The 72,089-nt window shown below is 42.5% G+C and overlaps 2 protein-coding genes and 1 long non-coding RNA gene across 14 annotated transcripts; 2 read left to right on the forward strand and 1 right to left on the reverse strand.

Moving 5' to 3' along the window:
• The first annotated feature begins 34,806 nt into the window (after nt 1–34,806).
• LOC136490805 (uncharacterized) lies at nt 34,807–36,747 on the forward strand. Of its 2 annotated transcripts, none has more exons than XR_010767870.1 (3): nt 34,807–35,125; nt 35,217–36,197; nt 36,536–36,747. It is a non-coding gene; the product is annotated as an uncharacterized lncRNA (long non-coding RNA). The 2 variants fall into 2 exon arrangements; XR_010767871.1 differs by having other exon boundaries at nt 35,217–35,963; nt 36,536–36,746.
• Nucleotides 36,748–49,485: 12,738 nt separating this feature from the next.
• On the reverse strand, nt 49,486–50,721 carry LOC136461158 (uncharacterized). Its single transcript, XM_066460579.1, has 3 exons — nt 50,709–50,721; nt 50,242–50,617; nt 49,486–49,870 (listed from the first exon to the last, which is right to left on the reverse strand). Exons 1-3 carry the CDS (start codon nt 50,719–50,721, stop codon nt 49,486–49,488), a joined length of 774 nt encoding a protein of 257 aa, XP_066316676.1.
• A 386-nt stretch (nt 50,722–51,107) lies between these two features.
• On the forward strand, nt 51,108–54,604 carry LOC136490815 (uncharacterized). 11 transcript variants are annotated; one of them, XM_066487023.1, is made up of 8 exons: nt 51,108–51,694; nt 52,101–52,201; nt 52,303–52,569; nt 52,960–53,009; nt 53,362–53,436; nt 53,556–53,578; nt 54,143–54,209; nt 54,373–54,604. In XM_066487023.1, exons 1-3 carry the CDS (start codon nt 51,410–51,412, stop codon nt 52,313–52,315), a joined length of 399 nt encoding a protein of 132 aa, XP_066343120.1. In that variant the 5' UTR covers nt 51,108–51,409; the 3' UTR covers nt 52,316–52,569; nt 52,960–53,009; nt 53,362–53,436; nt 53,556–53,578; nt 54,143–54,209; nt 54,373–54,604. The 11 variants fall into 11 exon arrangements, 10 of the variants coding, with proteins under 10 accessions (XP_066343120.1, XP_066343129.1, XP_066343126.1 ...); XM_066487032.1 differs by lacking the exon at nt 53,556–53,578 and having other exon boundaries at nt 52,303–52,395; nt 52,480–52,616; XM_066487029.1 differs by lacking the exon at nt 53,556–53,578 and having other exon boundaries at nt 52,303–52,395; nt 52,480–52,578.
• The last annotated feature ends 17,485 nt before the right edge of the window (nt 54,605–72,089 follow it).

A 72,089-nucleotide genomic window follows, 5' to 3' on the forward strand; every position in this document is an offset into this window, starting at 1 on the left:
CATGGTTGATGCTAGGCTACTCAAAGGAAAGAATAAGGTCCTAACATCAATCAAATCAAGAGAAGCTAGAACAGTCGATCCCAAGAGGCAAATATCGGCCGACGAATACAGGGAAATTAAAAGACATCGTGACAAGCAAAAAAGCCAATATGAGCAAGGAGAAACGTCAAAAGAAGGGGCGACAAAGCCATGAGTTACATCTAGAATTCTGTTGAATAAATGACAGTTGTAGAAGGAAAAGGATTATCAGCATTGGTTGGAAAAGCAAGAACACTAGCGTCAATAGGAAAAAGAGAGGTACGAAAGAAAGCAAATTGAATTGCATTGGAATTGTTCTTTCTTCAGACATTGCTGGAATGAAGGTTTGAAGTTGCCTACTAGGAGTAACTGTCCAGAGTGCAGCGATCAGTACTAGGAGTGTAGGCAATCTCAAGCCAACCGTCGGTCTATCCATGCTCAAGATGCATATCACCATAATAACATGGATCGGTGCTTAAAAAATGGAAGTGTTCATAATCGGCTAGGAAAAAGAGTTGTTGATCAAGACTAGGCTTATTATGAAGAAGAAGGCAACGAGAGAGAATATGTTTGGCAGGAAGGCCAATGGTGTCCAGGAGGTTTGACAAGAAGCTAGAAAAGAATGGTACAACGCCTAAGGAATAAAGAGTTGGAACAGGCTCAGGCATCCAGTAACCTCAAGTATGGCGTGCTAAGCAAACAGCCAATAGAAAGCAACCATCGGCGAATATTCAAATGACTTTTCTGTTGCCATCAGAGTTTAGAGCTTCGGCAGATCAAGAAGTTTATTCAGATTTTGATGAATTGGAGTATGAGGAGATAGTTACCAAGTTAACAATTATACAGCAAGCAATATTTGATAAACCAGTCAAGCATCGGTACTTAAAGGCTTTATATGTAAAAGGTTTGGTTGATGGGAAGCCGATGAACAAGATGTTGGTGGACAGAGGTGCTTCTATTAATCTCATGCCTTACACCACTTTTTGTAAACTTGGCAAGGGACCAGGAGATCTGATGGAGACTGACATGATGCTTAAGGATTTTGGAGGTAATGCGTCTAAGACCCGGGGGGCAATAAACATCGAACTAACAATCGGGAGTAAGACTCTGCTCACCACATTCTTCGTCATTGATGGAAAAGGGTCATACAGTTTGCGCCTTGGTCATGATTGGATTCATGCTAACTATTGTGTACCATCGACCATGCATCAATGTTTGATTCAATGACATGGAGATGATGTCGAACTAGTTCATATTGATGAGTCTATGAGCATCGCAACAGCTGATCTAGTCTTTTGGGAACTAGGAGACTTTGAATGTTTTTCTAGCTAGTTATGAGAAGGAGGCTTCATTAGAATCAACGATGAAAGCCAACAGCTGATCCAAGCAGCCGGCTTTGAAAATTTGTCTTAATGGATAATCCAATAGATGGTACAAATGGCAAACCAGGACATGGTTTCACATCGGCCGATGAATTAGGAGAAGTAGATATAGGTTCTGGAGATAGACCTAGGCCAACGTATGTAAGTGCCAAGTTAGATCCTGAGTATAAACGAGAGTTAGTTGATTTGTTAAAGGAATTTAAAGACTATTTTGCTTGGAAATACTATGAGATGCCTAGTCTAGACCGGTCAATTGTCGAACATCGGTTGCTAATCAAACCTAGATATCGGCCATTTAAATAGTCTCTAAGGAGGTTCAACCCGAACATGCTTGATGATATCAAAAAGGAGTGTGAAAGGTTACTGGAAGCAAAGTTTATCTAACCATGCCGATATGCAGAGTGGATATCGAATGTTGTCCCTGTGTATAAGAATAATGGAAAATTAAGAGTTTGCATTGATTTTAGGGATCTGAACAAAGCCACACCCATGGATGATTATCCAATGCCGATAGCTGATATGTTAGTAGATGCAGCAGCCGGGCACAAGGTTATTAGCTTCATGGATGACAATGCAGGGTATAACCAAATTTTCATGGCTGGGGAAGACATAGCAAAGATCGCTTTCAGGTGCCTCGGCGCAATCGGTTTATTCCAGTGGGTTGTGATGACCTTTGGTCTGAAGAATGCTGGTGCAACTTATCAAAGGGCGATGAATTACATTTTTCATAAGTTGATCGGCAGGATTGTTGAAATCTACATCGATGATGTGATGATAAAATCCAAAGGGTACAAAGAGCACCTAGCTAATTTGCGAGAGACTTGGAATCCACAAGAAAACATGGTCTAAAGATAAATCCTAATAAGTGTGTTTTTGGAGTGTCAGCTGGACAATTCTTAGGCTTTATGTTCTACGAGAGAGGAATCGAAGTTGGTCAAAAAAGCGTAAAAGCAATTGATGAGGCAATTCCCCCGACTACTAAGACAGAGTTGCAATCTCTGCTTGGTAAGATTAATTTTATCAAAAGATTCATTTCGAATTTGTTGAAAAGGATTCTGTCATTTTCTCCCTTGTTGAAGTTGAAAAATGATCAAGAATTCAAGTAGGGTGACATACAACAAAAGACATTTGAAGAAATAAAAGAATACATGAAGTGTCCACCTATGCTGGTCCCTCCTCAACATGGTAAGCCTTTTAAGTTCTACATATCGGTTGATGACAAGACAATTGGATCGGCCTTGATGCAAGAATTTGAAGGAAAAGAGAGAGTTGTTTTCTATCTGAGTAGAAGACTACTAGATCCAGAGACAAGATATTCTCCCACCGAAAAGTTATGCTTGTGCTTATATTTCTCTTGCACTAAGTTACGACACTACTTATTATCGACTGCGTGTACGGTTGTTTCCAAGGCTGATGTGATTAAGCACATGTTATCAATGCCAATACTGAATGGGAGAGTGGGAAAGTGGATTCTTGTGTTATCGGAATTTGACTTGAAGTACGAATTGGCTAAAGCAGTCAAGGGAAAAATAATGGCCAATTTTATCACCCAGCATCATAAGCCAATCATTGATTATGTAGAGCTGGTGCCTTAGACGTTATTCTTTGATGGATCATCATGCAAGCAAGGTGGTGGCATTGGCATTGTTATAATTTTGCCTCAGGGGGCAAGTTTTGAGTTTGCTCTTCCAACTAAACCAATGATTACCAACAACCAAGCGAAATATGAAGCTATTCTTAAGGGACTTCAACTTCTTCATGAAGTAAAGGCCAAAGTAATTGAAGTATTTGGAGATTCACAGTAATTATTAATCAGTTGATCGGCCTATATGGGTGCAAAGAAGATACTCTAAAGGGATATTATGATGAGTGCCAAAAGTTGCTCAAAGAATTTCTTCATGTCTCTTTCCAACATATTCTGAGAGCACAAAACCAAGGCTAATCATCTAGCTCAAAGTGCGTCAGGATATCGAGTGTTTCGAGAAGTCTTGAGTAGTGAAGCCTCGAATGATGATTGGAGAGTCAAAATAGCCGACTACCTTAGAAATCCATCACAGAAAGTTACCAAAAAGCTAAGGTATACATCGACTAAGTATGTTTTACTGAATGATCAGCTGTATTACAAAATAGTCGATGGAGTATTACTCAAATGCCTAAATTAAGAAGCTAAGGTGTTGATGGGCGAGGTGCCTAAAGGGATATGTGGAGATCGTCAATCATCTTATAATATGAAGTGGATTATTCGCAGAACTGGATATTCTAGCCAACAATATTGGAAGACTGTTTTGAATATTACAAGGGGTGCCAGGACTGTCAACGTTTTGGTAATATCCAGAAATCACCTACATTGGCCATGAATCCAATAATCAAGCCATGGCCGTTTTGAGGTAGGGGAATTGATTTAATTGGTAGATTTTTCCGCCCTCAAGCAAAGGACATAAGTTCATATTGGTAGCAACAGATTACTTCACTAAATGGGTTGAGGCAATTCCTTTGAAGATGGTAACATCAAAGAACATGGTTGATTTTGTCAAGGAGCACATTATGTATCGTTTTGGGATTCCTCGAACTATAACTACCGATCAGGGGACAATGTTCACATCAGAGGAGTTTGGAGATTTTGCTGCTAGTATGGGAATCAAGCAAATAAATTCTTCTCCTTACTATGCTTAGGCTAATGGCCAAGCAGAGGCGTCCAATCAGATTATGATTAAGCTGATCAAGAAAAAGATTGAAGAATAGCCAAGAAAGTGGCATTCAATGCTTAATGAGGCACTATGGGCATATAGGATGGCCTGCCATGGATCAATTAAAACGTCGCCTTATGAACTTGTGTATGGCCATAATTTAGTTCTTCCTTAGGAAGTTCAAATTGGATCGAGGCGTGTTACATTGCAAAATGATTTGTCAGCCGAAGTCTACAAGAATCTTATGATAGATAACTTAGAGGACTTGAGTTGCCTTCGGCTATGTGCTCTTGAAAATACAAAAGCCAATAAACTAAGGATTGCAAAATATTACAACAAAAAGGTCAAGATTATGCAATTTTCTGAAGGAGACTTGGTCTAGAAAGTGAAATTGACGATTGGGTCACAGGACAGTAAGTTCGGCAAATGGTCACCTAATTGGGAAGGACCTTATCAGATCAAATGTTGTGTGCCTGGTAATGCTTATATTTTGGAAACATTAAGAGGAGAGGAAGAATTTAGCAGACAATCAATGGGAAATATCTAAAGAAATATTACCCTAGCGTTTGGATTAATACTTGATAACCAATTTGTTTGGTCGTCAGCTCTAATAGCCGATATCAGAAAGGTATCACCTCTAGTGCAAAAATAAACCCGAAAGGTTAAAAGCCAGTACGATGTGTATCACCTATAGAAGCAAAGCAAACATGGACAAAGTGATGCATATAAGTATAAAGCAAAAGAAGATCATTCAAAACAAGGAAAATGTTTGCTAACTATCACCTATTAAAGGCTACGGGCCAGAAAACACTCTGCTTACTATATCATTGGCCTGGGTGTTGAAAGCTACAGAGTTGGTGGTGCTGAAGAAATCCTCAACCAGGTGCTCAAGATCCCCAGGGTGCGCCACATCTGGAAAACCATGGGGAAGAAGCCCAACGCCATGGCAGCACCATGATGAACGCCATGAAGAGCGACCTCCCTAACATGGTTCAAGATGTCATGCAAGCGAACCACTAGAATGGCACCCCTGGCATTGACAAATCTTGCCACATGCTCCGTAGGATCGAAGGCTTTCCAACTGAGGAGTTAGATCTAAAAGATTCAAGGATTCAAATGATCAGAATCTTGAAGATGAAATTGAAGAAAAGCAAAAGTTATGACAGATGTCTCACCCAAAATTCTAGCCTCGGCCTTGGCCAACCTATCCTCCACCAAATCAACCTCGAGAGGCGATTGGCATCGGACCATAGCCAGAGCCATTTCTGCAAGGGAAAGGCAGTCGATAAGATTCTGACCATGCCTGTCAATGGAGGCGAGCAGGTCATCATTATCGACCCACCTCCTCAGACAGTAGGGAAGCTAGTGGCAAGCTATTGATGAAGAGAACCTCAAAGGTTGAACAAAGCTGCCCCTATGCCCTGAAGTAGTGAGAGCATCACGAGTTGCACCCTCCTGGTGATGAAGGCGCCGCCGTGATGACGTGGATCCATTAAGGGCCTCCTCAACAGACCTCTTGCTATTCTCCATGATCTCAAACCTACAGGAAAGCAGGAACTACACTAAAGACGCAAAAGGTTTGAGACGAAGTAGGTTGTTTTTCGATCCACAACCGTGGCCCATATATATAGCCTGGGAAGGCGAGAAGATAGATTTTGTTAGGGGTGTGAAATTGAAGTCAGATACAGAAGCAGATCAACACTCCAGAAATTTAAGGGATGGATAATGAAGAGATAACAGATTCAAACTTATTTCTTCCCCAAATTACAAAATATTGTGGGATGGACATGAAAGATTTACATTGACCTGCAATCAGCCCACCAAGGCTTCTTTGGATTGAAGGGAATTTGAATCCCCATAGGGCCGAAGGTCACCATAAACCGAGTCACATTGGCCCATTGATAAAATTATGCCAGAGAAGGGGAAATGCCGCCTACCTAACAGATGCCCAGCTGATTTTTTGATGACTAGGAAACTACGGGAAAGAAGCCTGTGGCTTTCCCGATGGGCATTGGATGGTGCAAACAAGGGGAAGGTGTCCACACATTTGAGCTCTTGCAAACACTAGAACAGCTCTACGAGCATGGAGAGAAGACTCAGGTGATATCACAAGAATTCTTCTAACCGCAGTAGCTGATCCTCTTGCTCGATAAGGTGCTAAGATGAGCGACACAATCACCCTATGCACAAGAATTCTTCTAATCGCTCAAGATCTTCATGGTAGAAATATAGACCATGGAGGGTTAAGCGGGGTTAGAGACACTCAAGGGAGTAGATAGAAGAGAGACATGGCTGAAATGTTAAATTGCTCTCGCCAGAATTAGATAGACATCTTATAGTTGGTCTGGAAGGATGGATCCAAGCGCCCATGAAGCAATAATGCTCTCATAAAAGTTTTGAAGCATGGCCTCATAGATGGTGACAAATAGTAGACCCTAGATCAAGATTCTCTACCCATGACTGCGGACCTATCGGGGGTGCAAATGTGATAATTTTGGAATAAAATTACTTTTATCCCAAAATTGGGGGGCATGTGTTTACACCAAAATTTGGAAGAAGAATTGTAGGGACTCAAAAAGCTCCCAAGATCATATCATCAAGGAATCAATTGCATGCAGGTTGGTATCAGCTGATTCGAATGCAATACTAGAATCAGCTTTCTTCAGATAGCGCCAACCGATAACGACAAAGGCTACGATCGACGCCGGGACAAAGATTGTTGGACTCTACAAAAAGGGAAAGATTAGAGTCTAAGTTATCTTAAATTCAGAATGTTTTCTCTAGGGCCAAAAATTGTGATGAGTCATACTTAGGTAGGAATCATGCGTAGGTTCCTGGTATAAATATTGGACCTCGGCTATTGTAAAGGACACACAATCAATCAAATACAAGTAATATACTTTTTTCGGCTCCAACCACCCCTTAGGAGTAGGAGTAGAGTAGATCTTGGTGAGTTCTTCAACAAGTATGGCTGCATCGATCTGGTCGACCTCCACTGTTTGTCTGTAAGTACCATCATGGCTTATACTTCTGTTCGTATAGCTGCATCAATCCGATCGACCTCCACTACGACTCTGGTATAAGCTAGTTATCGACTCTTATCTAGTTCAAGTAAGGCTGCATCGATCCGGTCGATCTCCACTACTTGAACTAGATTAAGGTCAAGTTATCAGCTCTATCTAAGGGTGGCGTTCCTTCAGATAGATTCATTAAGTTACCGATATTGCTTATTGCTTCTATTATTTATTTAATTACAGCAATATCACTTAGCTCGATTGGGATTGATCTAGATTGGCCTTATATCCTATTTAACACATCGTTTGTTAATCTAAACTGATCTAATCTGTATCTTAAATGATGAGTTATGTTTTATCGGCTATTTTATGTCAATCTTGATCGTGCATAGTGTGCGGTTAAGGCATGTTTTGTCTTGAATAGATCTGTTGGCTAACGAAAACCATTTTAAGGCCTGTTATCATAGCCTATGTAATTCTGCCTCACACCCCACTGTTAGCACCGTAAAGTGGGGATCGTTACTTGGTAGATTTGTTCCTATTAGGGCATGACCTTAACTATGCGCTATGCTTGAATCGACTGTTTTAGCCAATATCGAGTGCTTTCACTTATGCAGTTTATGTTATGAGACTATTGAAGTAAAGATAGGTCGAAAGATGTGTTAGCCCCATGATCTTATTATTGTATTATGACCTGCATGATTCTGCCTCATGCCCCACTAATATTAGTAATGAGTTAGGGTCATCAAATCTATTATTGTTTCTACGGCCTGCATGATTCTACCTCATGCCCCACTAGTCATAGCGATACACGAGATCTAATATGTTCATTAGATTTATCTTTATTAAATGGTTGAATGATTTTGAACTGCTTATTCTATATAAAAAGTGATTCGGTTACTTGCAGTCATTGGCTTAGCATAAATTAATTATTGTTGACATCCTTTTGCCATTGACTAATGTTTGTCCAAATAACGAGATCTATCCTGAGCAATAACCAATTTACCTTCCATAATTCTATGAGCTTTAATTGATTTATTCTTATGACTATGCTAGAATTGACTATTTAGTCAATTTCCTTCCATATCGGCTCTCAGAGCCGCACATTCGGGACTATTTGGCAACACCAGCATGTTCTACCTTAAATTACTGATTAGCTTTCTCTCCTTATCAATTATAGGGTTAAATTGACTGGCACGTCTTGAGAGGAGTGCGTAGGATCAACCATCCCTATGCTGAAGCTAGGCGGATCTCCAGCTCCATTTAGCGGACCCTTCTAGCTTGCTTGTGTGCCCTCAGCACGGGATAAAATTTCATGCCGATAGAGCCTTAGGCAGGCATCTTTAATAATCCCTCTTATATGCTTTTGTGGATGGTGATCATGTGTTGGCGCTGTATTTGAACTAAGTTGGCAACTGCTAGTTTTGAACTTTAATTTGCTTCCGCTATTATCTATCGAACTTGGTTCATAATAACTCTATTTCATACTCTGATGAATGAACTGTATCTGTGAAGTTTATGTATCATGTGACATGTATGTTGAATCATGTATGATCTCAGTTGTATGTGGATCGTTTATCGAGACCCATCGTGGTACTCGACGGACTACCGGGTTTATATGGGCTCAAGTATGGCAGTGCGAGCACTTGCAGGCTACCATTGTACTTGTACTCTTATAAATTGGTCGGTTCTATGACAGCTGGCATCAGAGCAAGATTCAACATTAATTGCCACATGTGTATTTAAAACAAAGGTTTTTATTTTCCAAAACCAGCTTCTAGCAACTAATAGCTATATAAATAGGTATTTGAAACCTAGAGTCAAAATCTAAAGTGTGCCAGTGATTACTTTCTATGTGCCCAGTTAAGGACTCTTAGGTGGCTATTTAAGTACTAACTTGGGAGTTTTTACTTTCATCATCCATACGGAGTGCTATTGTATGGATGCCATTCACTTGAGTGGTAATGCATGGATCAAATGCCTCTATGCCAAGGTAAAGAGGTAAGTTGATTAGTGGCATGACCGCAAGATGTGAGCATGCAGTCGGGGAGAGCTAGCTTTGGTACGACTATGTATGCATGCTTGCATGTGTGTATGGTGCGTATTTAATTGTGGGTAATAAATTATCATCGGGTAGCTTTGACATGGAGGTATATGTATGGATATACATATATGGAAGTATTTAGATTACAACTTAGAGCCCAGATTTACATTCTGCATATATAATTATGGGGTTAGGCTGAAATGAAACTCTTGTGCAGGTACACTAACAACGAAACATGTAGCCCTGACTAGCTATGCTATATATGAGAGACATTATGTATGCCACCGTGTATGTCGTTAGAAATAATTTTTTCTAAGTTTGTAAGGACATATAGAATGTGCATGCATCATGATAAATAATTATTTAATACTTGCATTGTTCCTCCCCTTATAGATCTCTTACTCAGTTATGTAACTCATATCCATTATGACTTTGTCTCATGAGAGTTGCATATGTTGTTGGTACAGATGGTAGCACCGTCTAGAAGTGAGTTTCCTGTTGATGTTTGGAACTCCTACTCTGCTTTGGAGAGTCTTGCACTATGCGGGGTACTATGAACCGTCCCTTTATCACTAGAATGAAGTATACCTAGAGGGACAGCCATGGTATGAAGTGCAACTAACCATACCAGCTCATACTCAAGCACCCTTCTGGTAGGAATGGAAAGCAGAATTTGAAGGAAGAACTCCTAGGGAAGCTACCCAAGTAGTAGCCTTCGAGGTACTGAGTCAGATATGCTAGCAGCATGAGGATGAACTTACCGGTAGTGCCGCTGGTGTTTTTCCTTGGGTGGATCCATCCACAACAGTATGGGCACAGTGCAATTCAAATGCATTGATCCAAGATCGAGATGAGCGGGCAGATAGTTCTAGTCCCACTATGAGCGTCATGTTTGTAGTAATGAAGATGTTCTACACTTGTTAGGACACCAGGGACTTTTGGTAGGAGTTCTATACCACTTGCATGGATAAGCTCATGAGGGCCGAAGGCGCACAACATAAGCTCAAGAAGCATGTACGCAAGCACAAAAAGGCAGCAAGTGAGGCTCGATGGGAAACCGATCAAGCCTATGTTGCTTTGGGAAATCTCCACACCCAAATGGAGCAAGTTGATCAATAGAGAGTTGCTGCCCAAGAAGCAAGAGCAGATGATCAAGCTATGTTAATAGGATTACGAGAGCAGCTGGAGGCCACCCATACCGAGGCGTTCACAGCTACGCGCTAGCAAAACCTAGCCAACAACCGTGCCGCTTCAGCAGAAGTAGAATGAGATAGGACCCGCACCGTGAGCGCCATGCAGGACCATGCTGAGAGGGACTTGTGCCTGTAGCTTGCACAAGCCTAGCATGTAGTGATGGATCTTTAGCATGAGGTACATTATCTAAACAACCAATTGCACCCGATCCTTGATGAGGAAGACGAAGATCTAGAAATCTTAGTAGAAGATGATGGCTGGGACAAGGAAGAAGTGGAGCCAGAAAATGAGGATGATCTTATCTCCGACCTCGACAGCGATCATAATGAAGATTAGATTTGCCTAGGGACTAGTTAAAACTGCTAGATGTATCCCCGCTATTTATGTAATGTACTTGTAGTTGAAGTTTGGTAATTTTGGTTGAACTTTCATGTAATATTGGTACTTTGCATGTTATTTCAAGTTGTGTGAACATTAATGAAATTCCAGTTTTCGTCTTACTGGTGATTATGACTTGTATGTTAACGCTGCTGTGAGCCCGATAAGTGGTCAAATTGGTGATGTCATGTTGCGAGAATGAATTATTATGCCTCTATTTTATTGTATGAATTTAAGATTCTCTCTAGTAATTTTAGTTTGGCATGATTATACAATTGATCTGGAATCTCTTGACATCATCCAATAATCTCTTATTATTGCAACTTTGCAAATGACTCGCACTCGTGCTAGAGTAGGCAGTAGCCAAGGAGGCAATGACGGTGACTTACCACCACCGCCACCATCGTCTACTAATGAGTTCTTTGCACAATTTCTAGGAAGTCGGAGAACTATGGAGGAAACCTTGTGCCTCATTGCATAGAACATGGCTCGCGCTCGCCTATAGCAACAGGGGCCTAAGCCAAATCAGTACAGCACTTTCAAGGATTTCTTGGACACCAAGCCTCCTATTTTCAAGGTGGCCAAAGAACCACTCTAGGCGGATGAATGACTCAATACTATTGAGCAAAAAGTTCCATCTACTAAGGGTCACAGAACATCAGAAGGCAGAATATGCATCCCATCAGCTGCAGGGACCGACCAGAATATGGTGGACCCATTTCCTTTCCTCTTTACCTACTAATGCATAGGTCATGTGGGAGCAATTCAAGTTAGCCTTTAGGGGACATCACATTCCCCAGGGTTGATGCACATGAAGGTAGCGGAGTTCATGCGGCTCGCACAAGGGACTAAGACCCTTACTGAGTATATGCATGCTTTCAACAATCTATCTTGTTATGCCCCTAGGTTTTGTTGACACTGAAGAAAAGAAGATAAAAAGCTTCAATAGAGGCCTTGGCACTAAGTTGATGAAGACTATGGCCAACTCAAGGTGCACCACCTACAATGAGTTCATCAGTGATGCATTGACTCAGGAGAACCACAACAATCTGCTGCGATAGCAAAGGGCCGCAAGAGGGTAGCTGAGGCAGGCACCTCAGGGTCTTCCTAGTCCAGAGCTCCAGGGGCAGCTAGGCCATAGTTTCAACCACCAGTGCCCAAGTTTAGGTCTCCTCCACCAAAAGCTCAGACCAACCGACCACAAAAGGTGTTTCGTAAGGCGTTCACCATTGCCTTACCCAAGGGGAATGGAGGGCAAGGAAGCTCAGCAGGACCCAAGAGCAATCAACCCTACTTCAACTGCAATCAAGTGGGTCATTGCGCCAAGGAATGCCCCCATCCTAAGAAGAACAACAATCAGAACTAGAACAATCAGAGACAGGCAAATCCTAAAGCACGTCATGGATACGTGCACTACACCACTATTGAAGAGGTTGTCACCACTGTTATGTTTCTTGTTAACAAGCATCCTGCCATTGTTTTATTTGATTCGAGAGCTTCTCATTCATTTATGAGCCTAATCATTTGCATCTAGACATTATCAGAAAGTAATTGCGGTAAGCAAGGGTGGTTATAGTATAATTTTCAGCTAGGGGCTACTATCTCTACAAATAAGATTGTCAGAAATGTCCTCATCTCTATACAAGAGAGGGAGTATACGATGGATCTGATAGAATTGCCTAGATTATCCATAGATGTGATATTAGGCTATGAGTTGGATGAGCGATCATGGTGTTCTCATTGACTCTAGCACTGCACACTATTATGTTGAGAGAACCAAAGGGAGGTAATGCTTTTCTAGTACCACTTTCCCAAAATTTTGTACTCCAACACTTGGCTTGTGCTATCCAAGCCACTACCCTATGTGATATCCTAGTGGTTTGTGAGTTTCCTGATGTATTCCTAGATGAGTTACCTAGGTTTACCACCTGATAGGGATGTGGAATTTAAGATTGAGTTAGTGTCAGGTATGGCACCTATCTTAAGAAGACCCTATAGGATGCCACCAAATGAGTTAGCTGAACTTAAAATTTAGTTATAGGAACTATTGGACAAAGGTCTCATTCAACTTAGTTCGTCTCCATGGGGATGTCCAGCATTGTTTGTAAAGAAGATGGACAAGTCCTTGAGAATGTGTGTGGATTATGGACCACTTAATGTTGTGACCATTAAAAACAAGTATCTTTTGCCTCGTATCGATATCTTGTTTCGATCAGTTGGCAAAAGCGAAGGTGTTCTCCAAGATTGACTTGAGGTCAGGCTATCATCAGATAAAGATTAGGCTAGAGGATATATCTAAAACAACTTTCTCCACTAGGTACAGTTGTATGAGTATTTGGTCATGTCTTTCGGATTGATGAATGCTCCTGCCTACTTCATGTACTTGATGAATTCAGTATTCATGCCCTGGCTTGACAAGTTTGTGGTTGTGTTTATCAATGATATCTTGATTTATTCAGAGAATGAGGCAGATCATGCAGAGCATTTGAGAATTGTTCTGTCTAGATTAAGGGAACATAAGTTATATGCCAAGTTTACCAAATGTGAATTTTGGTTGAGTAAAGTACCGTTGTTGGGTAACATCTTATCGAGAGATGGAATTTCTGAAGACCTATCTAAAGTACAAGAGGTCATGGATTGGAAGGCCCTGACTTTGGTTCATGAAGTTTGGAGTTTTCTAGGGTTAGTAGGTTAGTATCATCATTTCATTCTGGATTTCTCCAAGGTAGCTAAGCCCATGACTAGGCTACTTTAGAAAGATGAAAAGTTTAGATGGACACTAGAGTGTGAAGTAGCTTTTCACACCCTAAGGACTCTCTTAACTATAGCGCCTGTTTTAGCACAACCCGACATTGAAAAGCCTTTCGATGTGTTCTGTAATGCATCGGGTATATGTTTGGGGTGTGTGCTCATGCAAGAAGGAAGAGTTATTGCCTATGCTTCTCGGTAGTTGAGGAAACATGAAGTCAACTACCCTATGCATGATTAGAGCTTGCAGCAGTTGTGTGGCAGAACCTCCTAAATTATAGGACCCACATGCACTTGTCACTATCCAACGACCTTTGACGACTATGCATATGTTCCTAGTAACTTAAGAAGTCTATCGGGGTCCTCGGGGAACCCCGAATCATCCACGATTTCCGAGCAGGACCACATTATAGAGTCATTGCAATATTACAACATTTATTCAAATATATACATCAGAGTAAAATAGCAGAAGTCTTACGATAACTTAGTTTACAAACCAGTTGTTTCAAACCTTACAAATTAAGTTCGATAATTATTACAAACCATAGTAGTAGTGGAGTGGCATAATTAACATAAACATAACACACAAAATAAACATCCTGCCCAAGGATCACACATTCATTTATCGTCATTGACCTAAACAATAGTCATGCAGCAAGGTCCACAACAGACCTGCTCATGAGGCTCACCTGCAACAAGGGTCAACAAACTCTGAGTACAAAAGTACTCAACAAGACTTAACCAAAATAAAAACTAAGAAGACTCAGGAATGCAGGCTCAGGGATTCAAGGTATGGCTTTAGCAATAATCAAAGTTCTTTTGCGTAAAAGCTCTTTACAAAATTTTAGTATTTCAATATTTAAACTTCATAAGAACAATATATGAATCTGCCATGACCCATAATGAGATCATGAACTTCATATCAAACTCTTCTCAAACCTTTCTCAATTTCTAGTTATTAAACTATGATGATGAACAGTGAGTTGAGTCTCCATAATCGAGGAGCAACGACGATTCGAACCGATTATTAACCCAGCTAGGGATTCCATACCACACGACATATGCAGGTCCCCGACCTACATATATCAACCTGCACTCAGATCCTCTAAAACAAGAACAGGTCCGCACCACCCGACAATACAGTACTCCACCAATCCAGCCCATGGCCACGTGGGTACACGCTACTCTCGCCATCTCTCCACTTCCAGTGCACAAGTAGCCATTCTCATAATAGAATAACCGAGTTAAGGCTTACCAGAGTATGTGGTTAGTACTACAAAGTCTCACCTCATGCAATTCAACAACGGATGGACCTTAATCGACACAGGCAGAACGAAGCTGCTCATAAGACCTCCATGTCTTATGGCTCTCACACACCAAGTTTGCCCGGTCTAGATTTATTACTTCACATTCTCATATCTCATTATAACATAAGTAACCAAAGATCCATTTGAAACTCACAGGTGACAGGTAATCACCCGGCTAAGCAGGACTAAGCATAGCTAGTCATTTACGAATCAAAACTGGTAACAAGGTAGATATGGAAAAGCAAGGTTGGTAATGCACCAATTTGGTTTCCACTTGACTTCTAATCACTTAATGCAGTATATAAGAGAAAAAATGATAAAATTTGTAAAACACAAGGTAGGGTTAAATGCATCCGGGGCTTGCCTTCATTGCCAGAAAAGTTAGGTTCCTGCGACGTTCCACAAATATCTGATCCGACCTCAACAGATGGATTAACCTCCTCCGCAACTTGATTAACTATCACGTGTTCACCTTTGTTCACTACACATAGTAACAATGCCATGTTTAACATGATGCGGAGTACGAAACATGATGCTTGATGATGGATGTAAAATTAACAAATCGAATACAACTTTCCTTCACGGTACAGTTGCGAGTCAAATGAACTAGATCTTTTTCGTAACACATACATCAATTGCCAAGGATTATTATCAACTAATGACCCAAGGTCACCACTCAATCCAAAATTTCAAACAAAACCTAAATCATTAAAGGTTACTATTTGCTTTTATGAATTAATTATTTAATTCAAAATTATGAAATAAATCAACTTATTCTAATTGAGCTCAAAATTTTAGTAAAGATTCATCACATGATAAGTAAGTGGCAAAACAAATTTCATAATTTTTGGATAATTAATTGAGCCTAGAAAAGTCATGGAAATCCATTTATTAATTAATTGAGCAATTTTCATCACATTCAAAAAGCACTAAAAATAACATTTCATATTTTTCCTAAATATTATTCATCACAGAGAGGTCACAAAAAATTTCATAATTTTTGGGGCTCTAAATAAATCTACACAAAAATAACAAAAACATACACTATTCATTCAATTCTGAAAAACAGAAAATCCATTTTGAACTACACAGTCGCTGACAACGGACCCCACATGTCATCCCTAACCTCCAGCTTTGACCACGACGGCGATGGCGCTAACCGATAGAAACTCGCCGACGATGTGTCCAACAGCGACGGCCAATGTACCAAAACAATCACCATGACAAGGCGTATCGACTAATGTCCCTACTTGCACCAATTACGGCCCTATACTAGCTCAACGCCAGCCATGGCAGACGCGGCTGCTCGGCGACACTACACCGGCGACAGGAGACCAGTAGAGTGTAAACCAAAGGCACAGGAAGGTTCAGCAGCTCACCACGAACACGTTGGAGCAAGGAGCGAGACTAGAGAAGCAACGGCGACATGGGTCGACGTTCACGGTGATCACGGCGAAGCAAAGCTCGTCGATGGCGGGGTTCCGGCGACTGTAGTGGGCAAAACAACCAAGCAACAAGGGATTAAGTACCACGGCATCGAGATGGAGCTGTAGGTACACAAAGCAAGGGCAACGGCTGACCAGAGAACGCTGGCTGCGATGAAACGGGATCTCTAGTAAGGTTGCTGGCCACGAGGAAGAAGGGTTCGCACCGTGGGTTCCCAGCGAAATTAGACAACCCAAGCTGGCTGGATGGATGCACAAGGAGTAGGTGAAAATACTAGGCACTTTGCTGCAACGGCGGAGCACTACAGCGACAGTGGGAGCTCGCCAGAGATGAGCAAGGCGACTGGAAAAATAGAGCAGCGAAATGAAGGTTGACGACGACGTCTGATCTTTATAGCACAGCCAGGAGAGCGAGGAGACGACACGCAGTGACCTTCACCACGCTAGCACGAAGCCAAGGGCGATCACAGGCGTGTCTGGAAGACCAGAGAAGGACGCCGGCGGTGGGGCGGTGGTCGTGGTACGGTTCCTCATATTTATAGAATTGCCATCCGTTTTAAAATTCAAATTACTCCCAAATTTGTATAACAACTCAAAAATCTCCAAAAATAAAAGTTGCTCAAAATCCAAAGTTCTACAACTTTTCTTTTATAACCACCCCCTAATTCAGTCTACATTTTGAAATGAACTTTTGAATTCAAATAGGGGACATTTAACGAATTATGCCTTTTTCAAATTACTTCAAAATTTTCATAACAACTTTGAAAACTCCAAAAACAAACTTTGTATAACTTGACAAGCTCTACACTTTTGCTTTTAGACTGAACCCCAAAATGTGCTTAGATTTTGAAATGAGTTTTCAGGGTAGGATTTAAATACTAAAAATCAGGGTTTTTCTTGAAAATTCAAATCCAACCAAAATTTTGAACTTGATTCAAACAATACAATTCAAAACATACCACATAATTGTAAACTTGTTTTAGTGAATGCATAACAAAGTTTTCACTAAATGCACTGTTTTCACTAAATTTCGCCTTGTATAGCCAAAGTTTTCACTAAATGCACTGTTTTCACAAAGTTTTCACTAAATGCACTGTTTTCACTAAAGGTGGGACCTGCTTGTTTTAGTGAATAGCCAAGTATATATTTACTCTATATTGATGCAAGAAACTCTGGAAACTTTTCTAGCAAGTAATCTTTGGATTCCCAAGTAGCTTCTTCTTCGGAATGTTGATTCCATTGTATCTTGTAAAACTTGATTGTCCTTCGTGTGACACGATCTTTCTGATCTAGAACTCGGATAGGATATTCGGAATAAGTCAAATCAGGTTCAAGTTCCACTCCTTTAACCTCCACATTCTGCTCAGGCACTCGGAGACACTTCTTCAATTGAGAAACATGGAACACATCATGTACAACTGAAAGATGTTCGGGTAGCTTTAAGCGATATGCCACTTTTCCATACCTCTCTAAAATTTGAAATGGCCTAATATATCGAGGTGCCAACTTGCCTTTAACACCAAAATGAGTAACCCCCTTCATTGGTGATACCTTCAGATATACAAAATCTCCCTTGTTAAACACCAATGGTCTACGTCGTTTATCTGCATAACTCTTTTGTCAGGACTGAGCTATCTTCAAATTACTTTGTATTTGCCTAACCTTGTCTTCTGTTTCTTTCACAAGGTCAACTCCAAAGAATCTTCTTTCCCCAGGTTCAGACCAACTCAGTGATGTTCTGCATCTACAACCATAGAGTGCTTCAAATGGAGCCATTCTAATGCTTTTTGATAACTATTGTTGTATGAGAACTCAGCCAAAGGCAGACATTCATCCCACTTCTTGGAATAGTTAAGGACACAACACCTTAACATATCTTCAAGTACTTGATTGACTCTTTCAGTCTGACCATCAGTTTGTGGATGATAAGCTATACTATACAGTAGTTTGGTACCTAACAAAGTATGCAAGTGTTTCCAAAAGCTAGAGACAAACTGTGTACCCTAATTTGACACTATGGTCTTTGGTACTCCATGTAGACTCATGATTCTTGCTAGGTACATCTTGGCATACTGGATAGTAGGATATATACTCTTGACTAAAAGAAAATGTGCTGACTTAGTTAGTCGATCTACAATGACCCATATTGAGTCAAAACCTTTTGATGTCTTGGGTAGACCAACAATAAAGTCCATACTAATATCCTCCCACTTCCAAGCTAGAATAGGTAATGGTTGTAACTCTCCAACAGACCTCAAATGTAAAGCTTTCACCTTTTGATAGGTATCACACTTTGCTATATACCGGGCAATTTCTATCTTCATTTTGGTCCACCAAAACCTTTGTTTCAAGTCATGGTACATCTTATTACTTCTCGGATGAATAGATAATCTGGTAGTATGTGCCCCTTCAAGAATTGACTGACATAACTCAGGAACTTTTGGCACCACTAAGAGATTCTTGAACCATAACACCCCTTCATCATCTATGCTGAAGCATTCCGCCTTTCCATTCTTGATTCTTTCCTTGATATGGGCTATACCCTTGTTTTCTTTTGGAGCAGCAATAATCTGGTCTCGAATAGTGGCTTCAATAGTTATATTGATTAAACTTCCTTGTTGAATTAACTCTATACTCAACTTTTCCATCTCTTGGCATAAAGTCAAACCCATTGTTCTTAATGTCAGATAATTGCAATGGCTCTTTCGACTAAGGGCATCTGCAACTACATTTGCTTTGCCAGGATGGTAATGTACTTCCAAATCATAATCTTTAATCAGTTCTAACCATCTTCTTTGTCGCATGTTCAAATCCAATTGAGTAAAGATATACTTTAAACTCTTGTGATCTATGTAAATATGGCACGTATTACCAAGCAGGTAATGCCACCAAATCTTCAGAGCAAGGACCACAGCTGCTAACTCTAGATCATGAGTGGGATAGTGCTCTTCATGTTGCTTGAGTTATCTAGAAGCATAGGCAATAACTCGGCCTTCTTGCATCAGCACACATCCAATACCAATACCTGAAGCATCACAATAAACATCAAACGGCTTCTCGATATCAGGTTGGGCTAATATTGATGTAGTGGTCAACAGTCTCTTCAAAGTCCGGAAAGCTTCTTCACAATCAGATGACCAGACAAACTTGACTTGGTTCTTCAATAATTCAGTTATGGACTTTGATACTTTAGAGAAATCTAGAATAAACCGACGGTAATACCCCGCCAATCCCAGAAAACTCCAAACTTGATGAACTATGGTTGGCGGTTTCCAATCAAGCACATCCTTCACTTTGCTTGGATCAACAACAACTCCTTCAGCTGATAAGACATGTCCAAGAAACTGTACTTCCTTGAGCCAAAAGTCACACTTACTGAACTTGGCATATAGTTGATGTTCTCTTAAGTGGGTTAGGACAATTCTGAGATGTTCTATTGTTCCTTCTTGTTCTTGGAATAAACTAGGATATCATCAATAAACACCACCACGAACTTGTCTAGCTCAGGCATGAACACTAAATTCATCAGATACAAGAAATGAGCTGGGGCATTTGTCAAACCAAAAGACATTACCAAGTATTCATATAATCCATATCTTGTGGTAAATGCCATTTTGGGAATATCTTTAGGCTTAATCTTGATTTGGTGATAGCCTGACCTTAAATCAATCTTGGAGAAAACTTTGGCTCCAGCCAGTTGATCAAAAAGCAAGTCTATCCGAGGTGAGGGATACTTATTCTTTATGGTCACTTCATTCAATGGACGATAGTCAACACATAACCTCAGGGTCTCATCTTTCTTCTTCACAAAAATTGCAGGGCATCCCCAAGGTGATGAACTAGGTTGAATAAACCCTTTCTCAATCAACCCTTGCAACTGAGTCTTCAACTCGGCCAATTCCTTTGGAGGCATCCTATATGCTCTCCGAGAGATCGGTGCTATTCTAGGCTTTAACTCTATGTTAAACTGAACATCCCTATTTGGTGGTAGACCGGGTAAATCCTCAGGAAAAACATCAGGGAACTCACAAACTACCGGGATATCCCTAATCTCCTTCACAAAAGTTGTACAAACTCTTTCCACTGTTCTCCTTAAGGTAGGAAGTTGGATAAGAAGCTGAGAACTACTATCAGGCAAACTCACCCTTAATGTCCTATTCAAAGCATCTATAATAGCCTTATGCTGATACATCCAATTCATTCCCAAGATCACATCTATATCTTGATCCTTGAGAATAATCATGGTAGTGGGAAAAATATGCCCACCCAGGTTTATGGATACCTGGTATACCATTTTCTTAGTACACAGATGTCCCCCGGGCGACTGTATAAAGAAACTTTCCTTTGTTTCCCTAATTAGAATTGCATGCTTTACGACAAAGGTTCTATTGATGAATGAATGAGATGCACCAGAATCAAAAAGCATAACAGCAGGGTGATCGGCAATAGGAAACATACCCATCATCACTGGCTCCCCTTCTAGAATTTCTCTAGCTTGAATATAGAACACCTGTCCTGTCTTTCGCTCATCTTTGCCCTTCTAAGCATTCTGATTGTGGCCCTTGTTCTGTGCTTGACCCTATTGTTGATTGGCAGGGGCCTTCTGATAATTTTGATTAGCCTGCCTAGGATACGGACATTCCCTGGAGAAATGATCGGTCCTTCCATAATTGTAACATGAATAATTATGACCCTAGGATGTTGGAGCATTGCCACCAGGAGCATTGGTCTACTGTGCACTCGGGTAAGTTATAGCAGGATGGACATTTGACTGTTGCCCAGATTGGAATTGCGGTGGACGATAAGGAGGACGATAATGGTTGACTGGATGATAGACTATCTTTTGCCTCTTTTGATTTCCACCAAAAGATCCAGACGGCACACTCTTCTTTTTCTTGATCTCCTTATGCTGCCGATACTTTTCCTTAGAAGCAATTGCAATATTCACTGCCTCATGATAAGTAACATTGGCACATGCAGTCATCATTGTCTATAATTTGGTATTCAGTCCTCTCATGAACCATTTCTTTTTCTTGGCATCTGTATTGACATGTTCAGTTGCATACTATGACAGATGATTGAATCTACCCACATATTGCATAACCGTTTGATCCCCTTGCTTCAAAGCAAGGAACTCATCTAGCTTCATGGCCATCACCCCTTCTGGAATATACTGAGCTCTGAAGGTAGTACGGAACTTAGCCCAAGTTATTGGAATGCCAGCTGGCTGCATAGCTACTAGATTTGCCCACCAGGCACCTACTGCACCTCTAAGTTGCTGGGCAGCAAACATAGGTTTTTGCATCTCTGTTCATGGAATTAGATCAAATTTATGCTCCATGGTCCTAAGCCAATCATTAGCCTCTAGTGGTTCATCTGCCTTAGTGAACACTAGGGGTCTTGTATCTGTAAAATCAACATACGTAGCCTCCTGCCTATTATGATTGCGGCCACTGTTTCCTTGCACCATATTTTGATTACTCTGAGCTATCTCTCGAAGCAATTGAGCATTTTCAACAGTCACATGGACCGGTGCTGCTATAGCATCAGCTAAAGTTGGCGGAACTGGTGGTGGCTCAGGAACACCACCCTCTTCATGCGAAGAGCCCGGAATATCCGAAGCACAAGTATGAGGCATCTGTTCATAACAAACCAAACTTTACTCACAAGCTTTTATTAAAGATAAATGAGTGTACTACAATACATTACACTGGTTTACTTATTTAAGTACAAGTCCACACCTACACAAGACTACTAAACTTAACCAGATCTCACTATATACAATTCTACTCTTCTCCTCGACCACGTCAACCTTCGTGATCGGTATCCATGTCGGAAACATTTCTGCCTTCCTCATCACTTTCATCAACCATCACTAATTCTTCTAGATCTTCTTCTTCTTCCTCTTCAAGTTCATCATCATCAGCAATGATGACACCAGGGTCCATTGCATCAGCTTGAGGTTCATAATTTGGATCCAGGAGGTTGCTCAGCCTATGGACTTCTTCATGCAAGGTAGTATTATGTTCTTCTAAATCTTCTACATAAAATTCTAGCTCATGCGTTCTAGCCCTAGCTACATCTTCCCTATGCCAAGCCTCATTTCTCCCCTCCACCATACGAACTAACATACGCTCATAGTTCTTATGAGCGGTGGTGCTACACTTCAATTGCTCCTTTAACTTGCCTAGCCGGATAGTATCTAAGGCTCTATCCCTAGTAGCCTGTGCTAACTCTATTGAAAGCCTTTGTATCTCTACTTGAGGATCAGGCCTAGAGCTGCTACTGCTAGCACCGTCATTTCTAGGGGCAAGCTGGTGACGAGGAACTCCTTTAGGTCTAGCGGACTTATGGGGCGTTACCTTGGTGCAAGCCATACTGTATGAAGCAAGATTAATCCAATTAAGACAATCTGACCAATATCTAAAGAGTAGCCAGGATGGATTACATAACTCAACCCAAACTCACTACCCAACCTAGACTCAGGGTGAAGGAAGTAACAAGTGAATTAATCATGATGCATGAATCGTTCTTACGAACAAAAACATCAAAGCTTATAAGGTACATAACCACAGTTATTTTTATATAGGGCATAATAAGATTACTACTCAACCACACAAAGCCTTTTTTAATCAATTAAGGAATGGTGAGAATGAAATAAGATAAGCTAGAAGCAATTTGGACCAAATTAACAAGTTATATCTATTTGTTCCAAATCATTTTGAAGTTTTTGTAAAATAATACAACAAAGACTTTGTAACGATCGCTCTGATACCATTCTGTGGCAGAACCTCCTAAATTATAGGACCCACATGCACTTGTCACTAGCCAACGACCTTTGACGACTATGCATATGTTCCTAGTAACTTAAGAAGTCTATCAGGTGTCCTCGGGGAACCCCGAATCATCCACAATTTCATTTAGGACCACATTATAGAGTCATTGCAGTATTACAACATTTATTCAAATATATACATCAGAGTAAAATAGCGGAAGTCTTACGATAACTTAGTTTACAAACCAGTTGTTTCAAACCTTACAAACTAAGTTCAATAATTATTACAAACCATAGTAGTAGTGGAGTGGCATAATTAACATAAACATAACACACAAAATAAACATCCTGCACAAGGATCACACATTCATTTATCGTCATCGACCTAAACAATAGTCATGCAGCAAGGTTCACAACAGACCTGCTCATGAGGCTCACCTGCAACAAGGGTCAATGAACCCTGAGTACAAATGTACTCAACAAGACTTAACCAAAATAAAAACTGAGAAGACTCAGGAATGCAGGCTCAGGGATTCAAGGTATGGCTTTAGCAATAATCAAAGTTCTTTTGCGTAAAAGCTCTTTACAAAATTTCAGTATTTCAATATTTAAACTTCATAAGAACAATATATGAATCTACCATGATCCATAATGAGATCATGAACTTCATATCAAACTCTTCTCAAACCTTTCTCAAGTTCCAGTTATTAAACTACGATGATGAACAGTGAGTTGAGTCTCCATAATCGAGGAGCAACGACGATTCGAACTGATTATTAACCCAGCTGGGGATTCTAGACCACACGACATATGCTGGTCCCCGACCTACATATATCAACCTGCACTCAGATCCTCTAAAACAAGAACGGGTCCGCGCCACCTTGAGAATATAGTACTCCACCAATCCAGCCCAAGGCCATGTGGGTACACGCTACTCTCACCATCTCTCCACTCCTAGTGTGTGAGTAGCCATTCTCATAATAGAATAGCTAAGTTAAGGCTTACCAGAGTATGTGGTTAGTACTACAAAGTCTCACCTCATGCAATTCAACAACGGACGGACCTTAATCGACACAGGCGGAACGAAGCCGCTCACAAGACCTCCATGTCTTGTGGCTCTCACACACCAAGTCCGCCTGGTCTAGATTTATTACTTCACATTCTCATATCTCATGATAACACAAGTAACCAAAGATCCATTTGAAACTCGCAGGTGATAGGTAATCACCCGGCTAAGCAGGACTAAGCATAACTAGTCATTTACAAATCAAAACTAGTAACAAGGTAGATATGGAAAAGCAAGGTTGGTAATGCACCAATTAGATTTCCACTTGACTTCTAATCACTTAATGCAGTATATAAGAGCAAAAACGATAAAATTTGTAAAACACAAGGTAGGGTTAAATGCATCCGGGGCTTGCCTTCGTTGATGGAAAAGTTAGGTTCCTACGACGTTCCACAAGTATCTGATCCGACCTCAACAGGTGGATTAACCTCCTCCACAACTTGATTAACTACCATATGTTCACCTTCATTCACTACACATAGTAACAATGCCATGTTTAACATGATGCGGAGTACGAAACATGATGCTTGATGATGGATGTAAAATTAACAAATCGAATACAACTTTCCTTCACGGTACAGTTGCGAGTCAAACGAACTAGATCTTTTTCATAACACATATATCAATTGCCAAGGATCATTATCAACTAATGACCCAAGGTCACCACTCAATCCAAAATTTCAAACAAAACCTAAATCATTAAAGGTTACTATTTGCTTTTATGAATTAATTATTTAATTCAAACTTATGAAATAAATCAACTTATTCTAATTGAGCTCAAAATTTTAGTAAAGATTCATCACATGATAAGTAAGTGGAAAAAACAAATTTCATAATTTTTGGATAATTAATTGAGCCTAGAAAAATCATGGAAATCCATTTATTAATTAATTGAGCAATTTTGATCACATTCAAAAAGTACTAAAAAATAACATTTCATATTTTTCCTAAATAGTATTCATCACAGAGAGGTCACACAAAAAAATTTCATAATTTTTGGAGCTCTAAATAAATCTACACAAAAATAACAAAAACAAACACTATTCATTCAATTCTAAAAAACAGAAAATCCATTTTGAACTACACAGTTGCTGACAACGGACCCCACATGTCATCCCTAACCTCCAGCTTTGACCACGACGGCGACGGCGCTGACCGACAGAAACTCGCCGATGATGTGTCCAACAGCGACGGCCAATGTACCAAAACAATCACCATGACAAGGCGTATCGACTAATGTCCCTACTTGCACCAATTATGGCCCTATACTAGCTCAACGCCAGCCATGGCAGACGCGGCCGCTCGGCGACACTACACCAGCGACAGGAGACCAGTAGAGTGTAAACCAAAGGCACAGGAAGGTTCAGCAGCTCACCACGAACACGTTGGAGCAAGGAGCGAGACTGGAGAAGCAACGACGACACGGGTCGACGTTCACGGTGATCACGGTGAAGCAAAGCTTGTCGGTGGCGGGGTTCCGGCGACTGTAGTGGGCAAAATGACCAAGCAACAAGGGAGTAAGTACCATGGCATCGAGATGGAGCTATAGGTACACAAAGCAATGGCAACGACTCACTAGAGGATGCTGGCCGTGGTGAAATGGGATCTCTGGTGAGGTTGCCGGTCGCGAGGAAGAAGGGTTCGCACCACGGGTTCCCGGTGAAATTAGATGACCCAAGCTAGCTGGATGGATGTGCAAGGAGTAGGTGAAAATACTAGGCACTTTGCTGTGACGGCGGAGCACTACAGCGATGGTGGGAGCTCGCCATAGATGAGCAAGGCGACTAGAAAAATAGAGCAGCGAAATGAAGGTTGACGACGGCGTCTGATCTTTATAGCGCGGCCAGGAGAGCAAGGAGACGACACATAGTGACCTTCACCATGCCAGCGCGAAGCCAAGGGCAGTCACAGGCGTGTCTGGAAGACTGGAGAAGGACGCCGGCGGTGGGGCGGTGGTCGTGGTACGGTTCCTCATATTTATAGAATTGCCATCTGTTTTAAAATTCAAATTACTCCCAAATTTGTATAACAACTCAAAAATCTCCAAAAATAAAAGTTTCTCAAAATCCAAAGTTCTACAACTTTTCTTTTATAACCACCCCCAAATTCGGTCTACATTTTGAAATGAACTTTTGAATTCAAATAGGGGACATTTAACGAATTACGCCTTTTCAAATTACTTCAAATTTTTCATAACAACTTTGAAAACTCCAAAAACAAACTTTGTATAACTTGACAAGCTCTACACTTTTGCTTTTAGACTCAACCCCAAAATGTGCTTAGATTTTGAAATGAGTTTTCAGGGTAGGATTTAAATACTAAAATCAGGGTTTTTCTTGAAAATTCAAATCCAACCAAAATTTTGAACTTGATTCAAACAATATAATTCAAAACATACCACGTAATTGTAAACTTGTTTTAGTGAATGCATAACAAAGTTTTTACTAAATGCCAAATGCTTTGCAATGCACATGATGACATGGCAGGTTTTAGTACTTAAACACCCGACGTGTTACAAGTTGTTCATGCGTTAAAGATATGGAGACATTATTTGTTGGCAACGTATGTCACATATATACTAACCACAAAAGTCTTAAATATATCTTTACCCAACCTGAGCTGAACATGAGACAACAAAGATGGTTAGAGATGATTAAGGACTACAATTTAGAAGTGCACTACCATCTAGAAAAAGCCAATGTTGTAGCAGATGCACTTAGTCAGAAATTTCATTGCAACACTTTGGAAGCATTGTTGGAAGATGGATTTAATTTGTTACATCATGTTGTGTTGCACAATATCACTATCAGTTGTTCACTTGAGAGCAAAATCATAGAACTACAGAAGACAGATGTAGGTATATTTCACATCAAGAGAAAGATGCAAGAGCAAGAAACCAAATATTTTAGATTAGATGAAAGAGGTGTGCTATGGTTTGAGGACCAACTTGTGGTACCAAAAGACCATGAACTTTGAAATCAAATTTTATATGAAGCACATTCGTCCAAGTTGTCTATCCATCCAGGTAGTAGCAAAATGTATCAAGATTTGAAAACCCGTTTTTGGTGGACTAAGATGAAGAAAGAGATCGCCACCTATGTCACTAGGTGTGATAATTGCAGTAGAGTAAAGGCCGTCCATTTGAAATCTATTGGGTTACATCAGCCTTTGCCTATTCTAGGATGGAAATGGAAAGAAATCAGTATGGACTTTATCATAGGCCTTCCAATGACACAGCAAGGTCACGATTCAATATGGGTTATTGTAGATTGTCTCACCAAGCCAGCACATTTTATACTGGTTAACACAATGGATCGCATAGGGAAGTACGCTAAGCTATATGTTTCTTAGATTGTGAGACTACATAGAATACCTAGGACTATAATCTCAGATCAGGGACCATAGTTTATAGCTCATTTCTAGGAACACTTGCACCAGGCTTTGGGGACTAAACTAATTAGAAGTTTAGCATACCATCCACAAACTTCTAGATAGACTGAGTGAGTAAACTAGATCCTAGAAGATTTGTTGAGAGCTTATGTTATATCTTCTAAGGGTTCATGGGAGAAATGGCTACCTTTAGTCGAGTTCTCCTACAACAATAGTTATCAAGCAAGCATCAAAGAATGGTTGGTCTTGCAAATCTCGAGATGAGATTTCTGTAAGCGGGAGGGGCTATAACACCCTAGGTGTTAAGCTTGCATAATTTGACTTGCATTGCATCAGCATAATCATCAAGCATTCACATATAGGCTTTTACATATGAAACATACAACTAAAACTTATGAAACATACCTTGTTATTTTATGTTTCCATATGTGTATGCTTATGATCATGTGTGAATAAGTGTAAATGGTTGATATTGGTCACTAAAGCACCTTAGCTACACTTAGGATGACTAATGAAACAATGTTCATGTAGATCACTTTGTCTAATTAAGCTCCTGAGTGATGATCTGCTTGTTGACCTGGGAAGTATTATGTGTAACCAATGTATGAAATGCTTGTGTAACCTTAGGAATACCTTAACCATGTTTAGAATGTCATTATGAACAACTTTAGTATTCATGACTTGGGCTAGTTTGGTCACTAAGTCATGATTGTAGTGTAAGTCATCATTTGAAAGTGGTATGTTTGACCTAGTTTGAACTATGTCATAGAGTCTTTGCATGGCAAAGCACCCTTAAGCAAAGTTGTAGTATTTGAGTAGAGCAACAACTTTTATTTTTGGGTCATGAGTTAGTTCAGTGCATAACTTGGTCTTTTTGAGCTCACAAAAATCAGTAAAACACAATTATTCAACACTTAGAAATTAAGTCATTTCTGATTTTCAGTTTGATTGGCCCAACTTTGTGATAATTTTACTCCTTATTTGTTGAGAATTAGACCTTGATCTTTTAAGAGAAATTGGATATGGTATATAGGGCTACAACTTTTGTTAAGGTAGCTTGCGCTAATGTGCTGTGGATTAGGAGATTGATCATCGCCAAAACACGTTGTAAGGCTCGGGTGCTGGCTCCGATGGCTGAATCAGTCTAGCCATCAGTGGCCGACCGATGTAGGGTTTGGCCACTTCATGGAGGCCATTCGACGCCATCAGCCCCACCGGTCAGGCCACATCGGGCCTCAATGCGCCATTTCACGCCCCGGCGCTCGCCCGTGACTTCGTGCGCTCTCATTTCCCTCCTTCCTCCTCCTTCGCATTCGCGTAGCAGCCATAGCAGCTCAGCACAGCGCTGCCGACACCATCGCCAGCCACTTGGCCTCGCCTTGTGCCTACGTCCCTCCTCTGCCACCACCGTAGCTTTGTTGTGCTTCCACCATCTCACCGCAACCGCCTTGCTAGCTTGCGCGCACGGTAAGCCTTTGTGCAGTGTGCGGCCCTTGCCGACGTTTCGCCGCCGTGCCCTGTTGCCGTGGCCAGGACACCTCCGACCATCATTTGCCATGATAGGGTGTGCACTAGCATTGCTGTAGAATGTAGAAGCTTGGCCAAACCCTCGATTGAGCTGTCTTGGCCAGCTCTAGTGCCTCACCATCGACCCGCTCCACCATGTCGCCATGAGCACCGCCGTCACCATTCGCGTCGGGAATCGATCTAGATAGCTAGCCTAGTGTGTGCGGGATGGCTTGGGGATTGGTGTGGTGCTGGTGCTGGTGCCTCTATTTTGGTGCCACTAACGCGCGGGTCCATCTGACCCTGGGTCCCAGCTGTCAGTGGCTTAGTTCTACAAGCTAGTTCATTTATTTCAGATTTGAATGCAAACTTTGAAAAATCATAAGTGGAGTTCTATATGTCCAATTCTTGTGAACCAAATTTTGTTGTAATCCTCATGAAGTTTAGTGTTTTATAAAAATATGAAATGTATAGTTGTAGATATTTTTCTTGGTGATTAAAATGTATTTAAATAAGTGCTTTTTGAAAGTTAGTAATATTGTAAAATAGATATCTTGAGCCAGAAAACTCATAAAATTGTGATTCTAATTTTGTTGGTCTTATGTTGACATGCTCTAGCTAGGAAAAATAATAAACTTGCTGTAAATTTAATTAAAGTAGGATCTTTCTATTTATCTATTAATAAATGGCATTTTGTAAGGAAAAATATAGGGATAAAAATATGTAACATATTTCTATGAAAATTTTTGTATAGTAGTATGGCACTAATACGAAGCTAGAAAAAATATATAATCTGTTGTTTGACACTTTTCTATAGGGTTAACTATTTTTGCTAAAATAACCCTTGCTAGCTTGTTATTTTTGTAGAGGATGTTGTACATGTCCAAATGGTATGAAATGTTTACAGTAGTCTATTGTGAGCACTAGGAAGCTATTGTAATTTTATGAGAATTTATTGTCCAAATTTGGTGTATGTTTGTTATTTCCCCTAATTATTTAATTAAATTAATAAAGGCATTTAAGTAATTAAATTGTGATTGACCATGATGTTTTCTATGGTCCTTGTGACGTATAGTAACTGTTGATGTCCATAGTAAGGCTTAGAAGCAATTAGTTGTATGCAACTAATTAATTGTTGCTTTGTAATTCAAATAGATGGTTGCATATATTGTTTCGATTGTGTGGATGATTTCATGTTGATAATGGTCTTTTCTATAAAACTTGTTAATAACAAAGTTATAGATAACTTACTAATCTACCTTTTGTTAAATTTTCATGGTCGTAGGCCATAGGGTTTAAGAGTTTTGGCTGTTAGAAGTTTGCTATCCTAATTGCTTACTTTCTAGAAAGATTTGTTTGACTGAATTGTTTGACCTAGATAACTGTTGAATCACATCAAGAGTATTAAAATAAAGTTGTAGAAAATTTCATAATATTTCCAAAATGTCCACAACCATATGATTTCAATGTATATAACTCTAGTTATGGTTAAAACAATTAGCTGCTATTTTGTAGTTCGGTAAATGAATTGCAGAAGTGTTTGCTTAAATAATACGGAAGAGATATGCACTTACTCAGTAAAATAGGATGCACTTGTTATTACTTTAACACCATGCTATTGAAAATACTTATGAGGATGCATTCATCATATTTTATCATATTATACGTGTCGTCATACATGCATTCGCAATATCTTATTCCATGATCATGCATATAGGATCGACCGAGGAGATAACATTACTAGAATTCAATGAAGAAGAGGAAGAGGATCAGTAGGAGACTCCTCAAGCCACAGCTCTAGGGGAAGAGGAGTAGACTCCCAAAGAGCTTGCTGAGTGCCCAGACCACCGCCCCACCTATTTCCTCAAAGGCAAGACACGGAGCATTCTAAGTCTCCCGGTGTTTTACAAAATGCTACTTGAGTCCTTTATGTTTGATGCATTAGGTTATAAGAGTTGATTGGAAACAATTGATGCATGGAAATAGCTTATCCAGATACATATACATTTAACCCTATGTAGGTCCAGGATCAAATATATGCTTAGCCATGCTTAGACGGGTAGAAGTCGGGTGATTTCCTGTCACCTGCAAGATATAGGTGGATACCGAAGCACGGTTGGCTATATTTGCTATCATGGAAAGGAACCATGGGGAATGTAAATGGAGGCTAGGTAGAGTCTATGTGTGGGTTGACTCATGTGATTCTATCTATACCGTTGTTGTCCCTTCTAACAAGATTGAACGCATACCTATCACTTAGCTGGCCGAATAACTCATTCTAACCACGAAGCTGAGTAGCTCAACTTAAGCCAGGCCCCACTTTGTTAGAGTGCACACTTTAGATGGTAGTAAGGATGTATGGGAAGCTAGACATGAGCCTAAGGGTAGGCCCAGCCTGAACGTTCTGGCAGCTAGTTGTCCCTGATTGTGCGGCACTAGGCGAACCCACAAAATGTGGACTTGAGTTGTACCAAAGGTGACCTAAGGTGACCGTTGATCTGGTCTGCCAAGGTTTGTGTTACAAATAAATTCCTAGCTTGTTGAAATCGATTCGTATCACTGTCTCTCCCAAATAGTAAGAAACTTGGCTAGCACCAACATCGTAGTAATTATATTATGGAATGTGATGGTTCGAATAAACATGGAATTACTACACCGGCTACGATTACTATTGTATGCTCTTAAATGATATACCACATGTTTGGCATACTACACCGGCTATGGTTACTATTGTATGCTCTTAAATGATATACCACATGTTTGGCACATGATAGTTGCTAATCTAGAGATGAATAGCTATAATTAACTTGATGACCAAAGTATAATTGTATAACTGAGTTAATCGCTTTTTATGCAAAATATTGTCAAGCTACCTCCACTTATAAAGCCTTGCATAATCCTTGGAGTCAATTTATTTCTGGTTTATGACGGGTAAGTCTAGCTGAGTACCTTCTCATACTAAGGGTTTTATTCCCATTATTGTAGATGGTACCGTCTATCATGGCTATTGCAAGAACTGCTTCTATCCCGCTGTGGATGAGGAGTGAGCCTTGTGCAGGCATCTTTAATAATCCCTCTTATATGCTTTTGTGGATGGTGATCATGTGTTGGCACTGTATTTGAACTAAGTTGGCAACTGCTAGTTTCAAACTTTAATTTGCTTTCGCTATTATCTATCGAACTTGGTTTGTAATAACTCTATTTCGTACTCTGATGAATGAACTGTATCTGTGAACTTTATGTATCATATGACATGTATATTGAATCATGTACGATCTTGGTTTGATGTGGATCATTTATCGAGACCCGTCATGGTACTCGACAGACTACCAGGTTTATATAGGCTCAAGTATGACAGTGCGACCACTTGCGGGCTGCCATTGTACTTGTGCTCTTATAAATTGGTCGGTTCTGCGACAGCTGGCGTCAAAGCAAGATTCAACATTAATTGCCACATATGTATTTAAAACAAAGGATTTTGTTTTCCAAAACCAGTTTCTAGCAACTAATAGCTATATAAATAGGTATTTGAAACCTAGAGTCAAAATCTAAAGTGTGCCAGTGATCACTTTCTGTATGCCCAGTTAAGGACTCTTAGGTGGTTATTTAAGTACTAACTTGGGGGTTTTACTTTTGTCGTCCATACGGCGTGCTATTGTATGGATGCCATTCACTTGAGTGGTAATGCATGGATCAAATGCCTCTATGCCAAGGTAAGAAGGTAAGTTGATGAGTGGGATGACCGTAAGATGTGAGCGTGCGGTCGGGGAGAGCTAGCTTTGGTATGACTATGTATGCATGCTTGCATGTGTGTATGGTGCGTATTTAATTGTGGGTAATAACTTATCATCGGGTAGCTTTGATACGGAGGTATATGTATGGATATACATATATGGAAGTATTTAGATTACAACTTAGAGCCTAGATTTACATTCTGCATATATAATTGTAGGGTTGGGCTGAAATGAAACTCTTGTGCAGGTACACTAACAACGAAACGTGTAGCCCGACTAGCTACGCATATATGAGAGAACGTATGTATGCCACCATATATGTCATTAGAAATAATTTTTTCTAAGTTTGTAAGGACATACAGAACGTGCATGCATCATGATAAATAATTATTTAATACTTGCATTGTTCCTCCCCTTATAGATCTCTTACTCGGTTATGTAACTCTTATCCATTATGACTTTGTCTCATGAGAGTTGCATATGTTGTTGGTACAGATGGCAGCACCGATTGGAAGTAAGAGTTTCCTATTGATGTTTGGTACTCCTACTCTGCTTTGGAGAGTCTTGCACTATGCGGGGTACTATGAACCACCCCTTTATCACTAGAATGAAGTATACCTCGAGGGACAGCCATGGTATGAAGTGCAACTAACCATACTAGCTCATACTCAAGCACCCTTCTGGCAGTAATGGAAAGCAGAATTTGAAGGAAGAACTCCTTGGGAAGCTATCCAAGTAGTAGCCTTCGAGGTAATAAGTCAGATATGTCAGCAGCATGGGGATGAACTTACCTGTAGTGCCACTGGTGTTTTTCCTCGGGTGGATCCGTCCACAGCAGTATGGGCATAACGCAATCGCAATGCGTTGATTCGAGATCAGGATGAGCGGGCAGATAGTTCTAGTCCCGCTATGAGCGCCATATTTGCAGTAATGAAGATGTTCTACAGTCGTCAGGACACCAGGGACTTCTGGCAGGAGTCCTATACCACTTGCATGGATAAGCTCATGAGGGCCAAAGCCACACAACGTAAGCTCAAGAAGCATGTACGCAAGCACAAAAAGGCAGCAAGTGAGGCTCGATGGGAAACTAATCAAGCCTATGTAGCTTTGGGAAATCTCCACACCTAAATGGAGCAAGTTGATCAATAGAGAGTTGCTGCCCAAGAAGCAAGAGCAAATGATCAAGCAATGTTAACAGGATTGCGAGAGCGGCTGGAGGCCGCCCGTACCAAGGCGTTCACTGCTACGCGCTAGCGAAACCTAGCCAACAACCGTGCCGCTTTAGTAGAAGTAGAACGAGATAGGACCTGCATCGTGAGCGCCATGTAGGACCATGCTAAGAGGGACTTGCACTAGTAGCTTGCACATGCCCGTCCCACTTATGTATATACGAACACATATGCAAAATGCAGGTAATCAGCATTCATGTCAAAAGCACAGGCTATCTGCAGGCAGCAGGCGGCAGCAGCAGGTACGCATCAGCGGCAACAGCAGGTAGCAATCAGCAGGCAGCCATCGACGCTACGCGGCCTCATCAGCAGCCCGATCAGTTTCCCATCCCCTTCCAATCTGCGCAGCTTCGTCCGTGTGGCATCTAGGGCAGCTACAAGGGCTTCTACGCGCGCATTGGATTCCTTCGATCTGATCGTGTGATTCGGCGGCCTGCATACGACCTCGTGGTGGTCGTGCCCGCGCGCTCCGCTGCGGCGGCGGAGGCGAAGACGATGGTGCAGCAGCAGCCCCCGGCGGCCTGCGACCTCGCGACGGCCGTGCCCGCGGCCTCCGCCGGTGTGGCTTCGCTTCATTGTTGGTTCGGCCTGGCGCGGTGTACGCGAGTCAGATGCTCCGACACCGGTGTACATCGGAGAAAAGCGCGCGACTCCGAGGCGCGAAGGTGAAAATCGCGCGGGAGAAGGATGCGCGCGACTCAAGAGCCACGTAAAGTTACGTGGAACTGACTTAGTCTTGCTAAGTGCCTAGATATTAGGAAAATGGATTAGAAACTGTTGAAGAGAGAATTTTTCTCATTTTTCTAAAAAACAAATATTAAGAAGATAAATAGAGAACTTTTGGAGATGGCCTAACAAGAGATAAGATAACTAATGCTGTTTAAAAAAGAAGAGATAACTAATGCGAGCGGCCAGGAACGAGAATCTCCTGATTTTTCTCCGGCTACAACGAACTGGCGGGGCGGCGCACGCATGCAGCGGAAAGCGCCCACAGCGGCATAGCCCCACCGTACCCACGTCTCCCTTCCCGATCCACCCTCTCTGTTTCCATCCTAGCCCCTCAATCACTCAGTACAGATCACCCGCCTCTGGTTAACCGGTTTGAGGAGATTCGCGGATTCGTTTCTTGTCGCCGGCGATTGGTAGTCGGGCGCGTAGATTCATCCTCCTACCCGTCTAGGAGGGGGATTAGGGTCTGTTTTGCTCGGGTCGGCCCCCGGATACTCTTGTTGCCTACCTGCTTTATGGCGTGATGTTTGCTTTCCATTGGTGACTTGTGGGCTCGTAATTTGGCTGCAGGTGCTGGAAACCCATGCGCGGTTGATGGATGATGACTGTTCCCATGGATAGTGCTAAGCCCCATCCTCCGTGCGGGACCTTGCCGAGCGTCTCCTTACTATGGTAAAGAATTGAGGACTTCAGGAGGAATATTAGTGCTGCAAGCTCAGATGCATCTCAGAGTAGGAAGAGCAACGCTAACCCAGATCGAGTCAGGAGAATTACATCAGCCTTCAAAAGCTTCCTTTCAGAAGCAACTGGCTTCTATCACGAGTTCACGACTTGATGTTAAAGATCAAATCAAACTGGGGCCTTTCACTCAGTTACTTTCTAGAGGGCCTTGACAATGCAAACAACTCTGTGCGACATGACAAGAAAATAGTTCAGTTTGAAGAAGGGTTTGATTTCATGCCATCGCTGTCTGATATATTTATGCTCTGTGTTTGATCTTACAGCCTTATACTAGCACATATTTGTCATTTTTCAATAGCTTTGTGCTTTCTTGCCGTTTTGGTAGTTCAGTTCATCAATTGAATTTTATACTACCTGTATTCTGTAGATGTGGTCTGTACTCAAGTATCTTTAAGTTTCTTGAACTTTCTGTAAGAAAATTGTGTAAGAATAGAATGTAGGTGTGGAGTGAGACATAAAAAGAAGTTTAACAGAAGTTAGACTGGTGTCATGATTTTTATTATTGGTACAGGGTGAGGCTCTGAAGGAAGAACAAACTCTCTGATTGTACAAATCCGGCATTTTCTGACAGCAGAGGTGACAAGAACTTAAGTTTCTGTTCTTATTTAGTTATCCAAGAATGCACACAATTTCCCACTCTTTCCAAATCTATTGTTCAGAAAAACATAGAGGCCAAAAGCATACTACAGCATCCTTCGTTTTGCTATTTGCTTTGTAATTGTTGGTATAGGATCAGGCTCTGAAGTTAGAGATTACTGCCAGAAGAACAAACTCTCTGGTTGCAGAAACCCGACAGTTTCTAAAGCGGAGGTGACAGGCATTCCCGTCTATGTTCTTATTCACACATTCTGGATGGATATGATTCTCCATTCGTTCCAAATTTATTGTCTTCAGATCCTGGAGGCCAAAGCGTATTATGGCCGAGGGTGTTCGGCTGTTTAGATCTTGGATTGTTTCAGCTTGTTTCAGTTTATTCTCTCTTATAGAACACTATTGAATCATCCAAAACCATCTAAAATCCACTGTTACACGCACCAGCCGAACACCCTAGGTATCGCTAAAAGTAGGTCAAGCATCAAAACATATTTTCTTTGAGTTACTGATCCTATTTACCGTAAGAGACTAATGTATGTGTTATTTGACTGCAGCACACTACAGTACTGTGGGCTCTTGACCCCGACGGTTTGCTAGGAGTGCCTTGTACATGTATTTTTTCACCAGCCATGACCCCAGTAGAAAAATACGTTGACCCCGGTGGCCGACACCAACGGCAGCCCAACACAACTAAATTTAATAGGCAGCCCAGTTTGTGAAACCATGAAAGGCCTACGCAAGAGCCAAGAGCCCACGGCCCAAGCGAGAAGGCCGAGGTCGCAGTCAGTGCCGGTAGCTTGCCGTAGAAACATTCGCCGATTCGTCTCCCTCAGTCCAACCTTCCAAACTTCTGCGTCGGCGCGTCGGTGTTCTCATTGCCGTTCCGTGATCACGGCCGCCGCTCGACGGCGACGGCGACGGCAGACAGGCGAACGGCCGCACCGCTGCTACTCTCCGTGGCCCTGCTCAAGTACGGAATACCTGCTGCCTGTAGTCTAAGAGGTAACCTAAAATCTCAAATCTTATCCCAAAATTATTGTTTGTTCCCCAATCTATAGTCGTGAGATGCCTGCAGCTTATTGTTTTTTGTTTTATCTTTTTATAAGCAAAAGGCAATCTGCTTGCGTTCCAACAAAGTGGATACCAGAGAGCACGTTCATATGTTCAGCTTGCCAGCAAACATGTCACGTAAGTAAAATAGTAAATTAGTGACTTTAGTATAGTTAATTGTGCATTCAATGGTTCGCTGAAAAAACAAGCCGAAATACTGTTCCGGCTGATTTGTTGTGGGAGAAAAATACTGTTCCGGCTGAAAAAACAAGCTGAAAAGTATAGATTATAAGAGAAGCAAACATGGCCAATATCTACTGTAAGTTTGATTTTGTTGATTAAATAATTTGATAGGCAATCAAAGTACACTGGAACGTTTTTTGAAAAGTAAATTAACCCCAACATCTGATAATTATAGGCAATCAAAGCACATTGAATGATCATATATTTGCTTTTGATGCAATACCAAATGATGGTATCATAGTTCGTTTTCAGAATAAGGATACGCGCATGATGAAATTATAAGAGGTAACCACTATTATAAATAGTTTCTTTTGTCGCATTATGTTATTGTTACATTTATCCCTATATGAATGCTTACTACTTGCAGTATATTTTTCTTTTTATGCATGGTGTTAGCTTACTATAAACTATAATTGGGTCTAAGTCTAGGCCAACCCCAGCGACAATTTATCCTAGATTCGCCCCTGAAGAGACGTCGATGTGATACAGGGGATCAGATGGCTGCTCTCACCACGCCGGACTTATCTATTAGTACCAACGAGGGAATGGCCATGGAGGTTCAAGACCTGGTCTCATGGATCTTGTCTCTCTCTATTCTCATCTTTAATCTAACACGTAGGATGACGAACTCCGCCTTTACGAGTTTATCAACTTCAGCGATCACTTGAAATTGGAATTTTGGTCGCAAGCGCCTAGGCGGCTGCTTTACAGGGTGCAATTGTGGATCAATCGCCAATTTGTGGGTGATGACGTGAGTATCTAACTCCGGCATCTCCTTGTAGTTCCATGCAAAGCAATCACGATACTCCATCAGAAAGTTTTTAGTCTTCTCGCTCCTCTTCAGAAAGTGAGGCGCTAACAAAGATGGGGCGTGGATCACCCTTCTTTCTCAGGTTGATCTCTATGAGTTCATCAATTGTGGGTTGCCCCCCGTCTTTAAGTTCTCGAGGTGCTGATCATCATCTAGGGCCAACGCCCTAAAAGGCGGTTCTTCCTGCAGGGTTGCACAGTGCCCACGTTCCATCTAGCGGCAATGGCGTGGGGTGTCTCTCGTTTAATTCACTGCCCGATTCGTCTCGCCAAATTGGTGAAGGATCCTCACGCGCACAGTATAATGTGCAGCGATAGGTGGTTTGCGCCCTGTCTTCTCGTAGCCCACCTAGAGATGCAGGCAACCGTCATCGCTTTCACTCGCTTGCGACGTCCAGAGGCTCGGGGAAGAATACACTATCCACTATTGCGACTAGGCCGAAAGAAAAGGACCTGGACGACGTGGACTTTGATGGGAGTTCCAGCAGTGATGGAGACGTAAGTAGCTAGTCCACTTTCTCTTATTCATGTATATATTTTTATGCAATTAATTCGCTCACCATTGTGCAATTCTTTGTTGGCCTCAATTCTCGTAATTTCCCGCCCGTTTCAGACAACATTTAGTCTTTCACTGATATCAATCTTGACTCCATCCCTGACACCAAGTTTGGCCTCAAAGGTTTGGAAGAGGTAGACCAGCCCCATCTCAAAGTTGACATTCAAGGAAAGACAAATCACCCTCAGTCACATGGTAATTCAAAAACTATTTCTTAGGATGTTGTCCATTTTTTTTAACATTATGATGATTAACACAAGCATTGAAGACGATGATCATCTTCCACTTTCAGAACAACTGAACCACCATAAGGGAAAAGGCGTGTCTCGGCCCTAGGAGCCTGCCAAGGAGCCGGAGTGCGACTTCGCGCTAAGAGGAGTCCGTGGTGGAGAAGGGGGCACTAACACTTCTAGACCGGGTGCAGAAGCTGAAGGAGAAGGCCGGTGCCTACATCTCTCAGTTCATCTCCAATGGATCACAATCTGTAGCTGAGTAGGTTCGCTCAGTCGATGGACTTGCAAATCCACTAGGCCTTGCACTTCGATGGAGACCCTGGAGGAGGAGCATTCCTACCGTATTCAATAGGTTCTAAAGGCAAGCCAAGTCGACGTGCACTATGTCGGAGGAATGCTCCTCCTCTAGGGTCTCTATCAGAAGGGCAAGCCTTGGTGGATTCGCGAGTCTATCGATTGAGCACACCTAGTCAAGTACAGATTGTGATCCATTATTGGAGATGAATTGAGAGATGTAGGCACCGGTCTTCTCCTTCAGCTTCCGCACCTGGTCCAGAAGTGCCAGTGCCCCCTTCTCCACCCCGCACTCCTCTTGGCACAAAGTCGCACTCTCCAGCTCCTTGGTGGGCTCCGAGGATCGTGACATGGCTTTTTCCCATATGGTGGTTCAGCCATCTAAAAGCGAAAGATGATCATCGTCTTCAATGCATGTGTTAATCATCATGATGTTAAAACAAAAAAATGAACAACATCATAAGAAATAGTTTTTGAACTACCATGTGACTAAGGTTGATTTATCTTTCCTTGAATGTCAACTTCGAGACTGGGTTGCTTTGCCTTCTTCGAATCTTTGAGGGCAAGCTCGGCATTAGGGATGGAGTCAAGATTGACATCAGTGAAAGACTCAATGTTGTTCGGAATGGGTGGAAAATTGCAAAAATTGAGGCCAACATAGAACTGCATAATGGTGAGCGAATTAACTGCATGAAAATATATACATGAATAAGAGAAAGTGGACTAGCTACTTACGCATCCATCACTACTGTAAACTCCATCAAAGTGCACATTGTCCAGGTCCTTTTCTTCCGACCTGGTCGTAGCAGTGGATAGTGTATTCTTCCCCAAGCCTCCGGACACCGCAAGCGAGCAAAGGCGACGGCAGTTGCTTGCATCTCGAGGTGGGCTAGGAGAAGACAGGGCGTAAACCACCTCATGCTGCACAACATACCGTGCGTGTGAGGATCAATCCTTCTCAACTTGGCGAGACGAACCGGGCATTGAATTATGCGAGAGACGCCATGTGCCGTTGCCGCTAGATGGAACGTGGGTAACCTTGGAGAAAGAACCGCCGTGTAGGGCGTTGGCCCTAGATGATGTATCAACACCTCGAGAACTTGACGACCTGGGCAACCCACAATTGATGAAATCGTAGAGATCTACCTAGGAATGAAGGATGATCCACGCCCCATCTTTGTTAGCACCTCACTTTTTGAAGAGGAGCGAGAAGACTATAAAAACTTTCTGACGGAGTATCGGGATTGTTTTGCATAGAACTACAAGGAGATGTCGGGGTTAGATACTCGTGTCACCACCCACAAGTTGGCGATTGATCCACAATTCCGCCCTGTAAAGCAGCCGCCTGTGCGCTTGCGATTAGAATTTCATGTTCAAGTGATCGCTAAAGTTGATAAGCTCATAAAGGCGGAGTTCATCATCCTGCATGTTAGATGAAAGACGAGAATAGAGAGAGACAAGATCAAACAATAACAATGATTTGAATCATACAGGATCTTCATACGCTGGACCGAAATACTGGACGAGTTCGCTCCTCATCTTGTATAGGCTGTGGGTGCTGGCGTATCAGCTCTGCCCGACGCCGTGAGGAGCCGTGTTAAGACCAGGCCTGGAACCTCCATGGCCATTCCCTCCTCATTGCTTCTTGTGCCATAACATGGCCCCGACACAGAACAAAAAAAGGTACTTTGATGGGTGATATAGCTATTTATCACTCGTTTTCATCAACTCAAATATCTCTTGTTGGCAAATGTCGTAGCACGAGCCCAACAAAAGCCTAATATACGGCTTGTTATAAATATGGTTTTTGGTGGCATCAACATTTGCCTCATTGCCGTAATGTTTAATCTTTGATTGTTTTTTTAATCTCTTTTTTTTTTTCTACATACATTTGAACAGGTACGATGGGCTATATCGGAGTTCTCTGTCGTCCTGTGAATACGACATTATATAGATGTTATGTTATACAAATTGTTAAGACAATACACGATTGTTGTGCTTTTCTGTCTTTAACCGGTGAATACGAGAAGAGGCGTTCGGCAGTAGGAATCCAGCTTGCGCCACAATAGCAATCGACCCTGTATCATCAGTGTTGTCATCATAAAAAAAACATGTATCATCAGTGCTGCGTCAGCGGATCATGGCATTTTGGGAGTAAACAATGGTGGCTGGGAAGCAAGTCAGTGCTCCTGAGGCGGTAGCGAACGTCCATGATATCAAGAACTTATTGAGGTGCCCAAAATCCACCTTTGAAACTTTTGAGTATCAACAACTTTTTTTTTTTTTGGAATGAAGGGAGTAATTAATAATCTAGTGGATGAGATTAGTAATTTGACCTTTTCTCCTCTCGCTTAAAGGATAATGAAAAAACATGAGTTGCACGTTCTAAAAAAGAACATACACGCATGGTAGTATTTTTAATGGTGTTATTCTTTCATTAATAGACGAAGTGTCCGTCAAGAGCAAGACATCTATGGCACAGTCACAAAGTCCCCGCTATGTAAGGTACCAGGAACGTTGGACATGGTTCAATAATTTTAAGTTCCTGTTTTGTAGGGGTATACCTCTTCAGAACTATTGGTTCGTAGAGGGGATCATGATCCCTAGATAATTGGGATGATGTCTGGAACATAGATGGGATCCCAATGGTATTCTACTCACCTGTTATATAAGAGGTCTCAAGGTTGAATCTTTTTTTTTCTACTTTTTCACTATATTTCACGCTGGGCAGGAGGCCCATTTACGTGATGTGAGCGCTCATTCAGTCAACGACTCGATGCCCTGCATTCACTTCAGGTTACGACGTTAGATTTAGTCCCACATCGGTAATTGATGTTGGAGAAGCACAACATATAAGGCAGGGACAACCCTCGCCTATTAGACTAGTCTTTTGAGTTGAGTTAGGTCTAAGATCTTAATATGTTGTGGCCTCCAGTGGACCTGGGCCCTAGGGGGCGCTGGCTCGTGGGTATAGCGAGTTGGGCCAGATCCATTGCTGCATCGCGCCGCGTCCTCGGCTTCTACTGCGCCCGGTAGTCCACAGGGGCCAAAAACCGATCGTGCCATGCAGAACCCACCATTATATTGACTCGCATTCCTATGATGTCTTTGTTAATCTTGATGAAGATGTGTTTGTTCAGTCCTTCATAGTGTACATGGTATTATGATTAAAAAAATTGAAGCAGTAACATGTTCTTTAAGAGAGCTAGGTAGTCCTGACAAATCTAATACCAACAATGTCATAGAATCATCCTATATCTTTTTTTAAGAGAAGCCAGCAAATTAAACCTCCGGTCTATGTATTAATAAAGGCAGAGTAGACAAGTACATAAAAGAAAACAGCATACGTTGTACAACAGCACCACCGAAAACCAACACACGACTCTAGCAATGGCATGACAAAACCACCACAATCAAAGCTGCCCTCAAAACCAAAGGCCACCCTACCTATTGCAGCAACAACCACCAAGGGGTTCACTAAGCGATGCCTCCATGGAGGAAACGGCATCCGCAAACGCCGACAAAGCCAACCGGAATACTGGTATGGGTTTTTCAACTAGGAAAAGAACCCCACTGAGGTACATGACAATGCCTCCACCGAGGTCCACGACACCCACAGGCGTCATCATTGTCAGCATGAGCGTAGCCAAGCAAGGATTTCTCCAGATGCCCCACCCTAAACCACAAGCCCAAAGCATGGATGTAACTGAAGTGAGCCGCCACCAACGAGATGTCGCAGCCATAACAACCGAGTCACGGCAAGTGTGATTCGATAATGTGGCGCCAGCCTCACAGCCGCTGCCATCTCGCCAAGCACCAAAACATCTCGGGTTACCACACCATGTTGCTGCATGAGCCAAGATAGTCTCGTGACACCACACATAAGATGTCAAAGCACCGTTTCCATGTTCTTGTCCGCCAAGAGTTGCCTTCTAAAAGTTATCGCAGACACAAAGAACCGACCGCAGGCATACGTGGCCAGCCGCTGTGACACTGGTTAAAGATAACCGTAGCCAACCTAAAGTCACCAACCCCAGCAAAACGCCTCATGAAGGTGCCCAACGGCCGCAACATGCGAGCATCGAAGACGCCACCACCAAACCTTCCATCCAACTCCAAGATTGGTCGTCTGAAAGCTCTAGTTTGGTTTTGGTGAATTGATGAAACCCTAAGTGCTAACCTAGTTTTTCAAGTGATCATGAGATAGGTAGCACATTCCAAGTGATGAAGCAAATGAAGACCATGACATGATGATGGTGATGCCATGGTGATGATCAAGCGCCTGGACTTGAAAAGAAGAAAGAGAAAAACAAAAGACTCAAGGCAAAGGTATAAATGGTAGGAGCTATTTTGTTTTGGTGATCAAGACACTTAGAGAGTGTGATCACATTTAGGTTCGATAGCCGTACTATTAAGAGGGGTGAAACTCGTATCGAAATGCGGTTATCAAAGTGCCACTAGATGCTCTAACTCATTGTATATGCATTTAGGATCTAGTGGAGTGCTAACACCCTTAAAAATGTTTGTGAAAATATGCTAACACATGTGCACAAGGTGATACACTTGGTGGTTGGCATATTTGAGTAAGGGATAGGAACTTCACCAGCGGAGTGTCCGCCCGTAGTGTGAGGACAGTCCGATGGTGCCACCAGCGCCCTAGACAGAAAAGACAGAGGTCACTGTAAGTGACCGAACGCTGTTCTCGGTTGGACCGGTGCGTCCGGTCAGTGGCAGCTGAGGGCGCACAGCGTCGGTCTCTGACCGGACGCTGGGTCATAAACTGACCGGATGCTGGAAGGCTGCGTCCGGTCCTATTGACGTGGCAACACACAGTGTTGTAGGTAACTGACCGGACACTGGCTGTGTTTGGTCAAACACGTTCGGTCATGAAAAGTCATCTCTGGATGCTTACTGGAAATGATCGGACGCTGGGGTTCAGCGTTCGGTCACTTTGAGTTGCTGCGTCCGGTTGTCACTTGACCGTTGAGATCGAGCGATCAACATTTAAAGAGAGGGGACACGTGGCATGCATCGCGTGACCAGACGCTGAGGTCCAGCGTCCGGTCAATATGACCGGAGCGTCCGGTCACCCCGTGTTGTGCCCAGTGAAAGGGTACAACGGCTCTATTTTGTGGGGGCTTCTATTTAAGCCCCATGGCTAGCTTAAGCTCACTCTCTTGGCCATTTGTATTGACATAGCAACCTTGTTAGCTTAACCAAAGCCCTCCCACTCATCTCCATCATTGATTCATCATCTTTGTGAGATTGGCAGAGAATCCAAGTGCATTGCTTGAGTGTTTGCATCTAGAGGCACTTGGTGTTCGTGCTTCGCTGTGGGATTCGCTTGTTACTCTTTGAAAGCTCTAGTTTGGTTTTGGTGAATTGATGAAACCCTAAGTGCTAACCTAGTTTATCAAGTGATCATGAGATAGGTAGCACACTTCAAGTGGAGAAGCTAATGAAGATCATAACATGACAATGGTGATGGCATGGCAATGATCAAGGGCTTAAACTTGAAAAGAAGAAAGAGAAAAAACAAAAAGCTCAAGGCAAAAGTATAACTTGTAGGAGCTATTTTGTTTTGGTGATCAAGACACTTAGAGAATATGATCACATTTAGGTTTGATAGCCATACTATTAAGAGGGGTAAAACTCATATCGGAATGCGGTTATCAAAGTGCCACTAGATGCTCTAACTCATTGCATATGCATTTAGGATCTAGTGGAGTGCTAACACCCTTGAAAATGTTTGTGAAAATATGCTAACACATGTGCACAAGGTGATACACTTGGTGGTTGGCACATTTGAGCAAGGATGGAGAAGTTAGATGTGAAATGGAGTTGGTCGCAATGATACTTGCGTCGGTCAACTGATCGGACGCTGGGTCGCTCTGCGACCGGACGCTGAAGGGCTACGTCTGGTCGAGTGGTCGGTCGGCACAGTAATTAGGGTTAAGCACCGGACGCTGGGCTGTGTCCGGTCAAGCATGACCGAACATGTTCGGTCAAGCATGACCGGACGCGTCCGGTCGGTAAAAACATGTTTTGGACCCTTACTATAAACGATCGGGCGCTGAGGGTCCAGCGTCCGGTCAGCTCTGTCGGAGCGTCCGATCAACATGTCGACCATTGAGATCAAACGTTCACTGTTGAACGTAGGAGACACGTGGACGCCATTGGGCAACCGGATGCTGAGGAGCAGCGTCCGATCAGTTGGACCGGAGCGTCCGGTCCGCCCGTGTTATGCCCAGTGAAGGGGTATAACGGCTCTATTTTGTGGGGGGCTTCTATTTAAGCCCCATGGCCGGCTGTAGCTCATAATTTTTGGCCATTTTCATTGACATAGCAACCTTGTGAGCTAAGCCAAAGTCCTCCCACTCATCTCTATCATTGATTTATCATCATAGTAAGATTGGGAGTGAATCCAAGTGCATTGCTTGAGTGATTGCATCTAGAGGCACTTGGTGTTTGTGTTTCGCTGCGAATTTTGCTTGTTACTCTTGGTGGTTGCCGCCACCTAGATGGCTTGGAGCAGCGAGGATCATTGAGCAGAGGTTGGTGATTGTCTCCGGCTCCGATCGTGGTGATTGTGAGGGGTTCTTGACCTTTCCACGATGGAGCGCCAAAAGGTACTCTAGTGGATTGCTCATGGCTTGTGTGATCCTTATCTTGTGTTGGTTGTGCGGCACCCTATTGAGGGTCTGGCAGGTGAAGCCAATTAGCACGTGAACCTCCAAGTGAGTGAATCGCCACAACGAGGACTAGCTTGCCGGTAAGCAAGTGAACCTTGGTAAAAAATCATTGTGTTCATCATTGATTCTGAGGTGATTGGTTTTCATTGTTATTCATCCTTGTGATTGATTGGTTCATCCTTCTACACGTCGGTATAACTTTCTTGATCACTCTCTTTACTTTACCGCAAACTAGTTGACAAGCTCTTTAGTGTAGCTAGTTGTGAGAGCTTATTTGCTTGGTTAGTGTGGCTCTTTAGTTAGCCTTTGAGAGCATACTAACATAGAGTAGTGTCATAGCTATTGTGTAAAAAGATACTATCTAAACTAGAATTGTGGTAGGTGGCTTGCATTTTGAGTAGGCTAGCGCAACACTTGCTTCGCCTCATAATAGTCTAACCATTTTGTTAAGTGTTGTTGTAGAAATTTTTATTAGGCTATTCACCCTCCCTCTAGCCATTAGGACCTTTCACTCTTGGTGGTTGCCGCCACCTAGATGGCTTGGAGCAGCGAGGATCATTGAGCAGAGGTTGGTGATTGTCTCTGGCTCTGATCGTGGTGATTGTGATGGGTTCTTGACCTTTCCCTGGCAGAAAGCCAAAAGGTACTCTAATGGATTGCTCGTGGCTTGTGTGATCCTCATCTTGTGTTGGTTGTGCAGCACCCTATTGAGGGTTTGGCGTGTGATGTCAATTAGCGCGTGAACCTCCAAGTGAGTGAATCGCCACAACGAGGAGTAGCTTGCCAGCAAGCAAGTGAACCTCGGTAAAAATCAGTGTGTTCATCATTTGATTCCGAGGTGATTGGTTTTCATTGGTATTCATCCTTGTGATTGATTGGTTCACTCCTTAATATGGTGGTATAACTATCTCGCTCACTATCTACATTACCGCAAACTAGTTGTCAAGCTCTTTAGTGTAGCTAGTTGTGAGAGCTTATTAGTTTGGTTAGTGTGACTCTTTAGTTAGCCTTTTGAGAGCACACTAACTTAGTGTAGTGATATAGTTATTGTGTGGATTGAAACTATATAAACTAGAATTGTGGTAGGTGGCTTGCATTTTTAGTAGGCTAGCGCAACACTCGCTTTGCCTCATAATTGTCTAACCGGTTTGTTAAGTGTTGTTGTAGAAATTTTTTAATAGGCTATTCACCCCCCCCCTCTAGTTATTAGGACCTTTCATCGTCACCAATGCCATCACCATGAAGACGCCACACTATTCTTGCAGATGCAAACATGTCTCCACTAGCGCTAGCGCTGTCAACCAACATTATCCTGTGGAAGCATCTAGGCCTCTAGTTGGGTTTTGGTGATTAATGACGACACAAGATTACTATGACTAACGTGTGTTTTGCAGAAGCAATTTTAAGTTAGATCATGGTAATAGAAATTGATTGGGCAATCATGGTTGTCATGCCCCTGTCGATGGAAATCATTTCAGTTTTCAAAGGATGGATGGCAAGGTTAAGGACGGACTAGTTCTAAGTGTCGTTTGGTGTTGGAGAGACACTTAGAGTAGTTTAGGACTTTGTTTTTCCTTTGGCCATACTATTAAGGGGGGTATGGTATGGACTAGTAGCTTCATTTGGGTGAGTCTAATGGATTAGGTGTGGTGCGCACTTGTCAAACATAGCACTAGGTAGCTCAGGAATAGCACTAAGATCAATTGGAGTCAATTTCATTTACATAGGATTTTGAGTTGGAAGTGAATGGAGGGTTAAATGACTAACCGGACGCTGATCTGGTTGTGACCGAACGCTGGAGGGTGAGTCCGGTCAGCTCATTTGATCAACTGTAGTCGTCTGGTACTGACCGGACGCTGAGTGAAGAAGCACCGGACGCTGGGGTGCCTGCGTTCGGTCGACTCCAGTAAGGTTCCAGAATGGACTTTTCTTGACCGGACACGTCCGGTTGGTGCTGACCGGATGCTGGTTAGAGTTCGGTCAGAGCTTAACTGCTCTCTCTCACACAGTGGCGGGCATAACTGACCAGAGCATCCGGTCACCCTAACCGAAGCGTCCGGTCAGCCCACAGAGTGGTGACTCAGCCTCCAAACTTTATGTTTTGAATGAGAGGGTATAAATACTTACTCCAGTCATCCATAGGAGGTATCTTGCCCATTTGTTCAGCTGAGAAACACCTTTGAAGTGCAAAGGAGAGCAAGAGCCTAGTAAGATGATTGAGATTTGATAATCCAAGATTAATGACCTCATTAGTGCATAGGGAGTAGCAAGTGTGCATCCACCCTTCTCATTAGGCTTGTCTTGGTCAAGTGAGAGTTTGTACTTGTTACTCTTGGTGATCTCCATCACCTAGACGGCTTGGTGGTGATTGGGAGCTTAGTGATCATCCGACGGAGCTTATGGATGACCCAAGTCATGTTGTAAGCGGTTGTGGACGATTCACCGTGACGGAGTGTCAAAGAATTAGCCTGTAGAGAGCACTTGATCCTTGCGCGGATCAAGGGGGAGCTACACCCTTGCACGGGTGCTCCAACGAGGACTAGGGAGGAGTGACGACTCTCTGATACCTCGGAAAAACATCGTTGTGTTCCTTTCCCTCTCTTTACTTTGAGCATTTACATTTGAGCAATTCATTTTATGTCTTTACATTCCTAGAATTGTCATGCTAGAGTAGGATTGGAACCTAGGGTGTAAAACTTTTGTGCAGGAGAACAATAGAAACATATTCTAGGCACAAGAGATGAAATGGGCTAAGTGTAGGACTTAATTATTGTAAAAATTTAGAATTAGCCCGATTCACCACTGTCTTGAGCATCTTAATCCTTTCATCCTGCACTGCACTAGCCGCTATCAAGCAGGTCTAGGTGCCATAATCCGTTGCTAGCAACCAAGCCACCATGCCTGCAGCAAGCCGTCGCCGTCCCCGAAGCCGACGCCGGCCTCCGTCTCCAACGTCGGCGCCACACACCGCTGCCACCTCAGAAGCACTAGATCCGACCCCAGGAGTGTCAGATCAGGCTGCTAGGGGGCCGCCCTCAGCGCCCACTGTCCACCCGTAGCCCCCACCAAATCCGGCCGCCCCTCGCAGATCCGGCTAGGGGAGAACTGGATCTGTCCGCCGGAGTTCCACCACCATCCCTAGGGCCGCAGGAGATCTGGAGCAACGCCCCTGCAGCTTTGGGAGCCCGCGCGCCTCAGCCCACTACGCCGATGCCACACTGCTCCGATAAATCCCACAGCTCCAACAGAGAAGGACCCGCCGCCGCCCTCCTCGTGGCTACCTAGGTCCAGCGGGCTACTCCGGCGGTGGTGAGGCTAGAGGGCCCTGCGGGAGGGAGCTGGCCACAGACGGGAGTGCCGCCGCCCGAGTCACCCCTTTGGGAGCGACGCGGGAGCCTACGAATGTTTTAAAAAGAGTGCTTTTTGCCCACGTATGTTTTTTATCATCCTATATCGAACAACACCATACAAAAATCCTCACTGATTCTGAACAAACAAACCATGCATATATCGCACATATATAGAACCTGGCAACACGATAACATACATAGAAGTTGGCATCATGTTTTTTTTATTATGAATGAACACCTGAAGCAAATTAAACGTCCTTCCATAGGTTCCAAGCTTCAAACTTGGGATGCAGGTTCTGTGGCTTGAGACGGTACAGGAGCCGAAGGCGGCGACGGCTTCTGGCCACTGACTGCGACCGCAACCACCTCCTCTGCAGTTTGCTGCGGTTCAGGCTCCACCACCGGCTGCCCCATGGCCAACTCCGGCTGCTGCGTTGCCATTGGGGGCTTGGTGGAGCTTGTGGGCGTCGTCGTCACTTGGAGCAGGATGTAGGACGCGATCTGCATGCCTGTGGCGGCGACAGTCAGGACTGTCGCTGCTGCGAACAGTGAGCTACCTGGGGCGCGGTAGCAATGGCCGTCGGCGTCGGGTTGTCTCTCTTGGTCCACATTAAGCGCAGCGCCCGCGATAAACAGTGCCACCACTAGAAGCACAGTTATCCTGCAATATAGAGTATGGATGTGCATAACTCCGTATCAGTTTTAACTGAAATGGAAAATATAAATGCGGAAAACACACCGTTTTATTTATGGCTTGATATATAAACACGTGATAGAAAAAAAATCGGTGTGGACAAAACATGCTTTAGTTTAATTTACTAATAGAGGATGGAAAGTTAACTGATTTGCATATAAATATATAGCTTCCCAAAACATCGTTCATTCCAAATTACGAGACGTCTTAGCTTTTCTAGATTTATAACTTTTTCTATGCATCTAGATATATATTATGTCTCTGTATATAATAAAAGATATGCACCTTAAAATACCAAAGCGTGGACGGAGGTAACTAATACACGTGCGTATACGTACCATGAGACGGCGGAGAGGACGATGCCGACGATGCGCCTTGTCTCCGTTGGTACCTCCCATGTCCGGCAGCACCCGCAGCAGAGGCCGGTGGCGGTGACCACGACCTGAGCCGTGATCGCCAGCAGCGCCGCGACGATGCCACAGGCCAGCGCCGGCGTGCTGCGGTACTGACACTTTCCGTCGCTGCCATCGTCATAAGGCCCCCAGACGTAGGCCTGCGCAGTGGCGGCCTCCCCGGCGACTCCGAGGATGAGGATGACGAAGCCGAGGAAGCCCACTGCAGAGCACACCACCGCGACGTGCACCCGCATGATGACGCCGCCTTTCTTCTCCGTCGTCGTCGTCGTCGTCGACTCAGCTGCTACTACGTGCCCACCTTAACTCCTCGACGCTTCGTCTGCTTAGAAGATTCTTGCTGTACTACTGCGCGCTCTCTGATATACATATCATTCCACACGCAGGCTTACTACATCCATGCATCATACGGATAGTATAGTATTAGTGAGCTAGCTCGACCATGGTTGTTGCATTGATTATTACATTGTTGCATGCACTTTGTACTTTTGTGTATACCTGGGTGCAGCTTGCATTGTCTGCCTCCAATGTTCGTGCAAGATTTCACTTCGGGGTCTCCGCTGCCTCTCGCATTTGTTTTTACTTTGATCTGAACTCAATGCAAAGATGGCAAGATAAATAAATAAATAAATTTCTTCCGAAGCTCGGCGACCTCTCAGGGCATCCACGGTAGCAAAGACAATTTACAGCATCTGATCTTGTTTTAACGATGCAGATTTGACTTTAAACCCCCCTCCCTCCCCCCCCCCCCCCCCCCACATGGCCCACACGTCGGTACATGACTGGCTCAACAGAAAATATCTTGCCGCTTCTCCCTGCCGTCGTCTCCTCCGCTTCTTCCTCCCGCATCGACGACTCCGCGCTCCTCGCTCGCGCCGCCCTCTGCCTCCTCGGCTCCTCCGTCGCGCCGTCCTCCACCTCTCCCAGCTCCCCCACGCCGCCCTCCGCCCTCCAACGGCGGGGCCCCCACGGCAGCCCGCCCAAGGGCATGCCGGCCCCGAAGGGGGCGGCACAGCAAGTGCCCTCCTGAGGAGCCGACGGCAGCGAGGGGTGGCGCTCCGGCTGTGGCCGTGCCGGGGCCACCTCGTCTCTGATGATGACAGCGGTTCTTCCTCGTGCCAGGCTCTGCCTCCTCCGCTTCTCCCTCGCGTCGTCCTCCGCCTCTCCCCCCTCCCCACGCTGCTGGTACTTCACGTTCGCGCAGGGGTTCGCGTACCTGGCGCCGATACGCCTGCAGGGTTTTATGGTGAAGTACATGGTGAACCCGTGGCGGGCCTACATGCGGCTCTTGGTCCTGCTCATGGGCTCCAATGGCCTCACCAAGGGTTCCCTCGCCTCCTTCGATTACCCTGCTGAAATCAAGTTCAGGTCAACCAAGGTAATTTCCTTTCTTTTTTTTTTCGATTCGGAGAAAATGTATTGCTCAAAAAAAATATTGCAGCAGCAATGCCTAATGTCTTCAGCTGGCAATTTGAGTATTATTGTAGTGGCAAGCATTCATAGGTTCATGATTTCTTTTTCACCTGTTGTGGTGGTATACGTTCCAAAGATGCTGGCTCTTATCATGTATCCTCTTCGAACAATTAATGAGTTCACTATTGGGCTAATGAAAATTTTTGGATGCTTCATGCTCAAAAGTTTTTTTTGGATGCTCCAAGACAGCTTTATTTTTCTTTTCTATTCTTTAGAATACATGTTCTATGTAAGATGTTTTTTCCCTCTAACTGCTAATGGTGCCTTTATTGTTTACATGCATGTGCCCTTTGTGCTTACTCGACAACCAGTGCTGCATAGTACATCATGTTGTGAAGTTCTTTACCTTCATGCTATGCCACAGGATGTGCTTTGGCACCCATTGTTATGGAGTACCTAGATTCAGTTCATGGTGAAGTATACAATTTATTATGGGTTCACAATTTTGGTGCAGCCTATTTGTTATAACCTGCTCTGTACATGGCTTTGCTGACTTTCTGTTCTTTGGAGCAGGACCATGCATTAGTGCTAAATTTCTACTCCACTTTTTTGGGTTGCACAATGAGACGTCAGGGAACGACAATTGCCACAGACGAGTGCATTTTGGTAGATCTTTTATTGCTTTTGCTACTCCACAATTTAGGTTCCATGCCTTTGTTCAGTGCAGTGCCATATTTCTTTGCATTGCAGGTTCCATGCCCTTATACAAGTTCCTTCTTGAGGTCATCTGGGGCTAACTACTCTGTTCGTTGCAGTTCACTGTCCAATCAGTAACCTGAGGTGACAGTGGTTAGCCAGCCTTTTCCTATTAGCTTTTCCAGTTCATAGTGAGTAGTGTGCTACCTCCATGATCATTTGGACCCTCTATAATCTTACATCAGTAATGTTGTATATATCGTTTTCAGAATTTCAACTATCCATTGCCTGAGACATGTACACGTACTACAGTTTTTGAGCTATTTATTTGGTTTCCTTATAGGAGCTAATGCAAGATTGATAGTTTTTTCATCACTTTCTTAGTTGCAGCTTATGTACCTGCATATATGTCTACACATATATAGATATAGTAACATACATCACTTTCTTGGTTGTATTATTTTATTTTTGGTTTTTCTGTCTTGGTGCTTTGATCTCCAATTAAATTTTACATTCCTGCCTTGTCTTGTGCAGTGTATAGGTTAGGGAAATCAGAGTTATTGTACCACAGAGATTGGTGCCTGGTAAGCCTGTATCCATTTCCTATTCCATTTTAGTTCTCCATATGTTGGTTTCGTACCTGGACTAAAAAAAATGGTCACCTTTATAGCTTATATTTTTTTGCCTTTTGGTTGCTCTTGTGCTTCTTCTGTGTTTTTTTCCTGCTTTAAAGGATTACATTGCAAACAAGAAAAACTTTGATTTCCTTTCTGCATCTGTTGCTGCAAGACATAAGTCCTTTTGGGCCATGTTGCCACCAAGAAATCCCTTGTTCTGCTTATTTCTTGCGCAATCTTGTGCTCTTCGGGGTTTTCGAATATCTTGCCTCTGTTTCATGGTTCCTGATGCTTGTTTCCTCTGTGCTGTGTGGTGAAGGGAGTCAATTAAGAGGAGTGGTTGTTTTTCTAGCAAATCCTTCTGTGCAGACTGATAACATTGGAAGGTGTGTTGGTGAGTTCCTTTGCTTATGCCTGGTCTATCTTCCTTCCTGCCTTTTTAGATGTGTGGCGTGGTGCCTGGTGGTGTGTCTCTACCACACGTGTTGATCTTATAACTGTTGCTACTTGTAGGTGTTGATCTTGATCAGGAGGGGGTAAAGTTCTTGTGTAAAATAAATTTGAATTCATTAGAATTATTTTTTGGTGCCTTTCAATGGCTAATAATCGGTATATATTGCCCATAAGGATCCACACGACCTTTTTCCCCACGTGTGGGGTGACACGGACTGATAGCTAAACTATGTTTAGTTTCCCTTGGTAAAAATATGTTTTCCTGTGTTCCGAATTGAGGCAGGAAACATATTTTAATGAGCCTAATCAGGTTATTAACGTGAACAAAAGGAAACTTCTTAGATGTTACTCAATGAGATTTAGGCAATTATTACCTGTACATGTAACTTGATGTGTTATTCATTTTTCTTACTCCTATGTTTAATATATAGACTTGCCATGAACTAGCCATCTACAAATTTAGCATCGATTTCGTTCAGTGGATCACATATCATATGAAACATACATCTAGTGGCAGCTATGCTTATGCCGTTGTTGCCTCCTCCTCCTAGGTTCCTTTTCTGAAAATTGCTGACAGCTTTATTTGCTTAGGTTCGTTCGCTTGATTTCCATTTCTGTCTTGATGCCTTTTTATTTCCTTTGGCCAGATGTCCCGGTATCATGTTTGGCTTTCTGTTCTATACTATCGCACCATGTGTTGTTTCCTAAACAAAGGTTAGAAAGCTCCCAGTTCACGCTAGCATCTCATATTTCCAGTTTCCGTGTTGCTGGTCATTAATGTCTTCCTCTGAATATGAATTGAAAAAGGGTAATTTTTTATTTGATGGTGATCATTGCCTGATTTGTAGAGTTATAACTTTTTGTTTTATTGATACAGTGATTGGCTTGATACAACAATACTATATCCACATGCAGCACTATTTGAAGGTGCTTATTTCATGATCTGTAGCGGATTGCAGCAGTGATAGGAAAACATGCTTCATATTTTTCGTTTGTATGTTGAAAGCTGGCCTTGATGGCTCACTGAAGAGTTCTGGTCCTATATTTATGGATGTTGCTGCTTCTTGCTAAACACCCGCATGTGTAGTCCTAATCTTAGTTCTCTCTCTGTTCCAGCTTCTCATTGATCCACAACTGTTGTATTTTCTTTTGACTACATTTTTTTTTATCTTCTCAGATGCAATTAAGTTAGGTCATGGTAATGACAATTGATTGGGCAATCATGGTTGTCATGCCCCTACGATGAAAATTGTTTCGGTTTTCAAAGGATGGACGATAAGGTTAAGGATGGACTAGTTCTAAATGTTGTTTGGTGTTGAAGAGACACTTAGAGTAGTTTAGGACTTTGTTTTTTCTTTGGTCATACTATTAAGGGGGTATGGACTAGTAGCTTGACCTAGGTGAGTCTAGTGGGTTAAGTGTGGTACACACTTGTCAAATCTAGCATTAGGTAGCTCCTAAGTAGCCCTAAGATCAATTGGAGCAAACTTTACTTACATGTGATTTTGAGTTGGAAGTGAATGGAGGGTTAAATGTTGATCGGACGCTGGTCTCGGTGTGATCGGATGCTGACAATAGAGTCTGATTAGTTCATTTGATCAAGTGAAGTCGTATGGATGCGACCGAACGCTGAGTGAAATGTGACCGGACGCTGGGTGCTAGAATTCGGTCAACTCCAGTAAGGTTCCTAAGAGGGAGAATCTTGATCGGACGTGTTCGGTTAGTGCTGACCGGACGCTGGTCAGGTTTCGGTTATTGACCGGACGTTGAACAGTAGTTTTCGTTGTCGGACGAGTCCGGTCACAACTTAACGGCTCATTGGCGGGGAGAATTGACCGGAGCTTCCTGTCACTTTAACCGAAGCGTCTGGTCATCCTGCAGAGTGCTGACACAGTCACATAACAGTCTATTTTGAATGAGGGGGTATAAATACTTTATCCATTCAAGGGAGTACTCTTGTCTATTTCAACAGCTGAGAAACACCTTTTAGAGTGCCAAGGAGAGCAAGAGTATAATGAGGTGATTGAGATTTGAAAATATAAGATTAAGGCCTCATTAGTGAAAAGAGAGTAGCAAGTGTGCATGCACCCTTCTCATTAGACTTGTTGTGGTTAAGTGAGAGTTCTTGCTTGTTACGCTTGGTGATCGTCATCACCTAGATGGCTTGGTGGTGATTGGAAGTTTGGTGATCATCCGAAGGAGCTTGTGGATGACCCAACTCAAGTTGTGAGCGGTTGTGGGTGATTCACCGTGACGGAGTGTCGAAGAATCAACTCGTAGAGAGCACTTGATCCTTGCACGGATCAAGGGGAAGCTATATCCTTGCGCGAGTGCTCTCACGAGTACAAGTTGAGAGTGGTGACTCCCCGATACCTCGGCAAAACATCGTCGCGTTCCTTCTCTCTTTACTTTGAGCATTTACTTTTGAGTAATTCAATTTTTGTCTTTACATTCTTAGAATTAACATGCTAGAGTAGGATTGGAACCTAGAGTGCTAAACTTTTGTGTGATAGATCATTAGAATCACTTTATAGGCAAAAAGGGGTGAAGTGAGCTAAGTGTAGGGTTTAATTGGTGTGAAGAATTTTAGAATTAGTCCAATTCACCCTTCCTCTTGGGCATTTTGATCCTTTCAATTGGTATTGGGGCCTCATGCTCACGTATTTAGGCTTAACCGCTTAGAGAAATATGTCTCACGGGGATGAATATCTTCCTATCTTTGAGGGAGATGAATTTTTTATGGAAAATCCGTATGGAGATGTATTTAGAAGCTCTAGATGTTGGAATTCTTAGAGCCGCCTCTCAAGGTTTCCTAAAACCTAGGGATCCCACGGACCTTCAAGGCGATGAAGTGAATTACGAAAAATAGAATGCAAAGGCTAGAAAAACCATCTTTAGAGGCATTTGCAAAGATGTGTTTAACTGGGTGAGGAACACAAAGACGTTCATGCACTATGGTCGGATATTTGTGCGCTCTATGATGTAACTAAGAGCGAGCGTGAGGATCGATATTATCTTGTTATGAAAAAGCTTAATTCATTTGAGATGCTTCCAAAAGAAAGTGCTAATGAAATGTACTCATGCTTAAATATTCTTGTAGAGGAAGTCAATGGGCTTGGACTCACTTAAATGCAACCATCCGATGTTGTAAGAAAAATCTTGAGTGTCCTCTCTATTGATAAATATGGGTATATTGTGACCGTGCTTTATCATGGTGATCTTTCTACCGCTACATCAACTCAAATCTTGGGAATGATACGCTCATAAGATATACATGCACATCACACCACAAGATAGCTCATCTTCTACTAAGAAGAAAGACAAGGACTTGGCATTCAATGCTAGCCAAGAGAAGGGCAAAGCAAGAATTGAGTATGCGAGCTCAAGTGATGATCAAATTGATGATGAAGTCTTGCTCTCATGGTGAGAAGAACCGCCAAGATGCTAAAGACACTCAACAAGAATGGTGTCAAGTTTGATGGCAAAAAAAAGAAGTTCTTCACTAGCACCAGAAGGAAGTCAATCTCCGAGATGGATTGCTATAATTGTGGAGAACTTAGTCATCTAGCACATCAATGCCCCAAGCCTAAGAAAGACAAATATAAGAAGAAGAACAAGGACAAGAAAGATGACTCAAGTGATGAAGATGAAGATGAGAAGAAAAACAAGCCATACAAGAAGGATGGCAAGAATAAGGACTTCCACAAGAAAAAAAAATAGCAAGGCATACATCGTCGATGATTGGCTCACGGACATTGATTCATTAAGTTGCTCATCCGATGATGATAGTGACAATGAGAATGTGACTGCTATTGTGATTGACTCTTCATCATCTTCATCGACACCATCGTCATCATTCTCTACACACCTATGCCTTATGGCCAAGGGTGAACGAAAGGTATCAAATGATGATAAAAGTAGTGGTGATGAAAATGCTTGCAATGATGATAGTGATAGTGATGATGATGAATTGGAATCACCTTCATTGGACGATCTTGTTAAATCGCTAAATTAATACACTAAGATCATTAGAAAGTCAAGAGCTAAGAATGAAAAGGTAGAACTTAAGAATGATTCTCTTTTAGCTAAACATGATAGCGGAAAAGACTAGTGTTGAGCTTAGAGAAGCAAATGATGCTATGTCATTCAAACTCAAGGAGCTCAAATTTTCTAAGAAAGAGCTTAAAGATAAACATGATAAACTTGAGGGGATACATAATGAGCTCATCACTAGCTATAACATGCTAAAAGAAGAGTACAAATCTTAAGATCAATCATGATAATCTTGTTATCTCTCAAGAGTTTTTATCCAATGAGCCACATGATGCTACTAACCATGTTATTAAGATTGATATAGCTACATCATGTGATGACTTGATTATTGAGAGCATTGAGCAAGATTCTAGTAGCAAAGACAAGCAAGTGGTTGAGATCGATGACTATGATGAGTATGTCAAGATCAAGAATGAGAAGCTAAAGAAAGATCTTGAAAAGCTATCAACCACCAACACTATTGTGTTAGAGAACCTTGACTATGATAGTGATCTAGCTCTTGTGAATGAGAAGCTTAAAAAAGAAAACAAGAGACTTAAGAAGGAGAAGAATCATGATGAGCTCAGAAGAGAATAAGAAGCTCAAACTAGAAAAAGAGCATCTCAAGATCGGGTTGAGCAAGTTTATAAGAGGACAACATCTTCAAAGTGAGCTACTTATGAACACCATCATAAAGATGGATAGAAGTAGAATTGGATACTTGGCAAATCAGGAGAAGGTTCAAGCTCAACAAAGACAACACAAGTCAAAGCCAAAGCTAAAGAGGTATTTTGAGTGTGGACAAGAAGGCCACTTTGTCCATGAGTGTCAAACTCCACTACCATAACCCTTGCCCAAGTGAAAGTGCATTTACCCCCTATGTGGGTTTTGGTGTATTGATGACATCCAAATTAGGGACTAATGTGAACTTAATGAGATATGTCGCAGCTATTAGTCTCATGAAAGATTCAAAGAGTTGATAAAGATAAAATGGTATCTCTCAATTCTTGAAGTTGAAAAGGCGGACGAACTCAAAATGCTCTCCAAAAGTTTTAATTTTCTTTTTGAGTTTAGAATCTGCCACACTATAAAGAGAGATGCAAATTTAGTTGGTCTGATGAAGATAGAGTGCTCAAGCATTAAAATAAAATCAAAAGAGAGACACTCTAGCACTCTACTAGCACGTAGATTATTTTTCTGTGACTGTCGGTGTCACAAGTCCCGACGTAAGCCAGAACTCCTAGCACTCGGAAGTCATGACTCTTGCCAGAAGTTCTGACTCCTAGTCACTTAGCCTATGCGGTGACTGTAGACGTCGGAAGTTCCGACATGAGTCAGAACTTCTGACAGTCGAAAGTCCCGACCCAAGCCAGGAGTCCCGGCATCGGTGGTTCTGCTGGTCAGCTGTCTGCGCTCGTCGGAACTCCCGACGTACGTCGGAAATTCCGACTGTCGTAAGTTTTGACCCTAGTCGGGAGTCCTGGCATTAGTAGTGTTGGCTAGTTGTTTAACTACGCACGTCGGAAGTCCCGACGTTTGCCGGGAGTTCCGACATTGACTTGCACGCGCGGACTTCTGACCCTTTGTGAACAGTGTTTACTATTAACATCGGAAGTCCTGAGATCAGCGTCGGAACTTCCGACGTAGATATGAACGGTTAGATTTTCACTTGGAGTATAAATACCCCTCTCTTCATTTCTAATCGTTACGAACTCATTCACAGTCGACCCACTTCGTGCTCAATAGCTCCTAAGCAACTAAAGCACCCCTCTCCTTCCCCTTTTGCTCCAATCTTCGATTCTCTTAGGGTTTTGGGTGAAAGGAGAGTGGATTAAGTGAGAGCATCACTTTGGAAAGCTTAAGCACTTGATTTCTTTGTCAAGCCGGTTGGTTTTGCGTCTATTACTCTTGGGGCTTTGCCCCTAGCCGGCTAGGCGTTGCCCAAGAGCTTCCATCTTGTGGAAGAGCCTTGAGAAGTTTGTATTACCCTTAATTTCTTAGTGAAAAGCTCAAGTGACCTTAGTGGTCGCTTTGAGAGAGGCAAGGAGATGGAAGAGACTCCGACCTTGGTGGTCACCTCAACAACGAGGATGTAGGAGCTCCTTTGTGGGGTTGTCGAACCTCAGGACAAATTCTTGTGTCCCACGTGCTTGTTGTTGTTGTTGTTGTGGTTGCTAGAAATTACTTGTATTTGTTTGTCTCTTTCTCTCCCAAACTATCATTTTAGGGTTTGGACTCGATCAACAGTTTGGAGGCATTACGGCGTCAAGGGAGTGACCCAACATCTTCACTGAATCACTAGGAAGTGAGGTTGTAAGATTATTTATCCACAAAGTTAAATTTGGCACTGCTTTTGTAGTTTACGTAGGCGTCGAAACTGCTGATGTTTGCGCCGGTACTTCTAACGACATCGGGAGTTCCAACCCAAACAACGGGACTTCTGACATTGACTGACAAATTTGAACTTAACATTTGCAGTTAATTTTTAGATACGCATATTCATCCCCCCTCTAGGCATTGTTAGATCCTTTTAATTGGTATCAGAGCAAGGTCTTCTCTTTGCGCTTCACTGCGTGAGAAGAAACAATGTCGGAGTCCGATAAAATACAAGCCGTTGCCGCCGAGATGGCCAAGAAAATAGCTGAAGAGTTGATGGGTGCTCAAGTCAAGTTCTTTCAAGATGAAATGAAAAAGATGCAAGGTGAAATGAGCAAGATGAAGGAAGAATTGAGCAAGAAGGTTGATGATACAATAAGTGGCAAGAATGATACAAGTGACAAGAATGAAGCAAACAAAGATGTCGCTAGTGATATTGGAGCCGGTGAGCATGCTCATGGAAAGGGAATATATTCAAACATGAGCTTTGACTATGGACAACTCATAAAAGGTTCAACACTACATACTCCGTCTGCCAACATTGACAAGCCACCTTACTTTGATGGAACAAGATACACCGATTGGTCTTACAAGATGAAGATGCATCTCATTGTCGCAAGACTTTGTAAAGTTGAGGATGTTGGTGTGATGATTCCTACCGATGAAGATAGAGAGATAACTCTAGAAGAAGTGTACAACCTCCATTAAAATACGCAAGCCATAGCATTGCTTGTGTCAAGGCTAGCTTCGGATGAGTTTAGAAAAGTGAATGGAATGGAGAGTGCAAAACAAATTTGAGATACTTTAAAAGTGTCATTTGAAGGAGATAAAAGTATGAGAAAAGGCAATATTGAGTTACTTCATGGTGAATTAGAAAGATTTGTATTCTTGGAAAATAAAACAATACAATCCATGTTTGATAGGCTCATGGCATTGGTCAACCGCATAAGAGCTCTTGGAAGCACCGAATGGGATGACAACAATGTTGCTAGAAAGATGTTGAGAACCTATAGAGCCAAGAACAACATGCTAGCGTCCATGATCATGGAAAGGGCCGGTTATGATGAGATGACACCTCAAGAAGTTCTTTCAAAACTCAAGCATCATGAGTGTCTAGATGAAGATGCAATCAATACTCACAATCAAAATTCTAATGCAATGGGATTCAACAAGAGTGCAGCCCTTGTCGATGAAATATGGTCGGCATTCCATCTAGGGGTATGCCCATGATGGTAGATTGTCGGTAGACGGTGCATGTAATCAGGAACCAGATGGTTACAGAGGCACAAGACATAAGATTTATACAGGTTCGGCCGTCGTGTTGGCGTAATACCTACGTCCTATGTCTCATTATTCTGTATTGATTGAGGTGATCTCTAAGGGGGACCCCTGCCTCTCCTTGTATACTCTGGAGGAGGAGGGTTACAAGTAAAGTATCCTATTTGGTACTATTACAATATCTAGTACAACTTGTAATCTTGCCATGCACGCCTCGATCTTACGGGCTAGGCCACCTTGGATGGTGTGGCCCATGTACCATCCTGTGGTACCCAGGGGTATATCCCCCACAGCTAGTCCCCGAGCGCCATGTATTTTGATGCGACACGCCATTTTAACCTTCTCCGAACAGTGAGGCTTGAGTTCTTGACATCTCCGACCACCATTGTCGCTGGAGAAGTAGGTTGTTCGAAGAATGTATGGTGCTCTTAAGAAGAAAGAAAAAGATTTCCATCCTAGGAAGTGTGCCCACTTGGGTTTCTGTGAAGAAACATAAGGGTGTCTTGAAGCGTAGCGTCTTTGATCATTAGAGGAGTAGGGGTCAAAAAACAAACACATTCACGCAAGGTGAAGTGTACCCACTTAGTTCCCGAGCCTGGTAGTAGGTGACGTAGGCACGTGGTGCCAGGGTTTAAAAAGAATTCCCATTTAAGTTGAGAATCCAATCGTCGTACAGGCGATACGAGATGCACTGGCAGGTGCATCGTACCGATGTAGTCCCTGAGCTTGCTGGAAGGTGAGGCATGAGCCTTATAGCAAGGTCTAAAGGAGAAAAAATATCCCAACTGTATGCGAGTTGCCAGTCGCATGTAGTCGAGACGCAAAGTCCTCGAGCTATGGTCGGAGAGTGGTCGAGGTAGTCCCCGAGCACAGGTCGAGGAGCGAGCGACGAAGTCCCCAAGCTGTGATCGAAGAGTGATCGAGGTAGTCCCCGTGCGTAGGTCGAGAAGCGAGCGACGAAGTCCCTGAGCTGTGGTCGAAGAGTGATCGAGGCAGTCCCCGAGCGTAGGTCGAGAAGCGAGCGACAAAGTCCTCGAGCATAGCTCAAAATTCCTACAATATAAATATGTAGAATGGTAGTACATGATGTATAAAATAATAAATTATGGAGAAAAATCAGCGGTGAAGAAATAGTGTATGACGCTCAGCAGTCACTTGTAAATGAGCATGATGTGATAAAGTAGTTGGTGCTTTGTAAACATCAGTGTTAATGTGAAGTTTGTGTTTATACTTAATATAAATCGTCCGACTAGTTAGTATGTAGCTGAGCCTCTAGCCCTAGCTAGCTTCACTGTAGCGTGGAGCGTGGAGGCTGTGTGCGTGTAGGAAGGCGTTGCTAAGGAGCCGCTACTGATGACTCATAACATAGAGGGCGGACGCTCATACACGTGTAGAGAGAGTCGGTAGACAGGGCCGTTTTTGGAGACATCGAGCGTCAACGTGACTAGTCGGGGATTTGCGTTAAGTATAGCTGTATGTTATCTTTAAGATGGTATACAAGGACAAACGTTATTTGAAGAATAATCATGATGAGGACGTTTGTGGAGAAACGTCGTAATGAAAAATTATATTAAATATAAATATTAGAAGTGTACTTATCTTGTAGGAATATTCCTCCGGTGGAGAAACGCTTAATTTGTCCTTGTAGGAATATTCCTCCGGTGGAACAAGTTGGGTGTTGGATAGTGGATGCACCAATCATATGACCGGAGAGGACATGTTCGCATCATTCCAACAAGTCATGATCAAAGTGAAAAATATTGTGTTTGGTGACAATGGAAAAGAAGAAGTCCTTAGTTTGGGTAAAATTGCTATATTAAATGATAATTCCATTTCAAATGTTTTACTTGTGAATTTGTTGAGATACAATTTGTTGTCCGTCTCCCAACTTTGTGAGATGAGTTACAATTGTCTCTTTACGGATAATGGTGTGAAAGTCTATAGAAGGGATGATTCCTCTATTGCATTTATGGGTCATTTAAAAGGAAAACTCTATCTAGTTAATTTCACATCAAATAGAGTAAATCCCGAGACTTGTCTAATGGCAAAATCTAGCATGGGTTGGTTATGGCATCGTCGACTTATCCATGTTGGGATGAGGAACTTGGCCAAACTTTAAAAAGGCGAACACATCCTTGGACTAACAAATGTTTCTTTTGAGAAAGATAGGATTTGTAGCGTATGCTAAGCGAAAAAACAAGTTGGAGCTAAACATCTCATCAAGAATGTTGTGACAATCAAAAGGCCATTGGAGTTGCTTCACATGGTTATATTTGGACTCATCGCTTATATAAGCATTGGTGGTAACAAATATGGTTTCTTAATTGTTGATGATTATTCTCGTTTCACTTAGGTATTCTTTTTGCGTGAAAAGAGTGAAGTCCAAAGTATCTTCAAGAAGTTTGCAAGAAGAGCCCAAAATGAGTTTGAAGTCAAAATCAAGAGAGTTAGAAGTGACAATGGGACAGAGTTCAAGGACACCAACATTGAAGAGTTTCTTGATGAAGAAGGAATCAAGCATGAGTTTTTGGTTCCATATACTACACAACAAAATGGTGTTGTGGAGAGGAAGAACCGAACGCTTATAGACTTCAACCAACTATTGGGCGAAAGCGTTCAACGCGGCATGCCATGCTATCAACCGCTTATATCTTCACAAGAAAAGAGAAAAGACCGCCTACGAACTTCTAACCGGTAAAAAGCCTAAGGTGTACTACTTTAGAGTTTTTGGATCCAAGTGTTTCATACTTAACAAAAAATCCAAAAGCTCTAAGTTTGCACCAAAGGTTGATGAAGGTTTCATGCTTGGTTATGGTACTAATGAACATGGATATTGTGTTTTTAATAAAACCACCGGTTTGATTGAAATCACGGTTGACGTGACTTTTGATGAAACCGAAGGCTCTCAAAAGGAGCAAGTCAGTGTTGAGATTGTAGGTAATGAAGAAGCTACACACAAAGCAATCAAGAAGCTTGTCATTGGTGAAGTAAAGCCCGTCGAAGACGAAGATGAAGACAATGTTGTGCATGATGATCTTGATCCAACCATTCATCATGTTTCATCCAATGAACATGGTGAAGCTTCCGCAACAAGAAATAATCAAGATGGGAGATCAAATGAAGCACAAGGTCATTCTCATGAAGATTGTGTCAACAATGAGCAAGCTCAACCTCAACTCAATAATAAAGAAAGAAGTGAAGTCAACCCTCCACAAGCTCATGATCATGATCCTCTAATCGATCATGACCATGATGATGATGATGATGGCCCTATCCAAAGATCAACTCAAGTGCCACATCCTAGAGTGCATCAATCCATACAACAGGATCATCCCGTTGATAACATATTGGGGAGCATTCGACGAGGGGTAACTACATGTTCCCGTTTAGCAAGTTTTTGTAAATATTACTCGTTTGTTTATCCTTTGGAACCTCGTAGGGTGGAAGAGGCACTTGATGATCTGGATTGGATGATAGCCATGCAAGAGGAGTTGAACAACTTCACTCGAAATGAAGTCTGGTCCTTGGTAGAAAGGCCCAAGAAAAATGTGATCCAAGTGGGTCTTTCGCAACAAGCAAGATGAGCATGGCGTGGTAATAAGGAACAAGGCAAGGTTGGTGGCTTAAGGATTCACTTAAATTGAAGGCTTGGATTTTGGGAAGACCTATGCACCAGTGGCTAGGCTATAATCAATTCTCATTCTACTTGCCTATGCCGCCCATCATGATTTCAAGCTTTATCAAATGCATGTGAAGAGTGTATTTCTCAAGGGCCCCCTATCCGAGTTAATGTATGTAGAGCAACCACCGGGCTTTGAAGACCCCAAGTATCCAAACCATGTCTACAAGCTCGACAAGGCGCTCTATGGGCTCAAACAAGCCCCTAGAGATTTGTATGATTGTTTGAAGGATTTCCTACTCAAACAAGATTTTGAGATAGTAAAGGCCGGTGCTACTTTGTTTACTCGCAAAGTCAATAATGTTATCTTTGTTTGCCAAATATATGTCGATGACATAATATTTGGTAGTATTAATGTGGCTTTTTGTGAGGAATTTAGTAGGATTATGACAAATAAATTTGAGATGTCCATGATGGGAGAGTTGAAGTTTTTCCTTGGATTTCAAATCAAGCAACTCAAGGATGGCATATTTATAAGTCAAACCAAGTACACCAACGACATGTTGAACAAGTTTAACTTGGACAAGGCCAAGCCCATCAAGACACCCATACCAATCAATGGACATCTTGACCTTGATCAAGGAGGAAAGGACGTCGATCAAAAGGTATATCGCTCCATGATTGGATCACTTCTTTATCTTTGTGCATCTAGGCCCGATATTATGCTTAGTGTGTGCATGTATGCAAGATTTCAAGCTAATCCGAAAGAATGTCATTTGATGGCTGTTAAGAGAATTTTTTAGTATTTAGTGCACATTCTTAATCTTGGCTTGTGGTATCCTAAGGGCTCCACTTTTGAGTTACTTAACTATTCCGATCTGGACTATGCCGATTGTAAAGTAACTCGAAAGAGTACTATCGAGACTTGCCAATTTATTGGTCGATCCTTGGTGTCTTGGAGCTCTAAGAAGCAAAATTTTGTTGCTTTGTCCACCGTCGAAGCCGAGTATGTGGCGGTCGGCGCTTGCTGTGCCCAACTACTTTAGATGAAGCAAATACTAAAGGACTTTGGATGTGAGTTAACCAAGATTCCACTTTTGTGTGACAACGAGAGTGCCATTAATTTGGCAAACATCCCTGTAAACCACTCTCGAACAAAGCACATAGACATTCGATATCATTTTTTGAGAGACCATGAAGTCAAAGGTGATATTTCCATTCATCATGTGAGCACCGAAAAACAATTAGTCGATATCTTCACAAAGCCCCTAGATAAGTCAAGATTTTGTGCTTTGAGGAGTCAACTAAATATCATTAATTCTCATAACGTGGCTTGATCCCTTGCACACACATTTTGTTTGATTTAGTTAGGAGAAAAGAATTAAGAAAAACATTGTGTGACACTTTTAAAATCTATTTTATAATTTTCATGAATGACTATTGCTTTGTGTTGGTTGAATGAAATCTAGTCACTTGTGAAAATATTAGTGTCCATCATATATTTTTTGCCCCACATGGCAGAGTGAGTGCGGTTGAGGTGTTTTTCTATTTCCCTGCGTCGGAAGTCCCAACGTACGTCGGAAGTTCCGACGTCCGGAAGTCACGGCTCGCGCCGGAACTCCCGACCACCGAAAGTCCCGACGTAAGCCGGGAGTTCCAACGCAGATCTGGGTTTTGACCGTCATGTCGTCCGTTTTGATCGCGCCACACCGTTTCACCGTCTCATTTACTCGGCCCAGTCCCTTCCAAGCGGTTATTCTCTCCCTCCCCTCCCTCCCGCGCCACCGCATTCTCTTCCACACGCCACCCCCACCCTTCCTCGCTCCTCCTCGCGCCGCCGCATCGTGCTCTGCCCACACCTTTGGCCTGCCAGGAGCTCCGACCCCATTCCCTCTCGTTGCGCCGTCAGAGGCCTTGCCGGCAGTCCCGACTTCACTGCCCCCATTCCACCGCTTGTTCCTTGGTGTTCTTCCTTGGATCGGTGGTGGAGATTCGGTTGGTGGTGGTGCTTGCACTCGTGGTTTTGTTCGTGGCCTACGACGTCACAGAACCGACCAATTTATAAGAGCACAAGTACAAAAACAATCGCCAAAACGATCAAATTCTTGCACTTGAGCCCATATAAACCTGGTGGTCAACTGAAATCACGAAGGATTTCAAAATAACTTGCATACAACTAAGATCACAGTAATTCAACATAACATATCATATATTACAACATTTCATAGATGATTTGCAATTAGGTTATAACACCTCAGAGTCATCGTTATTACAAAATAAGTCTTGTAAAGTATACGGAAGCAAATAGTTTAACTTACACACCCGAGTTCAAATACAAATACCAGTTTGCTGATCACAACCCGCAAAAGCATTCGGATAAGAGAAACAGAGATCATGCCCGTGATCTAGTATTCATCACCCGTCGGGTGGAGACAATACTTATAGAAGCCCTGATATAGAAGGTCATCTACAACAAGAGGGAATAAACACTGAGTATGAGAATATACTTAGCTAGACTTACCTGTCGGAAACCAAAACAAATAACACCAAGGATCATGCATAGCTTAATTTAGTGGATCTAGTTGACACTTTCTTTTTGCGGAAAAACATAAGTAATAGTGATCAACTCTTAACCTGAGCTAGCAGTGACTTTTAGCCATTAACCTATCATCTATATTAGCATCTGTACTAAGCAATCATTTGATTAAGATGCAAATATTAATAACCATAGTAGGTATAAATCGTGGCAACATTATCATCAACATCCATTTAACCATATCGTTAAATTAATTGAATCTATGTTGCCGCTGCTCAGTCAAGTTCTCACTATCCGGGAGAGACGGCGATTCGAATCGATTCCTATCTAGCTAGAGGGGTATTTCTGTAATCTAGCTGGAGGGGTATTTCTAAACACAAACCCTGCTTTCCCCATCAGGGTCGCAAACAAGTCACCTTTGGCACAATTCAGGCGTCGTGAGTCCGAACAGATCGGCATTCTCAGAGAATCACTCTGCCAAGGTTGCTCGGGACTCTAACCCGCCTTGGACTTATGCCAATGGCTCTCCGCACATCCTTACTACCTCTAGAATGCACGTCACTGCTCGTGTTCCTGGCCTGAGTCGAGCCACTATGTTCAACCCTACATAAGACTCTATCCGGTCTTAATTCATTATTAACATGGTTCTTTTCCACAATAGCAAATATAGCCAACCGTGATCCACCTCATCCTAAAGCTCGCAGGTGACAGGGAATCACCTGACTTCTACCGCACTAATCATGGCTAAGCATTTAACCCGTTCCTAAATTTAAATAGGATTCAAGTGCGATACCTGGATAAGGATAGATATATAATGCAACAATTGGTTCTAACCAATTCCTTACTTAATGCACCATCAACAATAAGAGATACTCAAGATATTTGTAAAAGCATGGGAGACTTAATATGCTCCGGGGCTTGCCTTTTAGGAAAGAGGAATGACGGTGGTTAGGGCACTCGGGCAACTCCTCCTCAGCGGCTGCTTCGTCGATTACCTGGACCTCGGGCTCCTCCTCCTGGCTCGCTCCCTCAAACTCTAGAAGCGTCACTCCCTTTGGCACACCTATTGCATGTATGCGCAAGATAAATATCATGGATGCACATGAACAAAGTTAGGAATGCTCGGTGAATGCACATGTTTACTACAGTCCGTATTTTCTGACTTAAGCTTTATTAAAATCACTTTAACTTACCAAGTTTATACAACCTAATGTACAATTGCTCATCTTTAGTTAAGGACCTAGCATCTACACCTAAGCATGTTCTCAAGTTAGGCTAACACCTAAACAATCAACAAGAACATTATAACAAAGCATACACTCAACATTCGTATTTTAGCAAAACAGGAACTATACAGTGGTACTATAAACTGATCATAACCGGAGATCTATAAATCGAAATGACATGCAACAAGACAATTTAGAAAGCTTGTGAAATTGCCTACAATTCATTTTCAGACCTCAAGGCATGATTCCAAACTTTACCAGGTCGAATTTACAGAACCACATAATCAGGTCCAAACAAGACAGAGAGCAAGCAAAATTATGATCTAACTTTGAATGACTGTAGCTCCTAAGCTACTAGGACAAATGCCACCAACTTTTGACAGGAGCTAGATACATGATTTATCTATAACTTTTGTATTCACCACTTTCTCAGCAAACCAAATTATCCTGGTGAACTTTGCAAAGTTCCCAGAACTGTCCAGAAAGACATAATGCAAAGGAATAATTATTAACTTATGTTGCAAACATATAATTGGATAAAACCAATCTTACTAACTCATCACACATAACAAAATAACACCAGAAAGTAAAGTGTTCATCACCAATTCATTTCTTTTAATGCCTTTCTTAATTTATTTAATTATTTAAGAGAAATAATAAACATATATGAAAACTATTCCATTTAATCTACAAAAATTACACTAGGTACTACATGCTTCATGTAGACTACTGTAAAAATTTCACATCATTTGAGCAAGTATAACATCCTATGCAAAAATGATAAGACATAAAGGCTTAAAATGACAATTAGGAAACCCTAGTGAAAAGTGTTAAGCAACAGATTTTATATTTTTCCTAGCATCCTTAAGGTACTCGGACATCCTCTAATAAATTTCATGGTCATTGGATTGATAGATAAATTACTAAAATTCCCACAAGGATTATTCAATGATAAAAGGAAAATCTATAACTCAAAAACCATACATGCAATGACTCTCAAATTTTTACCAGAGCTTCTACTCATCAACTATATCTCACCAACAAAATTTCATAATTTTTGGAGCACAGGAACTCAAGATATAATTTAAACAAATTTATACTCATTTAAAAACACATTTCAAGTTTTAATTTAATTCTTCCAAAAATTCCACTACAAGTGTTCATGTTATATTTTTAATAAATACTACACTTCACCACGATCCTAACAAAATTGGAACCACCCAATTTGGATCTACAAAACCCTAGATATAGATTTTACAAAACAACATCAAAACTGGAATAAATGAGCTGGCTTTTGAATACACAGTCACTGTTAGGCAGGGTCCACATGTCAGCTAGGCCCACATGGCAGTGAGACGAAAGCAGAGGAGGCAGCTCGGGACGGTGCGGAACCGGCGGAGCTCACCAACGGCGGTGTCTCCGGCGACGAGGATGGCACCAGAGTGACCGCCTCGACCTCCTGCGTCGATTGACCTACTAACCCTAAGCTCTAGCGGACTCTAGGTAAGGCAGCCAAGGCGCATGGTGGCTCGGCCATGGCGCACGGCGGCGCTCGGCCGTGTTCTGGCTCGGCTAGACTGGCATTGGTGGTAGCACCATCACCAGAGCATCTACGTGTGATGTAAAAGACTAGGCGAGAGCTAGGGAAGGAGGAGAGGGTCTGTGCTGTGCTGGCCACGGTGAGCCCCAACTCCGGCGAGGCGATAGTAATGGCGATGGCAGCGGAAATGGCCAAAGGCCCTCACCTACGGCTCGTCTGGCTCAGTGAGGGTGACGACGAGGTATGTGGGGTGCTAGCGGAGCTTTGGGCAGAAGCTTGCTGGCTATGGTACCATGGCGAGCATGTGCAAGCGCAGCGGAGCCGATGGCGACGACGATGGTCCGCTGCGGCTGCTGTGGGAGAGCGAAGGAAGCAAGAAAGGAAATGTGGCGCTGGGGGGCTCTCGGTCGCGTGCAGGGGCTTCAATTGCCATGCTCTGGCCCGACGTGGCCTGAGCAGGCAGGCGGCCAACGACGCGCGGCACCACGCGATGGTGAAGTTCTGTAACCGGTCGGACTACTGTAGCTCGCCATTAGTTAAGAAATCACAATCTGTTAGCCCAAATTGATGACGCTTGATCTATTAAACCATTGATGATTAGTGAAATCCATCTAAATGAAAGTTGTAGCCCTACATATAGTCTACAATTCATATAAAAAGACCAAGACCAAATTCTCAAGGAATCATGAGTAAAATCATCCCCAATGTCAAGCCAATGAAACTAAAAACTGGTTTTTGACTTAGAAATTTTCAGAGCCTCCAATTGAACCTCAAAACTAACTTGTGGGTCCCTTTAGAGCATGTTGTGCACATTTTCATGACTTGGCTCCTAAACAAAGTTTTTTCCTTATAAAATTTGCTATAACTTTGCTTTAGGTTGCTCAGACATGCAAACACTCTAAGCTATACTTTTTAAACAGTCAAACTCAGGAGCTCTAGGGCTCCACAATAGTCAAACCATGACTTGGAAACCTAATTAGGCAAAATGATCAACATGAACATTGTCCCTAATGACATTCTAAGTATAACTAAGTTGCTTAAGAGAATAATTAGCCACACCACACCTTGGTCACACCAAAATCAAACATCACATGTATTGAGACAAGGAAAAATAAGTGACCTTGTTACTTCGGTTTCAAAACCATGTTTCATGTGTTTCATGAGTTTGTGACATTGTACAAGCTAACCATGTTTCAGACAATTCTAAACTCATGAATGGATGAATGATGCTCATGTTTATGAAATGCAAGTGCAAATGTGGAAGCCAAACACCTGAGATGTTACAGCCTTCTCCCCTTATAAAAATCTCGTCCCGAGATTTGACAAGCGTACCATTGTTGATAGAATTCCTTATAATTGTCCCTCAAATAATCTTCTCTTTCCCACATTGCTTCATGTTCATTACCTTGATTACTCCACATGACCTTATAAAACTTGACCACCTGACTTCGAGTCACTCGCTCTCGAGTGTCGATTACTCGGACCGGTTTTTCTTCAAAAGTCAAATCAGATTTTAACTCGATATCCCCCAGTGGAACTCTCTCTTCAGGGATGCGAAGACATTTCTTCAACTGGGATACATGAAAGACATTGAAGATAGCACTCATCTCAGGAGGTAATTGGATCTTGTATGCTACCTTACCACTTTGTCTAATGATTTCAAACTGACCAACATATCTCGGCGCAAGCTTTCGCTTCACACCAAAGCGTTGGACACTCTTCATGGGTGAGACTTTCAGATAAACAAAGTCTCCAACTTCGAACTCGATAGGTTTTCTACGGCAATCAGCATATCTTTTCTACCTAGCTTGAGCTACGGCCATATGGGTTTGGATAGTACGGACTTGTTCTTTAGCTTCTTGAACAAAATCAATTCCATAATATCTCCTTTCACCGGCTTCAACCTAATTCATCGGGGTTCTACACTTTCGGCCGTACAAAGCTTCAAACAGTGCCATCTTGATGCTATCTTGATAACTATTATTGT

The sequence above is a fragment of the Miscanthus floridulus genome, chromosome 1, assembly GCF_019320115.1.
Source record: "Miscanthus floridulus cultivar M001 chromosome 1, ASM1932011v1, whole genome shotgun sequence".
Taxonomy (NCBI): Eukaryota; Viridiplantae; Streptophyta; class Magnoliopsida; order Poales; family Poaceae; genus Miscanthus; species Miscanthus floridulus.

Bases quoted from the DNA above. Each gene is read 5' to 3' on its own strand.
- LOC136490815 (XM_066487005.1), top strand. From the start codon at position 51,410: ATGATGACAGCGGTTCTTCCTCGTGCCAGGCTCTGCCTCCTCCGCTTC. The intron at 51,695-52,100 runs GTAATTTCCTTT...CTCGACAACCAG, and splicing joins TCAAGTTCAGGTCAACCAAG to TGCTGCATAGTACATCATGT.
- LOC136461158 (XM_066460579.1), bottom strand. The intron at 49,871-50,241 runs GTACGTATACGC...TCTATATTGCAG, and splicing joins GTCCTCTCCGCCGTCTCATG to GATAACTGTGCTTCTAGTGG.